Source organism: Curcuma longa, unplaced genomic scaffold (genome assembly GCF_044706935.1).
Source record: "Curcuma longa cultivar G26 ecotype Majalengka, Jawa Barat unplaced genomic scaffold, ITB_CL_G26_1.1 contig_25663, whole genome shotgun sequence".
NCBI classification, from domain to species: Eukaryota; Viridiplantae; Streptophyta; class Magnoliopsida; order Zingiberales; family Zingiberaceae; genus Curcuma; species Curcuma longa.
The window spans coordinates 21,623-93,711 of NW_027432841.1; the positions used below are offsets into that span (position 1 = coordinate 21,623).

Consider the following 72,089-nt stretch of genomic DNA (forward strand, 5'->3'; position numbering starts at 1 on the left):
TTAACAGCTGAAATTCAAAAAACTTGTTTAACAGGAAATTTAGCGATCATCTGTGAATTTGTCGCATAGAGAATACTCAGTGCTTGGTTTAGTGATACTTAGTGTATGTGTTAGTGAAGGAGCTCAAGGCATTGAACTTCTACATATCACTTTGCTATAACCCTTTGTATTTAGCTTGATTCTGCTAGTTTAGGGATACTTACTAGTGTATGTGTTAGTGAAGGACCTCAAGAAACAGATCATGAAATTTAGTTTGTTTGGACCAAATGATTATGCCTGAAACTGGCAGCATTGAACTTGTATGGATCTTATGCATCAAGGATTTGCATGTGTTTAGCTTGATTAATATATTAATGGACTTGTTATTCTTTTCTTGTGTGCCACTTTACTAGAATGACATTCTATGCAAGTTATTTTTTGCTTTCTTTGTAAGGAACAGTTGCTTATAATTTAGGGCAAAAGTCAAAAGTGTGTTTTTTTAATCATCAAAGGGTGTATCATTTTGATTTTTTTATACAAGAGGGCATCTCATTTTATTGAGTATTATTATTATTTTTTGTCTAAATTTTAAATTGGTTGGATGTGTTATAATAATTATGATTTTGTAATTGTTATAATATATATTTTTATTCTTATAATAGTTAAGAAATTGTTGCTGTTATAATATGAATTTTTATTATTTTTGTTTATTTGTAGCAATTATAACGTGTTCCATTGATTCAAAAATTAAATGGAAGATGATAATAATAAATAATATTAAAGGAGCAGTTGAGTAATTATTGAGATTTTATTTTGGCGAAGTTGAGGTAATGTCTTTTTCTGTCGTAGTCAATTATAGTTTCTCGATTTACTTCTTTATAGATGGTCGTGAGATCGATTGTGTGGGACTGTTAAGAGTTAAGGTGGTAGATTTTATTTTTGATTGAAGAGATTTTTTTTTATAAAAAAATTAAAATAGGATGTTTCTTGTTGATGAGTTGAAAAAAAATGTTTTCTTTATTTTTGTCCTATAATTAATAAGTTGAGGATATTGATCTTTTCATGTTAATAGTTCGATCTTCTATTATATTTTTATTTATATTTAAATAAATTATATTATATTTTATTATTATTAATTAAAGTTTTTTTTTTTTATTCTGTAAAAGGTGGTGGCTCCATACGATCGAGTATTATGCATTTGTCATGCTCTTATATAATCAACTTAATTAAGTAAAATGTATTTGTCATATCTTTATTATTAAATATTTAAGTATTTATTTGATGTATTTTTCAAAAATTTTTTTTAATAAATATAATTTTATTTTTTTTATTTTTTTATTTTTTATTTTATCCATCTTCATAAATTCACATATTCATCTTAACATCATATTCTTTATTTGGAATCTAAAATTATTATTTTATAAAAATTTTTCAATAAACTTTAGAAAATCTATATGTTTACAAAGAATATTTGACATTTTTTCCATTTTAATTATTTTGTTTGTATTTTATATAAAATATATTTTAAATAATTTTAAAGTCTTAATTATAGATAATTTGTTACCTCTTAATTTAATAATTATTTCACTACATTTAATATTATTAAATTTAAATCATTCAACTATAAACACTTATTAGTCTAATAAATTTTAAATAAATAAATTATTTATTTATTTATTATTACTTTGTTAAATAAATTAATTGTTTATTTAAAATTTATTAGAATAATAGTTGTCCATGGAAATTGGAATTTAAGTTTGTTGGGTACAAATGAATTGAATTCAGTCGAATAATATAAAAATATTAATATTTAAATTTAAATTTTAAAAATATATATGATATTCAAATTCCATTTAAAACTTAAAAATATAAATAATTTTGATTCGAGTTCGATTTGAAATAAAATTTGAATTTGAAATTTTGTTCGAACTTTAATTCGAACAATTCAAATTATAATTTAAAATAATTTAATTTAAATTTTAAATTATTTAAATTTTAATTTGAATATATTTAAATTAAAATTATATAAAAATAATTAGATTTTGATTCGAGTTTGACTCACGAGTGACTCGTGAACAATTGAATAAAATATTATAGATTCAAATTTAATTCAAAAAAATTATTGAACATGTTCAAATTCAGCTCAAATTTGAAAATTTCAAATACACAAAAAGTTTACAAATATGCTCGAAAATTCTCAATTAGTTTGCACTCCTAATTACAACACTGTTGCTCTCCTAAGTTATTTGGTAGAGCTCTGTTTCTCTTCTAATTTAATTATTCATATCATTAAAAGGAAAAAAAAAATGTTTTTAATAAAATTATTAAAATAGTATATTGCTCATAATTTGAATATTCAAAATATTTTTTATGCTTATTTTGACTGTTTTCGAGACCTAAACTTTTCACTTTCAATCACATGATAATAATTTTACCATATGTTAGATCATACATGTATATAAAATTATAGATGTAAATGAATTAAATCGAATTGAATAGTATAAAAATATTAATATTCAAATTTAAATTTGAAAAATATATGTGATATTTAAATTCAATTCAAAATTTAAAAAATTAAATGATTATGGTTCGAACTCAGTTCAAAATGAATCTCGAACTTGAGTTGTTCGAATCTTAAAGCAAGCAGAATTGAACTATAATTCAAAATCATTTAAATTTAAATTCGGTCCAAATTATTAGAATCTTAATTTGAATATATTTACACAAAAATTATGAAAAAAAAAAGTTCAAATTTACTACAAAGTGAATAATCAAATAAAATATTATGAATTTCAAATTTAATTTAAAAAATTATCGTACATATTCAAATTTAGCTCAAATTTAATAATTTTAAATATAAATTAAATATTTTTTTTATGCCAGTTTAAAAAACTTAGGAACAAGTTCAATTCATTTACACCCCTAATATAAAGGCTTTGCTTACCCTTAACTTTGCCGTTAAAGAAAAACATAATTAGAGCTAACAACTAGCTTCCTTATATAAGCAATTTTATTTTGTCCCTTTTCAAGTAAAAGGTGGTAAATAAAAATGTTTTAGCAAACCATTTTTTAGGGAAGTCAAAATTGATTTTCATATTTTAAAATTAATTTTTAGACAAAAATCAAAATGACATTTTAAATATGTAAATCATCAAAATATCTTTTTTTTAAAAAAATTAAAAAAATTCCTCATCAAATATTTTATTCTGAGAATATATTTATTCTGTTATAGGTCAGTATGACCCAACCAGAAAGACAAGATTCAGTCCAAAAAGTTGACATGTTAGACATAAAATATAAATCCAAGATTGACTGGCTTGGTCCCACACCCCGACTTAGTATTCCACTCAACTCAGGTGCACGAGCTCGACTCGGGAGGCAGCTCAGGTTGGGTTCAAATACTCGACTTGACGTTAGGCCTAACTCGGAATCTCACACCCAACCTCTCTCAAGTTTAACTCAGGTCCTACACCCGACTCTGAGCTCCGACTTCAGGCTCTACTCCAAGTCTACTCCACTGAGTCGCCTCCCAATCGTATCCCGTCTCGGTCTTAGTCGGCTTCTGCTCGGGCTCCCTCTGTCGACCAGACTCCACTCCCTCGGTACCCTATTCAATGCTCAACTAACTCTCTGTTCATTTCTCCATTTAACTGGGTAGGCCATCCCCAGAAGAACACATGCAATCGTGATAATGCGATATCTTGGGTAACTTATCACTCCATTAATACAACATGATGACATAATCTGATATCGTATCGTCTGGGTAATAAGATTTCTCGCTATTGTGGCAGTGATGTGATGCTCTCCTTATTCTGATGTGACATCTCTTCTAACAAAATTTCTACTCAGGATATTCTTTTTAGTTGAGATTTAATGGAGACAAGACAATTTCCCATTATTCTCTTACATACAACCATATAACTCATCTCCATCTTGTGGAGATAGATACACACACACACGTCCATTGATAGAGTTACTCTCATTCTCTCCTCTCCCTCTTCGATGAAAAAATTGACTTGAGAGTCGGAGCGGTTGAGTCACGACACCTCTAGTCTCCATTTTCACCATCTCCTCTCTTGCTGTGCAGGACTTAGCAGCACCTCAGAATCCTCCAGCATCTTCCTTCTCTGTCTATGGATATCGTCTTGACCGTCCGCTTCCAAGTCAGATGATGAGCAACTCGTCCAGAAAACGATCTCAACATGAACATCAATTCATGATGGTAACATTTATAATAACTTAGGAATAAAAAATATTTTTAAAATAACATATTTGATGGAGTATTTCTTTAATATGATTTAGATAATTTGAGAAATATTTTAATTTTTATCTATTATTTTTTGATAATACATATATTCAGTTCGTACACTTCGTTTAATAATGGAGCTGACCGATTCAATCTCATAAAAATTTTTTTATCAATCATTAAAGTAAATCAAAAAATACAGATGGATCTTGATAAATGATTCAACGTTATAAATTTTATAAACTTTTTAAATTTCAATATAAATGTTCATTGTTTAAGAAATTCGTCTCATCTCTTAATTTTAATTCTTTATTTTAATTCACATGATCGGCGGTCCTTGTTCTCTCGATCAAAGCACAAAAAGGAAAAGAGTAGAAAATATCAAAAAAGAAAAGGAAAAAAGTGTTCTTCCGGCCACTCCTTTGAGCTGTAAAAAACAACAAATTAAAAGAATAAAAGAAAAAGAAAAAAATGACACCCTTTAATTTTAAAACACGAAATACAAAAATACCACCCTTCAGTCCCCAAACGGCCAGCCAGTGACATGATTGGATGGGAAAACTGGGACCCAGGCCAGCGTGTCCGGGTAACGTCGATGTGCGATTTGACTTTTTTTCAACCGCGGCAAAAGAAACGCCAGCGATAGATTCGCTGACCGCTTGTTTTACGTCACCGTCGGTAGGCGTTGCGCGATCGGACGACCCAGGAAGGTGATTGGACAGCGAATCCAAGTCAACCGAGGACCCACAGTTGATTCTGGCGGTGCGTTCGGGTAAAAAAAAATTTAGTATAAAAAAAAAACCGACGGCGGTGGCTGTACGTTACCGTTGGGGAAACGCGATTCCCCCGTTTCACGCGCTCGGGAATGGGGGATGGGAATCTAGTCTGACGTGGCAAGATCTAGGCCTCACAGCCGAGTGCCGCCGTCAGACCGACGTCCGTTTCCTTGAAGGGCTCTTTGAAGGAAGGAAGGAAGTAAGGAACACTTAATGGTATCCACTTTATTATCCATCCATCAAAGTAAACATATAGATAATTTTCTGAGCAAGTTAAAAGGAGGCTCTTTTATTTTCAAATAAAAAAGATATATGGAAATCAAAAGAGTATCTCACTTTACTATTCAATAGTATATAATTATTCCGTTATGATCAATTATAATTTTTCGATTTACTTCCTCATAAAGGGTCGTGAGAGTCGACCATGTAGAGCCGTTAGGTGGCAAATTTCATCTTTTACTGAAGTATATAATTACTCAAATATTTTTTAATTAATATTTATCTTCCATTTAAATTTTAAATTGATCAGACGTATTATAGTAGTTATGATTTTGTAATTGCTACAACGTGAATTCCTATTATTTTTATTTATATTGTAATTGTTATAATATGTCTGACCGATTCAAAAATTACACTATTTTAGAACAACTTTAGTAAAAGCTATATATCCTAAGATGAACTACTTTGAGATTGAGCAAGCAACTTCCGTAAAATGCTCCACCTTGCTGCTTAAAGGTTGTTCACAAAAAGGATATTTTAGTCCCGGAGGTTACAACGTATTGATAAAATACTTTCGTAGTTAATTATTTGAGTAAAAAGTGTAATCCGTCATCCCAATGACTCCACACAGTCAGTTTCATGACTATTTGTGAGGAGGTAAATCGAAAAGTTGCAGTTGACTATGATTGAGGAGAACATTGTCTCGGCTTCATAAAATTCAACACTTGACCACTTCAATAAATCTGTTCTGTCATAATTAATTCAATTATGTACTTTTGTAGTTAATCATGCATCTACGGATCAATTCTTAATTACAGTGCATTATAAAACACTTATAAAAAAATATTATTTTAATAAATTTTAAAAATAAAATGTCCGTCTAACGATATAGATTAAAAAATATCCTTTTAATTATTATTTTTTTGTTAATTTTCTTTTACCCATCTTCTTTTCTATCCATTCATTTCCACCTACCCCCATCCTCGTCTATTTCTATCCATTCAAGTAAACACACCATTGATTTTTTTTTGTTTTAAAAAAAAAAGTCTTCCAGCGATCTTTCTTTGCCGCATCCCTAAGAAAATTGTGTGATGATTTCTTAATTTGAATAGATTCTCAGAAGCCGCCGTTCCTGATCGGAGATTTCGAGGAATTGGAAGCGTAGAGGGAAGGGAGCGATTTCCTTTGGATTCCCGTCGGAATGCTTTGGCACCGCGATTCTTTTTGAGGATTTTTGCCTTTTTTGTCGGCTGAATTTCATCAAAGAGGGCGAAAGATGAAGGTTTTATTGCTGGGTCCCCGATCGAGGGTTGGTTGAATTGGTAAGATTTATTGCCCCGAAGGTACTTTCTTTATTGCCCCTTTGGAAGCTCGTCTGGGATCCCTTCTGTCGACGACTGGCTGCATTAACTTGGCCAGGGTCCGAGAGTCGGCGAGTGTCTGCCTCCTGTTTGGACGGGGAGGTTGGAGAAATCTCTGGTAGGATTTTCTTTGGTTTGTGTTTTCGCAATCGGTAATTAGGGTTTCAAGAGGGCGGAGGGCGCGCAAGGTGTGGTTTTGGGTGGGTTTTGGTTCCTCTGGGGCAGTTTTTTGGTTGTTTTAATTGCGCTTTGTGTTGGGATCCAGGCTTTTGAGGGGTTTGATGTTTTGTTGGACTGTTTTTGTAGGATTCGGCTGAATGAATAATAGATTGTTAGTCTTCTTGGTTTTCTTGGTTTAGTATGTCGTTATAAACTTTGGTGAGCTAATTTTTTCATGGTTTAGTGAGGGCGTGAATTTTTTGTTTTGTATTGTTCGATCTCTCAGCTTTTCTAAGTTCCATCAGTGCTTTAGTCTTTTGTTTTCTTGTCTCATACCCTTCGCAAATTGTTAAGGTTGCGGAGTTTTCTATGGTAAATTAAGACAAAAGTTGAATTCTTGGATAGGTCCCTAACACTGGATTCATCATGTTGTCTGTTTGTGTGTGTATACAATTCTTATTTTGATAGTATAACTTGTGCCATTCAGATGTAGCTAGCGCATGTTTATGGGGAATTTCACAACAGTTCAATGGAGTTTGAATTGATTTGCTTGCTGTCAGTTGGGATACCACTCATCAGTGGTTCTTTAACACTGCTTCCTTTTCTGTATATGCTAGGTATTTCTCAAAAGAAGATGGTACAGAGTCTTCTTCAAGCTGCGTGAATGATAGAAATGAATGAAGAGGAGAGGTTCCTTCTCTGTCCTTATGAGGAACACAATGAATTGCTTGTGTTCTGGTGAACAAATGCAAGCCAACGAAATGGCCCAATCATCTGAGTTCTTGTCCACAAAGGACGTCTTGGTAGACCAATATACACAACAGAATAGTGAGGTTGACCAAAGGGTTGACATTGGAAACATTGAAGAAGCGGAGTCATCTCTTCGTGAAGGTCTCTGCTTGAATTATGAGGTTGGTCTTAGTCTTTTTTGGCACCAGTTTATGGTGGTGATGAACCTTTTATAAGTTCTGATGCATGTATATATACTTTCAATTCAAATGTGGTCTTATGCGTTTTTGCCTTCAGGCATGTATCATCATATCATACCTTACCGCCAGAATTAGGATTGTCTTTATGATATTAAGTAACAATACATGCAATTCTCTGTTACTTTATGAGCTTATTGTATGCTGCTGTGCAAGGGGGTGTACATAGTCAAGCTCAATTTAGCATATTCATTCAAAAATTTGGCTTGTCATTATCTAAAGGCTAACAAAATGCTGATGCTTAACTTGTTTAAAATCAATCAGCCTTAGTGAAGCCTTATTTTAACTCATCCTGAGCTTTAGGTAACATTAAATTGCTCCCAAGATAGTTTTATACTATTGGTATTACACTTTTTGAAAACGGCCTAGTGGTATTATATAGTCCTACCTAAGAATATTTATTGTTTCAACTAGCTATGCCTAGTGCATTTGCAATGAGATATTGGTTTATTTTTCAATTAGCTCACCCAAGCAAATGTACATAATCAACTAGATATTTTTAGGAAATATTTGGATAACATGACTAATTAAAAAAAATTCTTTATGTGATACAAACTTGAGGAAACAATAAAAGGAAATGCAAATACATCTATTGGCAGAAGAATATGTTAAACATAGATCATTCTCAAATTGGATTTATTGTAGAATTTAGTTGCAAAGGTTCAAAGTAGTGGACTATCTCAAGTTTCAACCAAAGGGGATCACTGTATTAACCTGCACTCTATACAGAAGAGAATGAATCTCAACTTCGTACATATGAAGACAATAGGAATATGTAGAAAATTATCAATTTTTTGCACATTAAAATTAAATTTTCTTTTTCGGCATAAGCACTAAAAGCTCTGAAAATACAAACTAAAATTTTATTTGCTTATTATCTGTTACGTGTTAATTGCTAGGGTAACTGTTTAAGTATCATTAACAGTTAGTTAAATAATATTTTGCATAGACGCATCTTATCCTGTATAATTCTTTTCAAACCTGAATTTCTGTAGTATACTTGAAGTGTTTGAAGCTCAATTTTTTTTATTCATTGTGCATATGGTTACTGTTATATGCTTGGTATCTTGGATTTCCATATTTATACAAATGTGTATATTTGTTGATGAAAGTGTTTTCCAGGGTCTTCTGATCTATAACAATGTCACTGTACCCTCTTCTCTAGGGGTTTCAATGTGTATTTAGACTGCATTTATGTTTTGTATGTCATTACTTTATACAGACCTACAATACAAAATTATTTTTTGGTACCAATTGAAGTTACATAAAAGAGTTTTTTTTTAATCTTGCAGGAAGCAAGAGCTTTGCTTGGCAGGCTGGAATATCAAAGAGGAAATGTAGAAGCTGCACTTCGTGTTTTTGATGGCATAGATCTTGCTTCAGTGGCTCCTAAGATAAGGTCCACGATAAATAAAAGAATGGAACACCACAAGAATCATACAAACTGGGATGCTCGGCCAATGTCCATACATGCAGTTGGCTTACTTGTTGAAGCAGTGTATTTAAAAGCAAGAGCATTGCAAGATCTGGGAAGGTTTAAAGGTGTGTCTTTTATTCTGAATCATTAGTTTCTGACTGATTTGAGCTGCTTTTATGCCATAAATACAATTTATTACATTATCATAAAGGTACTTCTATAAACAAGTTAGAAAATTTACAATCGTATAGGATGAATAATCCTTCCAATCTAAGTGGTGAACGTACCATGTGGAGGTTATATATTTATGACTGATTTTTGCCACCTAAAATGGTAGTTGTGCCATTTTAAGGTTTATTAGTATGAGTAAGGTTTGAACCCTTCAGAATGTCCATGAACCACATACTGCTAAATCTACTAGATCTAATTGTAGGCAATCACATGTTTAGTGCTGAGAGAGATGCATATTTGCATCTCTTGGGTTCTAGGAGGGTTGTACTATACATTTTGAGTTCCTTTTTGGACTATACAAACTGCTAAGTTTTGTTCTAAGGTAACTTTTATCTTGTTAGTTCATTTAATTCAACTGATTATGTATGCGCATAAAGTCCAATTCACTTTTCTTGACTAAAAGACTGTTGCATAACCCATCATGTCTTTATGTTTTGATCATTATGCATGTGTTATTCTAGGAGTGTGCTACTATTGTTGGAGTTTGAAAGAGACTCATAGGAAGTATGACATAACGCAAACTATGGTTCTAGATATTTGTTGCTGTGTGCATATTGCAACTTATTATAACATAGCTTTTCACTTGTGTATATCTCTATATTATTTCTTCAGCAGCATCTGAAGTGTGTTTCATCATACTGCTGCTGCACTTGTGCAGTATCTTTTAGAGAGCTCTTACTTTTGTTGCAAAATTTTGAAATGAGAACAGAGGATCCTTTTTCTAAGGAATGTTAATCTATTAGGGAAATTGGAGATAAGCACTAAGAGCGTGTGATCTATTATAACTAAATTTTTTTGTTTAGTTATAATTTTTGGTTTTGATAGACTATTTTTTAAGAATGTAACTTTGTTTGAAAGTATAATTGGGGTGTTGAATCTCCAAAATGAGCAGCTGACAAGCTTGGCCTTTGTGACTAAACATTTGATATTTTAACCTCTTTTGCATCCTCTCCTTATGATGTAAGAAATTCTGTTGTTGATGTGTAAAACCTGCTGAAACAAATATTAGCTATGTAACTTCTAACTTGAGTTTCTTGTATCTCAGATGTATTAGTTAGGCAGTATCTTTTTTGTTTCTGGTTTTTTTTTATCTATTTGCTCATTATGAATTGAGTGTGAAGTTAACGAATTTTCCAAGATATTTCTAATTTGTTGCAGAAGCTGCTCAATCATGCAACGTCATCCTGGACACTTTAGAATCTGCTTTAACTGATGGCTCTGCGGGGAACTTTCTTACTGATAGTAAGTTACAGGAGATAGTATGCAAGGCGGTCGAGTTACTTCCGGAGCTATGGAAACTGGCTGGGTTTTCCCATGAGGTCATCTTATCTTACCGGAGAGCCCTTCTTGGACACTGGAATCTTGATCCTGTCACCACAGCAAAGATACAAAAGGAATTTGCTATTTTTCTGCTTTATGGAGGCTTTGATGCAAGCCCTCCTAACCTTCGTTTTCAAATGGATGGCGCTTTTATTCCTAGGAACAATATAGAAGAGGCTGTTCTTCTATTAACTATTCTACTGAGAAAGTTTTCTCTGAAGAGAATTGAATGGGACCCATCTATTCTTCATCATCTGACTTTTGCGCTAGCCATATCAGGGCAGTTAGGTTCACTGGCCAATCAGGTAGAAGAACTACTACCTGGTGTCCTAGATAGGAAAACCCAATACTATACTCTTGCTTTGTGTTATTTGGCGGAAAATGATGATCTTACTGCTTTGAATCTACTGAGAAAACTGCTGAGTGCTTCAGAGGATCCAAATTGTGTGAAAGCATTGTTACTTGCTTCTAAAGTTTGTGGTGAGAATATTTCGTGTGCAGAAGATGGTGTTATGTTTGCTCGCAGGGCTCTCACCAACTTGCATGGTTGCTGTGGCCAAATTGAAAGTCTAGCTAATTGTTTACTTGGAATTTCTCTTTCAGCTCAGGCTAGGTCTTGTAGTTCTGACTCAGAGAGAGTTTTAAGGCAGTCTGAGGCACTTTACTTGCTTGAAAAAGCTGAAAAAGTGGTCCCTGGGAAAGATTATAGGATCTTATATAATCTAAGCTTGGAAACTGCTGAACAAAGAAAGTTGGATTCAGCTCTTCGTTATGCCAAACAGCTCATACAACTTGAAGCTGGATCAAATATTGAAGGATGGATTCTTTTAGCTCGAATATTGTCTGCACAGAAGCGGTTTGTTGATGCGGAAACTATTATTAATGCTGCTTTGGAACAAACAGGAAAATGGAATCACGGGGTATTGTTGAGGACTAAAGCTAAAATTCAAATTGCACAAGGGCAATTGAAGAATGCGATTGAGACATATACTCATCTTCTTGCAATAATTCAGTTGAAGACTAAAAGTTTTGGCTTTGGACTAGCAACATTGAAGGTAAAATAATCTTCTTCTAAAATGCTTTTATCAGCTGTCACAAAGGATTATTGTTCCTTTTTCTTTTGTTATATATTTATATGTATTATTCCTTTTTTTGTTATATATTTATATGTATTGGCTTCTGCAGTAACATAGTGTTACATAATACTTTCATGCCTAAGTTATAGATAGAATTAGTTATGTCTAAGGGCTATAAATGCATGAATTGTAATACTCATGGTAGTCAAGATTGCAATTTGGCCTGCAGGATCTCACAATATTATGATCCAATTTTACTTAAACAATCCAAATCCCAAGTAGGATCTTAGTTGGTCTAAGGCCAATCCTATGCTTACTCATTGTCCTATGTAGGATCTCGGTCTAAACAACCTTTACTAAATAGAATATTATATGTTAGACATTTTTAAAGATTGGCATTTACAATAACAAATATGTTTTATGGGCATGTCATATCATTTGAGAAAGTTTTCAATTATGTAATATTTTTTTCTAATTGCTTAGTAGATTAATCCTACTTAATTGTTGTCATTTTCTTCCATCTTATAATTATCATTCATCTTGTAGAAGTTGCTTGATGTGCAATGATAAAGCACTAAGAATTATATTGTATATTTTTATTTTTCATATATTTACCATAGGATTAATTTTATTTATGCTTTGTGGTGTTGAAATGTAGCGCTTAAAATGCTAATCTAATACCATAAAATGAAAGCGGCAGTAACTGTTATATATATTTTTTAAAAACTAGGATTAGGGCTATAAAATGCTTGAAAACTTAATAGGAAGCGACAACAAACGTCGATTAGCAAGAGGCAATAGCAGGGACGAGCAATAGTGAGTGGTGGCAACTCTTTGACTTTGGATTAGTGGTGCACACAAGTAAGATTTTTTAGCAGAGTGGAAGATGTGGTTGGAGGAGAGAGTGTTGATTGAAGCCTCCAATGAAGTAATCACTATCACTGACTAAATCATGACCCTAGTGGCAGAAAGAATTATATAATGGTTTAAATTAAAATTGTTATATTAAAAAAACTATTATATATCAACATTATAAATTTGTAAAAGTGTTATAACTTATATAACAGTGTTATAATAATTAATATATATTAGAGTTGTGTTATAACTGATATAACATTAATATATATGATTTCATATATTCTGTCTCTATTCTACTAAGCTTACAATTTTTTGTTTCCCGCCAAGATTCGAGTTTAACATTATATATATATATATATATATATATATGTTACCCTGCACACTCATCTACAGGCAATCCATGAGCACCTAATGTTAAATTTTTTCTTCAATTTTCACTTCATTTAGCCTAAACATTAAACTCTAAATCCTAAATCCGAAAAAATTTAACATTAGGTGCTCATAGATGGGTGTGCAGGGTAATGATGCTAAATTCGAATCTTGGCGGGAAATAAAAAAAGCTTAGTAGAATAAAGACGGAATATATGAAATTTAAGATAGGAGATGATGAGTTATTTGTAACTAAAAGATTTAAGTAACTAGGTTTATTTTTGTAAAAGGATGGCGAGGTTGATAGAAATGTTTTACATAGGATTGTTGAAATGGAGGAGGACGTTAGATGTTCTTTGCAATCAAACTCAATGACGTAGGATGATCCATATAGCCAACTCCATTTAGTGGGATAAAAACTTGATTGTTATGTTTGATAGTTGCTACAAAATTTTAACAGACATTAAACATCTCATGAGATAATATTAAAATATGAACTCAACACCTGAAATATAAAATAGTTAACAATTATAATAATTAAATATTAATAAAAGTGTTTTTTTACAAATTAATATAACTTATATTTTTAAAAAAATATGAAACCGTATTGGCATGACGTGATATGATACCAAAAACATATAGTTATATAGTTTTGGTCCGGAGCCGAAACTTTGGCATTGCTGGAAATTTTAAACCTTGATAAAATTTCAAGAGTCGATGCTGAACCTTGATCTATTTATTTTGCTCTGCAATCTCTCACAATTTTTTTTATCTAATCTCACATACTTCAAAATCTTACAATGTCTTGAATTTGAGGAGTCAAGGAACTATATCGAGACATTTTAATATTTTCACTAATTTCTAATATCTCTTTCTTGACAACCATAATCTGGTTGTCATCCCTTTGAAGATCAGTTCAGAGCCTTGAGTCTTCATGCCACTGCACCAGTATTTTTTTTTGCTTTTTACTCAGGTTTATCTCTTCCATAAGAGAGTTTTTATAATTCATCTGAATAAATTCAACTTAGATAGTATCTACACTCTAGCTTGAGTGGGAGTGTTAAAAATATTAGATGTAACCTAGTTTAAGCTATGCCTAAGTTTGAGAAAAATTTAGTATTTCTAAGGGTTATAAATACATAAGTTGCAATTCCATGCATAAATAATGTAATATTTTATCCCTCTCAATTCAGATATATCTGGAAATATTACTTCTCAGATTACTATTTGCAGGGTGGAAAAATTGATAGAAGTTTGGAAATTCAGACTTGGTATGATCTTACTAATGTCTACATAAGCATGTTACAATGGAGGGATGCTGAAGTTTGCTTAAAAAATTTCAAAGCTATTGATCCTTATTCTGCTTTAGCATGGCATGCAACAGGTATCCATGTTTGTCAACTGTTTTATCTTTTTCCAAGCTATACATTTTATTTACTGCCGCTCTGCAATAATCACCTGCTTTCTAGTTTTAGTTTCTATTTTTTTCTCTTAATTTTATTTTGTTAATTAGAATTTAATTAGATGATTGTTTCTGAAAGACTCTTTTTACTTAGTGTCAGTGGACCTTCCGGCTGTTTAATTATCCTGAATTTGTCATTTTCTTCAGCTTAAACTAGTTAGTTTTCAACATAATTTGCTAAAGCTGATTATTGTAACTGCCATGATTGCCTTGAGATTGGAGTGCTTTGTTCCTAGATATCTTTCAATTCATAGGCTATTTGCTGATTCATCTAAAGAGAAGAATTTAGCAGTACAAATTTACTAAACAAGAAGATGCCAATATCTAACTAGAACTTTGGATAAAGTAGTTCTGTGTTCAAATTCCCCTCGAGGAATTCATGTAGTGACTCATTTACTATGGTTCTATAGTTTACAATGAGCCTGACTTGTTGCCATTGATTATTTATAATTCATCGTGATGAGTAACACATTTTTGGTTTTGTGCCTCTCGTATCTCATCCTTCCTATATTATTTTGTTGCAAGATCTCATAGATTCCATTAGGACCTACTTACTCTATAGTCTCATTGCATTGAGACAGTTTCTTGTTTGATCTAGCTGGTGTAACAACAGGATATGTTATAGTAAGTATTTGGAGTAGCATTATTGTTAATGATCAGATTGTAATTGTATAAATTGGTTGGTTTTGCATTTCTTTTAGGCGCATATGAAAGACAAATGGTTCACATTTCTTGCAAAGACTCCAACACCATTGAATTTTGAAATTTTCTCATGTATTCTTTAGTCCCTTATTAACCTTCCCCGCTTAGTTCTCCCTGTCCTATTTCACCTTTGAGGACATCAATTGATATACTGGGATTCTTGTAGTTAGGTATGCTTAGAGTTGTCAAACGGGTCAACCCATGGCAGGGCGGGCCACTAGAAATCCGTCATATGGTGGGGCGGGACGGGCCGACCCACCAACTTGGTGGGTTGGGAAATCTTTAACCCAACCCAACTCAAGGCGGGTTGCGTGTTAGGCGGGTCAATCCACGGACTTGTCAAAAAATTAAAAATTTTAAGTTTGGATAATATTAAATTGATAAAGTTGAAATTTTTAAAGTTGAATTGCGGTTTAGATAAGTCAAACTCACTAGTCTATTGAATTTTCTATTTTAATTTTAAATTTTGAAGGAAAAAAATAAGTTTTCTCAACCCGCAGGCCAACCCAAGCCCGCCACGGGCCGACTCACGGGGGTCGTGGGCCTAGGCGAGCTGACCCATCTGAACCCACCTTAAAATAGATTGATAAAATTTCAACTCAATCCATTTAAATTGTTTGGCGAGACGGGTCAACTCAACGGGCCTAACCCAAATTGACAACTATAAGGTATGCTAACCTCATATCATCATTGGATTTTTATTTTTTTAGAGAAGATTACTTGTGGAAAATTTTTTGTTTGCTTGCCGTTGATGGTTTGTTTAATTGTTGTAACCATCAAATGCATACGTGATCCACCGACTATCAATATACTAGTCGTGTAAAGATTCTTTTTCTATTCTCTCTTATATTTCGAATGCTTTTTGTTTGTGTAAATTTCCACTCAATTTTAATTCTACATGTTAAACTCTATTGATTTCAGGACAGTTATATGAAGCAAAAGGCCTCCTTAAAGAAGCTCAAGGAGCATATGCTAAAGCCTTGGACATAGAACCAGGCCATGTCCCTAGCTTGGTCTCCACTGCGATTGTCCTTAGAGATCTTAGTGACACTTCATTGGCCGTTATCAAAGGCTTCCTGACTGATGCACTTCGACTTGACCATGCTAACCATATTGCTTGGTTCAATCTTGGTCTAATTTATAAAGCTGAAAATCCAAGGTTGGCACTTGAAGCTTCTGAGTGTTTTCAGGCTGCCACTCTTCTTGAAGAGACTGCACCAGTTGAACCTTTCAGATGACGTCTTCCATAACAATCAAACTCTGTAAGTTATCGTGAATCTACAACTATTTTAGTGTTTTGTGGTATCAGGTCCTACTGCTTTGTGTCTTTAGGTTGCTTAAATCATTTAAGTGCATAGAATTAGAAATGATAAAAATTCTCATGCATGTATTTCTTGGATCATAGAAGCCACCTGTTATGACCTAACTTTCAATATATGCGATGTGACCTGCCAAAAGGACCCTCGCATTATTATAGAAGGTCTTATATATAGGCCTTACGAAAAGGTGCCTCTGATGTGCATTGTCATATGTTAGCTTCCTGTCTCATTAGTCACGAGAATTCACTTTCTAAAATTTAGGTTATTTTGTCAAACAATGAAATGAATACTCAAACTTGTTTCTTGAAAATATGCTCTTCTGAGATTTAAGTTTAGACATTGATTGAATGCTCAAACCCTTAACTTATATTCAGCCTTCACCTTTCATATGAATTCAGTCTTGTTTCTTGCGTGTATGATTTCCTAACATCAGCTTTCTTCTTCGCAATTGACTGCAAGCAAATGTGAAGTGAATATTTTACTGATTTTATTTTATTTTTCATTTTGTGTGATTTGCGACTGAAACCCTTTATTTGGAGCTTTTTTTTTTTGTCACTAGTATCCATGCTCCTCATCTATTATTATGCTAAATCATAGGAATTTATGAAGGTCAGAGGTATCTTGATTCTGTCGTATCACGATTTAACAAGCCACCTATCAAATAGTAAGTAAGAAGTCAAGACATCCTTAAAAGTGTCCTTGTTTGATACTTTCTGCATTCCTCACCCGTCAAAGGATATCGTGGTACATCTAGAATTCAGACATCAATTGTAGCTATATTTTGTTATGAAATTTCTTCTAGCTTTGATCAAAAGAGAGAAAGAGAGTCTTGACCGAGCAAAGGACAATTTGACAGAGAGAGGCCAATTTTAACTAGTGAAATCCAATATTTTTCTGAAAGGCACACATGAAATTCAACACTAACAGGTACACCATACTTTGTAATTCATCAACTGATGCCTTCCATCCAACATTCTAAAAATATTCTTGCACTCGCCAAAACATGTCTAAACTTTTAAAAATATTTTTATTAACTTCTAGTGGTCAAAACCAAGAAGGGAATGAATACATTCCTGCAACCACTACGAATACAATGTTGGTCACGTATTGTCATTTTTGACTATTGAAGACCATGAATACGTTTTTTTGGAAGATGTTTCCTCAAAAACACCTTTATGACCTGAGTAGTCAAATCAAGAAGGGCATAAATGTGTTCCGTTGATCAAAATTAAAAGTAAGGGCATGAATGGATTTCTAGGATCACTATGAATGTAATGGCGGTCTTATATTGTCATCTTCACCATGGGAAAGCCATTAATTTTTTTTTTAAAAACACCTAGTTGTGGTCAAAATTAAGGACATGAATAGATTTCTACGAACATATTGGATGATATGGTTTTTTTTTTTGTATTTTCATTTTGACTACTAGAGGTCATCGTGGTATGTATTGTTCTTCTATAGAAGACCATCAAATTTATTATTATTTTTCAAAAACAACTAGCCTTCTATTGGTCAAAGTGACACTACGAGACCCTCATTATATTCAGGGTGCTCCTATGAATATACTTATGCTTTTATTTTTTTGTTCTATGAAGGTGGTTTTGTTAAAACATCACCAATTGTGCTTTGAGGAATCCTTCTTAATTGTGACTACTTGAACACCAAAGTTTTTTTCCCAAGAACACTTTCAGTGATCAATTCAGACTAGTATTGCATTTACGATACTCTTAGGAATCTACTCATGCTCTCAATTGAGACTACTATTTTGACCACCAGAAAGTGTTTTTGATTGTTTTTGGCCACTTTAGACGAGTGCAATGTCATTTTGGAATCTCTACTAAGTGGACTCTTTGGTAAAATTAAAATAACTTGAAGTGCGTCCTTTGGTAAAATGCCCAATGAAATTCCGAGCACAAAGGAAATTCGACAATCTTGCAGCCTTGAGAAGATAAAATATGGGTGCGTACATATTGATCAAATAAAAATCTACTAGCAAATCCAAATTCTCCCCTAAATTCTCATCCAAGCACACTTGTGTAGCAAATTTAGTCATACGACCTGTCAATTCAAGATTACAGTAAGTTTTGGAGGTAAGAATAGATGTAAAGTATTCAGTGTGCTTATGTATGAACCTTTAGCGCCAAGGTGACAATTTGACCATAGTGAAACTCCGGAAGCATTCTAAAAGAAGATAAAGCCCTAGGGTACATTTCAACAATATTGAATTCGTCAGGTCAATGTAATTCTCCCTTTACGCCTAGATGGGATAACTCACGATTTTCCACTGCAAGACCATGTAGAAATTTCGGAGGTAGGACAATATTCTGGGTGCTAATCTTTGTTTTGGTGGTTTCTAGTTTTTATTCGATTCTTGTTTCCGTAAATTATGTGTTTGTATGATAGTCAATAGCCTGAGACAGTATATCTAACCTAGGCAAAGGCTTTTGAGCATATATAACATTTTAGATTCGCTCTCGACCAGGTATTTTACTTCATGTGCAACTGTAATCACTGATATTGTTCAGTTTATCTTTCCGTCCACCATTAATTTCGTAATCCTGTTTAACGTTGTTGTTCAGTTACCCGTCTCAATTTTTTTACATTGGAATGCTAGTGACCATGTTCATGGTTGAGGTAACCGAGAAACCGAATCGATCAAAATAAAGCTCAAACTTCTATTGTAGAAGTATTTTGCGAATCAATTCGGCATTGTAGAAAGATACTGAATTGAAATACCTTTTTTTCCCTCAAAACATCTTATCCTGAGGCAGGTCTTAGTAAGGCATGGAATTTTTTTATCGGTCTCACAACACGCCAACCGGCTATTTGGCACGGGACCGAGCTTTGCTAATGGAATACCTAGTCATAAGCGGATGATCGTTATTCACTCCACTCTCTAACTTGCTGATTGTTTTTGTTTTTTGACAGGAAACCAAGCTGCGGCTGTCTCCTCTAGTTGGGCTATTTTCGTTGTAATACGACAGCCTTCTATCCGACGAATGTAAAGCATACTTAGTCGTAAGCAGATTCAGGGGAGACTCGAGTGGTTTAACGATATGGCCAATGCCAGAAACTTATTGATCGCAAGTGGTGAAACTGGACTGTGCCTCCCTGGCCGAATTGAATTTAGGCGAAGAACAACGACATTGTTAATTGTTTTCCAATGATCTTTTTCAAAGGACTTTGATGGTCAGTTCCATTTACCCAACCAGCTTTTGTTCTTCGGAATGACTGTTCTTGTGTTTATCAATGTCGATAGTTTATACCTACTTGTCTATGCTTGTCGGAAAACATGAAACAAAAAAGCTCATGGAGAATGAGAATAGGCTAATAAGATGTGTTTCATCAGCGTGTGCTATGCATTGGCCATCGTTTTACTGATCATTTCTTTGGTAAAGACTTCTCACTTGTCAAGGAAAGAGATGCTTCAAAAGACAGATATAGAAGGTAAAATTATTATTGTGTAATTTAAAAATTAAAGATTAAATCGTCAAAATCTTTTGCAATATAGAATATAGAATAAGATTGTATATTAGATTCAATGTGGTTTGATTTTTTCTTTTATGCATCGAATTGCATTTGAATACTAATTTTGCTAACAAATATAAATTTATTAACGAACATTTAATTCATTTATAGCCTTACATGAAATTGAAAAAAATGGGATGAGAGATTGAGCAAATTGAGCTAGGCAAATCAAACAAGATGAGTCAAATAAATTGAACAAAATGATCATACAATATGTTATGCAAGATAGTTTAATGAATATTTTCATTTTAACAAAAGATGAAATTCATCATTCTAACAATCTCACACAATCGATCTCACGATCATCTATAAAGAGGTAAATTAAAAAATTACAGTTGACCACAACAAAAAAAGATATTGCCTCAGCTTTATCGAAATTCGTTCACTTTGCAAGTTTGTCCTATAGTAATCAACTCAACTATACCTCAAAAATAATTAATAAATATTTCCACAATCTTTACAAAATAAATACACAAATTAAAAAAATGAGATACATACCAAACTAGCAATATAAATATTATTATATTTTTACATTATAAACTCAATTTTAAAAAATATATATTTATATTTCATTTGTAAGAATAACTATTTAATCCTCCATCATAACATTTGAACAACTAATGATATTGAGAAATCATGTCAAAAATCATCTCAATTGCTAAATTTACTTGATGGACTAAATGTAAAATAAGACCGTCCACCTTTGAGAATTAATCGATATAAACTGAATACCTGGTATTAAAAAAAAAAAAAAAAAAGACGACGTGCAAGAAATGCTGAAGGCAAAGTTAGCAGGTAAATGTTCCAGTCACATATAACAGACTCATTTCCATGTCCCTCATTTGAGTAGAAAGTCAGCATATTGGTATAATAACTAACAACCTCCGATGTCTTTATCAAGTTCTACTTCGGTAAAATCTTCATATACTATGAAGATCAGTTTTAAAGTGAAGAATCCCTGTCATGACTGGTTTGATCCGTGGAACCGTGCTGTATACTTATCGTACGCGAAGAAGCCGGCTGTGACAGTCCGTTCACCGTAAGTTCGGCCGTGCAATGAATGTGCAGCCGTGCAAGCAGCTTCTTTCCTTAGGAACTCCACAAATATACTGCCTGGTTCGAATACAAACTCGTCGCTATCCTGTTTCTCACTCTTTTCATCCTCAGCTCCTTTGTACTACTACTACTGCTCTGGAGTCCATTCGATCAATGGAGGAAATTTTTCTTCTTCCATCTGCTGCATTTACTGTTAATTCTGCAGATTCAGTGACAGTAACATTCCGGCAAGCACTATTTTCAATCTCGGCATCTACCATCTCTAGCTTCGGCGATGATGAACCTGGAATTGGGCCAGTCTGTTCTTCATTCATACTTGTGTCCTTGTCAGACTCCTGCAGTTGGCCAATTTCAGCAATCTGTTGTGTCTCTATTGCAAAAGAACCATCGATTCCCCGCGCATCTTCAACGCTACCGTTGCGCATATCTCCTGCACTTTCAATGTCTCCTTCAGGCATTAGACCTTGAGTGTGTTGATGCTGATCGCTTGGACCCTCCATTCTGCATTCTATCTCGACGGAATCTTCGTTATTACACGTTTCAGAAGCTCCAGCAACAGCTACTTGGTTGTTGTTGTTGTATCTTACAATGTTGACTTCTTTTACAGTTCCAAACCTGCAATTCAAAAACTAATCCATCATGATGCTTTCGACGTTGAGAATAATGACCGACACGCAAGTATACAGACCTCGTGCACTCCAAACGTACATCATCTAACACTTCCTCCAGTTCGGATTCAGAAAGCAGCATAAACTCCTCCTCGTTGAACTTCTCAAAAATAGGTCTTAGTAAGAGGTAACTCAAGAAATTAAGATGGGGCATTGTAAACCCCGATCATGTCACTAATGATAGTTCTATCTTTACACAGTCGAAAACATACCACATTTTTTAAATGAAGGACTTTAGTCGATGGGGCAAGTAGTGGCTCGGCATGCGCAGGAATATCGTAACATGGAGCACTCTCAGTTTTTTCCTGAAAACCATTATAGTGGCAGGTCGCAGGTCAGATAGATATCTCATTAACCTAACTTATGTGAAACAGATGACTTCGGAAACAAAAGTACCTCGACCTGGAAATCAGGAAGAGCTTGCACTACAGTTAGAATACGCCCACCAAGCTTCATCCCATTTAGCCCAGAGCATGCCTTTAAAGTAACTGCATGGTCTTCATACTGTCGCACCAAATTTCAGTATCAGCCACTTCAGTGGTGTCAAAAGCATGAGTCACAAATTTGTACCTCGAGAAAAGCACACGGTCCATCAAGTTTCTTCTCGAACCCAAAGCGATATGATTTAAGATCCCCATATGCACCAACAATCTCTTTAAGCTAAAAGGATAGCTCAACAGTTAATGTGACTGAACTGAAGTTGCACAACCGTGGAAGATCACAATCTATGTTAGAAATTTTTAGTCTATTTTAAAAAATAATTTAGATAAACTTACAAGACTAGATGAGATATCCTCAGAAATTCCTCCTATGAAGATCTGGAATACAAAATAGAATATAACCAGCATTAGATGTTGAGCACATCCAACTATAAATGCCATACTCAGAGATATCAACCATTTCAACTTTTTAGATAATTAACTGGTTCATTTTGTGTAAAATTCATTTAAAAAATGGGTCATCATCGTGAAACCATATTTATCCCAATTATTTGGGGTTAGACAATATGGATGCTATCTCACCCGTGAGTCTATGTAGGAGGCTATATAACCAAACATATATATATATATATATATATATATATATATGTTTTTTAAAATTATCTTAGCTAGCCTTTCTTTAATCTCCCTTAACACCTTACACCTACCACTCTTATAAATTCAACTCATGTACTAACAAGATCTATTGGCCCATCACCTTTGAACATATCTATCTCAATTTATTTTTTCTCATTTTCTTAACTATTGAAGCAAGTCTAATTATTCCTAGACAACAATATTTTTTCTCTTATCTTTTTTACCCCACACTCCCGTTAACATTCTTATTGCTTCTACATTATTCTTTTGTACATGTTGTTCCCTGATAGTTCAACATTTTTGATCCACAAAGTAGGATGGATCATATCGCAATCTTATGAAAATTTTCTTTTCGACCAACGGTTCGCACGATGAAAACACAAGTATACCTCTCCATTTCAAGCACCAACTCTTTAACCAATTGATATCTTCAAAAGTTGATTCATGTAAGATAATGAATATGTTTGGGTGTTTGAGTTCACAATGGTCGATCTTAAAGAACTTAATAACAACAAATTGGGGGGTTTCATGTCAATTTACATATATTACATACCTTTTACATCCTAAAAATTGAAAAATAAAATGACTACCATTAAACAGATCATTTGCATATAAAATTAGGAAAGCATCTTCGGAATGAATATATTTAAATTGAAACTTTAAACATATACACTGGAACAACACAGACAAACTAGGTATTTATATGTATGATACGAAAATAAGTTCTTCCTAGAAGAATCATCTATCCTTTAATGTCGATCATTTTTATTTTCTTTATCTAAAGGTGATGGTTGAACAACTAACAAACCTCCTTATAATGGACTGTTAAAGAATAGGGATCTCAAGATAATTGAATGCATTGTAACCTATTTAAGCCCACTTTGCTAATAGCTTTGACCAATGTGTAGGAAAAGATAAGATGGCTTAAAAGTGAAATTCAAAATCATAGCTAAAGCTGTCCATGTTCAATTGGCATACCATATGAAGTATATATTCTTTATTAGTCAATAAATCAAGCATAAATATATGGGATGGAGCATGATCCTTAGAGATAGTTAGAAAAGCATGACCATTAAAAGTACCTAGGAAAACTAAAATAAAATGTTCATGTACTATGGTCTTGTACAACTCAACCACACTTTAGGTGTTTAAGAGATGTGCTTGACAAAATAAGCAGTCTTTCATGAACTATTTAACTAACAGAGTGAAGACGAGCCTTATAAGAAGAATGAGAAAAAGCTCTAGTTAGCACTTCCACTTGCTCCACTAACAGCTCCTTGGTGATTTCATAGACACACTTGATGGACATGAGCCTACTTCCAACTTGTGAATGATGTTTTATTTTCCATACCCTAACAAAATTTTGTTAGTAACTTGATAGTTTAGGTGTATACCTTTATTCACATTGATATAACCAACTTTATATGAAATCAAGAATTATAATAATTTAACAGCATGCAAGTTAAACACAAGTAGTAAATGGTAATGATCATGATGAAATGACTAAACAGAATAAAAATAATCATGCGCATCAGGAAAGTTAATGAGCTAAAGGCATGCAAACAGCACATGTGGCCCTGAACTCCATGTACAGATGAGAGACATACTAGCAGTTTTGCTGTACAATGAAGGACCAATTACATCAGATGTAATATGTTTCCTTCGCAATACGCAATATTGTTAATCAAGCTACAACAACTAGACAAAAGCAAAGTCATAAATAGCCTGTAAATTGAAGAACAAAGCTAATGGGCATGCACCTTGTGGGGTGAATCCCTCACAATGTCAGACACCACCCTTATCTCTTCCTGCTGTTTCTCTGGAGCGCCAGTCTGCATGAAAATAGGAACTGTCTGAAAACCTGCTAAAGAATATCAACCTTAATATAAATCAAAATGCACATTGAACCCATAAAGATTCTAAACAAGAAGCATTAATAATTCACAAGAACCAGAAAAAAGGAAAAAAGTTTAGTCACATGCAAACCTGCACATGCATTATACATATCAATCCATTGAAAAGGATTGCTTGGTGATGGCCCCATGCAGAAAAATAGCTACTAGTTTTAAGTACAATCAGTGACATGCCATCACAATGATTAGGTATTTTCACAACCGATGAAAAGTAACAGGTATATTTTCACAAATGAAAAGATTTTGTATGGAATATAAACGCAATAAATTGCCATCCCTGTTAAAGAATGAAATATCTACCAGGGTATATGGAGACACATACTAACATCTTTTACATTCTTAAATTTTTTATTGTACTGAGGCATAAAACACAAGGTTGATCAATATTATACTGTAATACTAGTCCATATGATTGTGACATGGGTAATAATCCCAGCTCCTAAACTCGTGTATGAATGGATAATATGATCCATCTGATAGAAGGAGAATGGACAGAACTGTTCACATAGATGCAAGCACAGAAATGGAAAACTGAGATTTTGGTTGCTCATATTAGGTTGACAATCCTACTTTAAGATGTCCCATAAAAAAAAAAGAAAATCCCTTATATCTATAGAAACTTCAACACATGAACCTTAATGAGAGTTCTACTATCCTAGAAATTTTAAGATCAAAGTTAAAGGCACTACACATCCCATACATACATCAGGTTAATGTCAGTACTGGTAAAGATGAAAGTATGGTAAATGACAAGCTGAAATTAGTTTAAGTTGAATAAATGGATGGAAAGCACAGAAAAATTTGTATAAAAACATAAATAAAATCTGATACTTCTTCACTTTGTTTTTTCTTTTTTGGGTCAAATGATACTTCTTTACTTTGTAATGCATGAAGTTCTAACTGAGAGCTGAGAGTATCTACACACAACAAATAATGGCTATGTATAGATGGTTAATCAAACTATCAAAGCTGATTTTTCATTTTACAATCATTAATGCATGAAGTTATCTAAAATAGCTAAAAAAGAAGGAATTTTACAAATACATCTAGCTAAACATAGATGGTTAACTGAAGTAGATCTAGATAAGTATAATTAATCATAGAAAAATACAACTTCCTTGGGAAAATAGAAGATTAACTAACTAATATCCTGCTCATCTTATGCTACTAGTCAGACAACAAGACCAAAAATTCTAAAATGCTTAAGGTAATATATGAATCAGCATAGCATTATCCCGCAGCATCCTTCTCTAACCTAAGTTAGAAGACTCACTGGTATTTCTCATGTCTTAGGCTTACAAAACTTGCTTCACCTTCCCCTCATATTATACTTGTGATAACTTGCATTTGTATTACCTCTTATTGTTTTGATAGATCACATTCACATAAGGGAATCTTTATAAACCTACTCATAACAAGGTACTATATATTCGATAATGGACACCAAAAGGTAATTAGACACTAGGATTATCATTATGTTCCAGATGGGATGACAGAGAAATGGCATTTCCACAATTTAAAAGTAACTGACAGAAATTAGTAAGATGAGTTTAGCATTTCAACATTTCTCAGAGAAGTACGTGTCCACTGGATGAACTATGCATACCTTAATAAACTGGAAACTTGATCAGGGATTTCCACAGAAGAAAAAAGGAAATAAAAAAAAAATTATGTGAGCATCAAAAATTAACTTCACAAGTTCACTCTTGGGACAGGCCCTTGCATGATCTAGTCCTTTTAAAGATTTTGGGTGAATATGATTTTTCACACTTGGTTCATCCGCATTAATATCCCGAAGATAAGTTAAGAACTAGGCAGGGAAAGAGAGGAAGTGAGATGGAATTCCTTTGGATAGGAATGACAACGTATTTAACCCAGAAGACATACATATATTTTACTTTCCTAACTGGCATGATGACAAGAACAAGTAATAGAATTGACTCTGACAGAAAAATCCCCTTAGTAGATGCATTGTGATACCTTCCAAGCACAATGAGTCCTAAACACACACCTTGTGTCAGGGTCTTCCATAAAAGGATGTCTAATGTGTGAGCGCGAGTATAATGTATACATGACAGACCCAAGGTAGCATGGCAAGCTGCACTTGGTATAAAGTGCTATACAACAAGTATCAAGAACAATTTTCTCAAATTTTCCATTAAATGATTACTGCTGTCAACAAAGAAGAGAACAATATCAAGTATATATTGTCAACATAGTTCAAGAAAATGCACTCATCTTCTAGTAATTAGCAACCTAAAAGAGAATATGAATAAATTCATATAGAAGTTGAGCTAAAGAAATATAACACAAGTTTGAAATCCAACTCATGAATAGTCATATGAATATATTTCTGCATAAAAACACCAAAATTATATGCTGAGATAAAATGTCTGAACTTAGAAAAAATATATATATATAACGAAAAGGAGAAGATAAATAGAAAGCATATACTGAGATACCAAAAGGCCAGAACTTAGAAAAAGACATACATATATGAAAAGGAGAGTATAATCTTTGCATTATAAATAACTTGCATTATTTAGTGAGACAAATTATAACAAAAATATATCTTTGCGAGAAGCAACAATGAAAAATAAAAATGGAGAAAATCAAACAAGCTGTATCACTTTTGATACACTTGCAATAATCATATCAAAATGTTGAGAACCATAATAGAATCTGATACTATAATTGCAAGTAGTGGACAAGTTTAGTTCTCCTGAACCAGGTCGTGATGCCTTGGATTGTATAACCTCAGTTCTGCAGAAGGGCCACATATTCGTTGATAGTTCACTAAATATCATTTTGATAACTTCCCATAAATTTAAGGCAAATACCGCAGAATGATTCACCAAGAAAGGACTCTATTAAAAGTTAATCACCAGAAATCAGTTGAGTATAAGCAGTACATCTTGCACGACACCTGGAATCAGCTTTATAAAGTCCTCGCTTTGTCACGATCATGAATGTGAATTATGATACACCCAATAAAATTACCCTATTTAAAAGAGATTTCAATGTGATAGTCAGACAATGTTCGATTGGAGAAAACAATTACCACTCCTATTGCAAACCCAAAAGCACAAATAGGGAAAAAATTGCTAATAGGAACCTCAAAAACAATTGACAGTAATGTCTCAAGATGAAAGAACTTTGTAAAAACCAAATAATCCTGATTCCAAAGATTCAAGGACTATACAGTCTGGTAGATTTAATGCTAGTCCCCTAGAACTTTAGGGATGTTAAATTGAATTTAACTTGTGAACACCATCAACTATTTCTCAGTTAAAATCAGATACAATTAAAGCTCAAACAATGAACTAATACCACATATGCAAGTACCCAAAAGAAAAATAATGAAGTACAATTGCAAATCTGATTATTTATACACTAATCAGATGCATCAATTGCTATAATCAGTATTGGAAATTAATCACATAAAAGTGAGGCCTCATTTGATTAGCAGAGAGAGCATTCCTGTATTTCAACACATTTGGAATCATGGAAAAGAATGGCAATAATGAAATTGGAATTGAATGAATTTTTACATGATTTTCAATATTATGGTAATGGGACTATGAGGAAGAATCAATCTAGCGGAATGAATAACCATAGTGGTCGGTGTCATGTCTTTCACTGGTGATAAAATATTAACATTCTTTGGCATATGAATGGTTACGAAACAAAAATACAGTATTCAACAAGTCCCCAATCCCTATTCATTATTTTTATTTATTACAGAAAATAAATAATGATACAGAAAGAAAGCACCCTTCAACATCCAGATTAAAAAAGAAACAAGTTAACAATAAAGACACCAAGAAAGTCAGATTGAGAAGCTATATTCTGGTGCAAGCAAAAGGAACACACAAACACTTTTTAATGAACAAAATGAATTCAACAAACACTAGGTGGCACAAAGTTACTTAGTGAACCACTAACAGGAAGTAACTACCAATTAAGCATTAGATGCATCATATAGTTGATATGAAAAACTATCAGAATGAGAAAGAACCAAACACGTGCAAGTAAATCATAGGTATGCAGATGACCAGTACACTGTTATGATTGGCATTTGATGCATCTAGGAAAACATGACAACCTAAAACCTTTGAATCCCTTGAAGGACATGAGTAAAAGGTTCATGAACACTCCCTTCACCACTCTCCACCATGTCAGTGTGCCCTCCCTCAAACAACTATAACTCAGGTGCTTCTCTGATTGGAGCACCCTCAAATATGGACCTTTATTGGTTCAGTGAAATATAATAGACTTAGCTAAATGATAAAGTCATAAATTATATTTGTTTAAATCAAGCATCAGAAAGTGTACAAGAGCAAATTCTATAACAGGTGTGGTATTGATCATATGTTTGCTGGAGACTGCTCAAAATAATCTGAGGCAGTTATAGAGAGGCCACTTTGTTACATTCTTCTACAGTGTATGGTCATTCTGTTTTGACTGACAAGGATGACACTGGAACAGTGTTGACACTAGAAAAATTTAGCTGAGCATTTGCAATCTAGAATTTACAGTTTTGTCTCCACCTGTTCTAAGTGACACCATGCAAGGAAGATTTCCAGTAACATTAGACCACAACAGGAAATTGGTTGGTCAGAAACAGGATGAATGGAAAAACAAAATTTAGATTCAGATCAAGATCTGTATGATATAGAGTAAGGAGGAAGGAGAAGAAGGCACACGAGGGAAAGGAGCACAGCAGCTGCACCAATATGACAGAGGTGCTGAACCAAGCCAAAGAGATGGAGTTTGAACAAAAACCAGAGAGGCAAATGTGGATCCATGAACCCTCACCATAACTGATCATTTAAGGTAATCAAGATTTGGGAATTTAATTAATTGAGGGCACAACTCCAAATCATTTTTGGATTAATCAAGAGTAACTTCATTAATTTATCAATGAGTATAATATAGGTCATGAGTAATTTTGATCAATTGGAGATTCAAGAGAATTGGTAGATTTTTAGATCATCAATAATAATTAATTAAAATTAATATAATTTTCTGTCTTAACATTGTTTTTCAAGTTTGACACCATTATGTAACAGTATGTTATTGATAATCTGACACTATGGACTAACAATAATCTAATATCATCAGTTATATACTTAAAATATTCTTATATTATATAATTTGATATTATATGATATTAGAATAAATTAAATAAGTATCTGCTCCGGTATCATGCCAATCATTAGTTATTAAAAATTAACCAAGTTTCAACATATTTCTAATATTATAACAGATTATATAATTATTGGAATAATCTTTTTCATATAGTATCTGTATAATTATAATATTACATAATCTGATAATTTGATATTATTAATTATATAGCTACTCGAAGGCATTCTGATGTTATTGATGTCATATAATCTGATCTGATATGAGATACCATATAATTCAATATTATATTATAAACTTATAATAATCCCATATTATAATTAACTTTTAGAAATTAAGGGAAAAGTGTTATTAAGAGGAGAATAAGAGATTAGATAATAATTTCTAAAAAATCAATTTAGTTTCATATCTAGAAGACCAACTACTATAGATGTTGCTGCTGTTTATTCAGTAAATGTTATTTATTTAATAGGACAACAAATGAGAATATAGGAAAAAAAGATTTCATATGATATTTATTAATTTCATATTAATTTCATAAAAGATTATGATGTAATTCTAGACAACTATTTTGGTGAGTCTTGTAAAAGAAAGAATATCTGTTAATTATATTAATGTGATAAAAGATATGGATGATGATTGCATCGCTAGTGCTTGAGCTATAGGTTTATAACAACTCTAAGTTTTATCTTTCCTCAAGGGTGAATTAGATTAAATAGATAAGTGTATAATTAGATTAAATTCAAGTTTGAATCAAAGAGAAAAACTTTAAAGACTAAAAGTTTAAGAGAAATAGAACTAAAATTGAATATATGAAACGTAGTTTTAGGGGAAAAATAGCAAGAATATTAAGTCATTAATAAGATAAAATATGAATGGTCAATAATGATAGGATCATAGGAGCTCTTTGAGTCTTTTCTGATCATTGTAATCCCTTAAACTAAAAAGGAACCTTTTACAAGCTTGTGGTACAATATGCCATTCTTTATGTATTAGAGAGTTTGACTCGTAGGAAAATCTAATAAATTGATGCAGTAGAGATAAGAATGCTTAGAAAAATGTGTGGAATTCTGAAAACCATATAGAATATCCAAGAGCAATTAGGTAACTAGAAAATAGGTTGAGATGATAGGGGCATTGTTCTAATATAACCAATAGATTATGTAACTAGAAGAGTTGAAACTATTAGAATAAATGATATAAAAGGGGAGATCAAAGGAAAAAGTAGCTAAAGCAATTTATTTAATTGAATGTACTAGTAATATAGCATTGCACACACCTTAGTGAAGGGATAAAATTCATATAGTTGTAGCTGACCATAAATAGTTGGGATAATCACGATTTAAAAATCTAGTTATGTTAGCACCTAAAATGAAAAAGACAATTATTCTAAGGACTAGATTCTGATGTACATAAATAAAATTGTTATGGCAATAGAACCATTATGAATTATGGTGCACAAGGGTAACCAAACATGAAGCTGCATATAGTTAGCGAAACCAAGTTAGAGATCAAAGACATTGTAATTTATTGATCCAAATTGATACTGATATACCTTCTTAATTTTGTGTTGTTATCTTAATTTGACATGATAATACTCATATAACTGCGATAGAAAGAAAAATTGATACTGTTCACATGATTTTGTTAATTTTGCCTATTCTTTTATTTTATAACTTAGTGGTAGTAATAATATGAAGAATCTGACCCAAACTTAAGGAAAACACTTACACAAAGTCTTCAAATGGCTATGGAAAAAATTGATCCATTTTCTCATTGTTCTATACAAAAGTGTGGCATGTCGCTTAGAAAATATGATCTATTTTTAGCATGACACATGTCTCCAATTGAAAGTAATTTTATAAGAGAAGGGAGAATTATAGACAAATGTTGTCAATTTTCCTAAATAAGAACCACCCATATAGAGAAGATGGGTTACATACACTCAAATGTCTTCAACTATGAGCCATGATAAAAAGGAAGAACAATAGCTAGAGAATTTAGAGTCATTTGCTTTTAGCTTTGCTTCAAATAAGAACAATTTTGGTTTTTTTTCTCTTCTTTGCTCCAAATAAGACGATGTGATAAATTAGAGTGTTATCAAGGCTCATAAAACATTGCTTAATGACATGTCAGACCCATGACCACCTCAATTTATTGAAGAGGCATAAACATAAGTGATACTTTGCCAAAAAAGGTGGTGCAACCCTAGAACAAGAATTGTTATCTAAGGTTCAAAATCTCAAGCAGTATTAGCGTTTCGGCCTTTGACTGGAATGATAATATTTCAATATTGTACCAACTTTCCGATATATGTAGCCAGTGGCGAATTGAAGGCAGAACGAGGAATGGAATGAAGAAAAAGATGATAAGACAACTATATCAAAGTTTATTTTCCATCTAGATTAGTATGATTTTGACATCCTATAAAAAAAATAACCACATTATCTCAACTGATCTTGATTTGTGTTTTAGCATACAAAGGGGTGTGGAGTATTGGCAAGAAATGATATCCATCGACATGCTTGGCACAACGGCATAGGGGGCATTGTCCATGCCGAGTAGAATCAAGTTTCGATAATTTATCAGAACCATACATTTTGACTATTTCGCCTAACATAGAATGAGATTTCAAATCGTGTTGTTGTTTACACATCAGCCTAGCAGTTCATAGTGAGTCTAACCACAATTACAATCATAACATTCTCAACTCAAAGGCATCCAAGGTAATTAATAAAAGGGAAGCACAGCTCCAACAATATGTAGGAAAGAGAAAGACAACTAGTGACAATTCCACATCCAATTTAAAGAAACTAGTTACCGAGATAAGAGGGTCACTAGTGATTAGGAAAGAATATTAAAGGCCTTACTAATGCTTCAACAAAGAAAATACACAAACAAAGAAAATTAAAGGCCTTACTAATGCTTCAACAAAGTCTTTTGGCCTTCTGAACTTAAGAAGAGCTCCGGAGAAGGATCTTCCATCAAATGTGAGGGCAGAAGTAGCATCCTGGGGTGTGAGAAATTCAACAAAAGCCTGATTTCTCTCTTTATTTAACTGTAATAAAGTAACAAAATTATGCTAGTAAGATCAAATTCTCAAACTAAAAAATAAAAAAGTAAACAATAACAAACTATAAATCAATCATCTATTGAAGCAACGTTTCCACATACTGTGCAGTTGATACATGGACTAGTTCCTTTGATGTGATGAACACCTGATGATACTAACAGATCATTAAGAAAATCCACTACTGCCTTTTCAGAGGCTGATGCAGGTAAATTTTCTACATAAAGCCTTCTCAGAGGGCGAGTTGATTGAGTTAGCTGCACAGAATCAACAGATGCACTAATCACTAATGATGGAATCTCTGCAGTAGGGCCGCGCTGTGGAATGGTGGTAGCTGCTGTAACTGGAGCAGTTGAGGCTGGCTCTTGTATTTTAGTGACAGTTGTCTGATCATTAGAAGGCATCAGCATGAAACCAGAATTCCTTGCCTCTGAAGGAAGCTGATCCCATTTGGCAGCTTTTCGTTCTTGTGATGGGAGAACTGGCGATGGACTCTTATGAGGTGCCTCAGGTCTCCTCTTCCTAGGAGAGTAGCCACCGAGTCCACTCCCATGTTTACGATAATTGGAACTGTTATACCCACCATTTCCTGATGTTCTCAGCTTGTCCCCATCAGAATGCTTTCTCCTTGATTTTTCTTTGAATGATGATAATGATGAAGGCTCATTCTCCCATCCACGATAGGAACTCTTATGTGCCTGAGGAGAGGATGAGACAGACCTATAGCGTTCTGGTTCCCGTTCTGGGCTTCTAGATCTCCTCCTTTTTGACTTGGGTTCTTCAAAATAAGGCTTTGAACCTTCCTTCCTTCTATCATTTCTTTCTGCATATTCTGAATATTGAAGTCTCTTTGAATTATACTTATCAAACTTTCTCAAACTAACGTACTCAGTTTCAGATTTATTTTTTTCATCAGTATAACGATATTCCTTTCTTTGTATCACCTCTCTTGATTTTCTATCTCTATACTCATGTTTATCCTTTTCAGTGTTTTGTTTCATTTGCTTCCTCTTTAGATCATTTCTAAAACTTGTCTCCATTTTGTCATCTTTGCTCCTATGATTATTCTGCTTTTCCTTCGTTCTTTCTTTACCCTTGTCGCTACTTGTGTAGTTTGACTTTGACACCTCATTTGCATCAAAGCCAGGCTTGTGCTTGTAGGTGCTCCCCAAATTACCATCCTTTGCCTTCATTCTTTTTTCCTTTGTCTTGAGGGAGCTTTCTTTCTTCTCGTCCTTAAAATCCTTCATGCTCCTATTGGCCCTTGCACTATCCATGTGGGCTGAAGCCAGTTTTACATCATTTTGTACCAAATGTTCCTTCAAGATACTTGTTCTTTCTTTACCATCAGCTCTGAGTTTTCGCTTCAACATGATCTCTTCAAAGCTGATAGGTCGAGTTCGAGCGGAGGTTCCTTCATTATAGTTACCAGTCACCTCCTTTCTCCTATTTGTCCTACTCATCTTCCTTTATGACAAGGAAACCAATACTTCTCAGAATCCGTAAAAATTTGCTCTAACTATTTGCCAATCAGAAAATAACAATAAATTCTCTTCTCATCCCCTATATCTTTTCTAGTTCCTTCCACCTAGTTTCACTATGCCCTCACACAATTGCAATGAGCCCTCTGATGGACAGCTATGTCAAAATCTGCATTAAAAAAATAGAAGAATGGTAAATAGCAGGATGATTGGAATGTAAGCATGACAAGTAAAAGTTTAATATAAAACCACAATAATGGTGGACATTAGGAAAAAAAAATTGCACCAACCATAATCCAACTAATTGAGCACGACATTTACTACTCTTGCTATTACCCTTTGGAATAACTAAAGTTGAAATGACATCCAATATCAAGTTTGAAACACTACATCTCAAGAACAACCACTGGAAATCAGAACTGAAAACCAAGACGAACTTCACAGGATTACTTCAGGAACAAGGTGGTCTTGATAAATCGCAGCTAACAAAAAAAAAAATTTATCCTAACAAACAAATATTTTTCTTCCTGCATTTACTATATCCTCACTTCAAGTTGGCTCACAACCCAAAAAGATGCAAATTGGAAACCCATATAAGGATGCCGGAATCCAAGACGTATTCAGGAAGGGTAAACGACCGAGAACCCTAGAAACCCCAAATTCACGAACCAGGAAAGGATTCAGAACATAAATTTAGGCCTCGGACAACGAAATTGCACCTAGATATTGTTCTTGCGAGCACAAAAATCCTGGCGAGCTCCAGTCGGAGGACAAAGATTGCGCTGCCCGATTCTTCCGATGCTTCTGCGCGGAGGCGAGGCGAGCGTCGTTTAAAGCCTGCGTCGCCCGCATTCGGATGCAGATCACTTTAAGGCGGATCAGATATGGAAATTATAGCAGGCGACAAAATAAGTCGAGGTGTAATTGGTTGTTCCAGTGGTTCCCACTATGAGATCGTATGAGTTTCCACTTAAGTGTCGTTTTGTACTCGATAGAAAACAGGTAAGGATGGTGTGTAAACGTGTTGGTGTTGCTTAGGGTTTCGGCGATGAGTCGGCCCAAGCCCGGTTTATTAGCGAATTTCAGCCGGTTCAAATCGGCCCAGCGGAATTCAATGGAAGAATTATGGCCGTCAATTTGGATTGATTGACCTAGCTATCAATCTATTTTAAAGTGGATTCAGATAAACCGATCCACTTAGATTCATGATCTATGTGAGTTGATCCATGGTAGGCTTGGATTGATCTACGGATTAATAAAATTTATTTTTTTTAAAAAAAATTAGAGTAGAAAATTCAATGAATTACTATACTTGATTCGTCTAAATTGTAACTCAAGTATCTAATTCAATTGATTAGTAGACTTGATCCGTCTAAATCGTAACTCAATGAACTAGTAGATTTGATCAGTCTAAATTTATTTTTTTTATTTTTGATAATTTAAATATCTAACTCTTCGAACTGATTACTTTTAGAGGTAACTGATCCAGTCTTATGAAAATTTTCTATCATTCACTAGGATAAATCCAAAAAGTGTTCGCATCATGCACTCATCATTGAACGTTCACTATCCATAATCCCACAGTAGACAAATGTTTTTTGAGTAGGATTCGAACAAATGAAATTTTTATTTGTCATCAAAATATCTTACTGTTGCATCGTATCCGGAGACTATTTTTTTTAGTAGAGTATGCAAAATAAGGGAGTTAATGAAATAAAAAAAAAATGATAATCCCAGTAGCCACATCTCTGGGGGTGGTCGGCCCAGTCCCATGGAAGTTTCCCACCGACCACCAGGGTAAATCGGGAAGCGCATATGGCGGCCAATCCAGATGCCCAGCATCCTTTGATTGCGTTCCTCATTTGGAGCTTTGATTGTGTTCCTCATTTGGAGGAAAATTCCTACAAATACGTAGCTAGGGATCGAACCGTGGGTCCCTGAGTTATAATCCGGATGTCCTACCGTTACACCATTGCCCCGGGGACAAAGAGTTAATGAAATACAAACAAACATACAAAGTGACATGTTTTTAGTAATTAATAAATCGTATGGAGCATTCAATTTAATTTTTTTAAATGATATTTCTAGACTCATGAGTCTATGATCCATATAATCAGAATTTGATATCCTATGCGCCTATTTGTATATACAGGGTGCGCGATAGAAGAGGGTGCACGATAGAAGAGTCTAGGCATCTGGATCATTTCTGAACGCCCGAAATAGGAACAATAATATTTTTTAATTAATTAATTATTTACTTATCATTTAATATTTTTTTTTATAATTTAGAGGTTGAGTTATAGTATTAAACATAAAAAAATTTTAAAATGGAAAAATTTTAGGAGGCGTTTGGTTTGAGCGTTTTCCATTTTCCTTTTCCAATTTTTTAGAAAACGCTGAATGGTTTGTGTTTTCTAGTTTCATTTTCTGGAAAATGAAAACCCATTTTCCAGGAAAACAGAAAACGATAAAACATCGTTTTCCAAATCAGTAGCTCAAAATTGAAAATGAGAAAACGCGGCGCGTTTTCACGTTTTCCATTTCTTTTTCGTCCGAAAACACGAAAACGCCGGTCGCGCCTTCGCTTCTTCACCGACCTCTCGACGCGACTCGATCCCTGCGCGCAGCGCACGCCTCGGCTAGGAGGTCGCTGCCCTGCGCGGCCTCGACATTGGCCAGGAGTTGCGGCCTCGGCGGTCGAGAGGTCGTCGCCCTGTGCGCTGCCAGGAGGTCGCCGCCCTGCCCGACAACGCCACCGGAGGCGCCGCCCGGGCCCGGTGACGCCACCGGAGGTGCCGCCCGGGCCCGGCGACGCCACCGGAGGCGACGCGCAGCCCGGCGACGCCTCCGCGCGTGGGCCGCACGCGGCGATCGGCCGATTTTTTTTTTTTTTTTTAAGTTAGGGTTTAATAAAATTTTAATAAATGATTCCTAACTATAGTTGGGATAGTTTAAATAGGCTTTATTAAAACCTATAAAATTATCTTATTTAGAAAATCATACCAAACGCATTTTCCAGTTTTCTTTTCTAGAAAATAGAAAACAACATATCATACCAAACGCATTTTCTATTTTCTGAAAACTAGATCAGAAAATGGAAAACTAGAAATAGAAAATGGAAAACAGAAAATGGAAAATATTTTCCAAACCAAACGCCCCCTAAAGTTCTCATGGAACGTGTCTGCTTGTTGCTTGTTATACTGCACTCCTTGTTTGCATATCTCGTGACCAATTATTTTTTTCATTTTGAATTTTTTTTTACTTAATACTATAATTCAACCCTTAAAATCAGGAAAACCCCTAAAATAGCTTAATTGCAAGTAAAAAAAAATAAACAGAAAAAATTCTACAGACGCACAATCGTACACTATATGTCGCATAGGATATCACGATTCACGATTATATATATATATATATATATTGTAAAGTTATATACATGATGTACATTATAGTAAAAGGTAGAATCTGTCATCCCAGCGGCCCCACACGATCGATTCTATGATCATTTATGAGGAGGTAAATCGAGAAGTTGTAATTGATTACTATGGGAGAGTATATTTTTCTCGACTTCGTCGAAATTCGATCCTTACCCATTGTAATAATATCTATTCCATAATAGTCAACTTTTCTGTAAAAGATGGAATTTATCATCTTAGTGATCCCACACGATCGATCCCGTAGTAGTCAACTCAACTCTGCCCCAGAGGCCATAGGTATATACATGATATACATGACTTGATGAAAAGGGGACAACAAGATGTGATTAATGATCGAATGAAAAAGAAGGGGATGATATTGAAAAAGATGGAGAATTCTTAATGTTTACTATATATATATATATATATATATATATATATATATATATATATATATTAAAAAAATTAATTATCAATCATTTTTTTATTTTTATTTTGTAATATTCTTTATTATTTTTATGTATATATGTATTTGCTTTCCAACCTTGGTTAGCTCTTGCTCTAGCCCTAGTCGTTTCAATCCCTTTTTACGCTTTCAATCGCGAGAGCAAACAGATTGTTTCCCTTTTTGGTCTCTTCGATTCTCGACGGATTGGCGGCGCAAAGATCGGGTTTTTGTTCTCGGTGCTAATGCGCACCGAACCCTTGGCGGCGGAATCGGCTCAGTCCGGGATGGCCTCGTCTCGATTCATGAGCGCCGATCATGGCGTCGTCGTCATCGATATAAGTTCCGATGAGGAGGAGGAGGAGCAGGATCTTGGGCTGGGCGGGCGGCGGGAGGAAGAAACGGATGTGGTGGTGGTCCTGGATGCGCTGTCGGCGCCTTCCGTGAAACGGCTGAAGCAGAGTGGGGAATTCGTGGGTGGTGGCCTGGTCGACGACGACGATGACTGCTTGGTGTTGGAGTCGGACCCGGACAAGCCGGTGTTGGTGGAGAGCGATCAGGGAAGGGGTGGAGATGACCTGCTCATCGTCGCCGAGAAGGGGCAGGTTAGTACTGCTGAATTTCATGTTGTGTTTGGTTGATGCTACCGCTATGTAAATTTCGCCTGTTTGCTTAATCCTAGTTAGAGTTATTTTAGTCTTCATCCTTTGATATCAGCATTTTGTTATGAAAAAGTTGCCATTTTTTTAGTATCTGCAACCTTCTATTAGGATCAGAACCTTTGCTTCCTTTGTGTTAGCTGTTCTGTGTAGTGGAGCATTCTATTGACTAGTCATGGAGGGTGCTGAGAATTCCATAAAAAGTAGGAAGCAGAGTGAAGCAAAAAAAAAAAGTTTTTTTACTTCCACTACAACTCTCTTTCTGATGGAGACAAGTGGTAGTTTCTTCTAAACGTTTATAAATGCATATATAATGATTCCAAAGCCTGATTTTTAATTTGGCATACTTTGGAAAATGAAGAGTCTATTTGGGAAATGATGTAAGTATAGCAATTCTAAGGTTTGAAAGGCAAAGTTTGGAAGTGAAATTATTAACTATAAAGTCCATTAATTTCAATGTTTTTCAATTTCTAGTGTTTAAAAGACTCGTTATGAGTCCTTTATGCTTTCTACGTTAAAGAGTCCATCTATTAGTATTAATATGGGTTGTTGTATTGCTATAATATGATATAGAAACTGAGTTTTAGGAATTGTTCTAGATTGTGGTGATACAATCTCCCTATGGTACTGTGATGCCTAGGATCCTTTAGGTGTAATGCCAAAGTTTTTATAACCTTTCTACACCTCTCTACCACTAATTTCAGATTCCTACTCCACAAACCTTTGAACCATCAATCTCTTTGATTGTTCCACAAACCTTTGAGCACCGAAGGAAGATTTGTGCTCATCAAGCCACCTGCTCTATGCTCCTCCTTGAGAACATCGAAGAATAATGTTCTTCTCCTTAGTGGCTTGTCCGCCTTTAATCACTCTTTACACAATACCAAAGTGAATGTTCTACTCGCCTACTTGGTGTTCACCCTCGAGAACATTAGAGAACTACACTCTTCTCTTCACACAGAGAACATTGTTAACTTGGCTGCATGACGTCAATCCAAGCACCACAAGTTGCTGATCCTCAAACTCTCTTCCTCTCAAAATCATAAGAATATTTTGATCTAGATCTAGGTTTCCCATTGTTTTCTACCACCAGCTACCCCTCTAATTACTCAACCCATCCTCCCCACTTTGCAACATGAAAATATTTTCGAGTGGGATTAGAGAGATTGGCTAAATCGAGTGATTAGCTCTAATTCACTAATTTCTCCAAGTTAATATGATTTTGAGATTGTCACCCTCAGCTCTCATTGATTTTATACTTGATTACCATTATTTCAGAGATTATAGGAATCATGTCCAAGAAATTGCCCAAAATTGGATCAGCCTCGACCAATTCCCATCGAACTCGGTTGATCTGTTTGGGGATTAGTTGAGTTTGCTAACCATGGTGGCATGCACATGTTACTATGCTTCGCTTCACTTATATTATATGTTGTTTTTGGACTATGGTTGCACCTTTGGTTCCGAATCCAGGCTAGCTACACCCTAAATCTTCCCAATTTAGCTAAACCTATTTGGTAGAACATATTTGTCAACCTATCAAGTGTGTTATGTTAGTGTGAATTTTCTTAAATATAATTATTGTTTTTGAAAAGATTGTGTATAATTCCCTATGTGGTTGTATAAGCTTAAGTCGTGAGGAATTGCATAATGTTTGCTTTTTGCCACTTAAGGATTATGCAAGATAAATGGATCTCCTTTTATTCAATTAAGTTATGTTCAAGATAATATTATTAGTTCTATTAAATTAGTTCTACTCAATTCACAACAAGAAACATATTCTATATATTGCTTAGGATACTTGGAGTTCTAAAAACCATCAAAATACCTTCTAGTGTTTTCAAACTCTTGTCCTTTCAACCCCTAAGAATTAACACCATTACTTGATTGAAAAGTGACATGGTACACACATAATATAGTTGTTCGTCGTTATGTTGGTAGGTAAATTGATGGTATCAATGCTTGGGGTGAAACGACAAGAATTTGAAAACTCACAAGGGGGGATTTGAATGATTTTGCGGAGGGTATTTAGAAGGAGATGAAATTCTTATGGAAAAATAAAATTTTTCTAATTTTTTATATGGATTGGGGTAGTTGATTAATTTGCATTGATAACTATGTTCTACATTAGTATATTGCTTAGATTCACATAAATAATTTCACATGAAACTATTGATTGCTTAAGCTAATTTATTTGCTTATCAATTGATTGATGTAAGTTGAGTTTGTTTAACATGATATGATATGTTTTAGACGTAAACTTATAATTTTTTATAGGGATATTTACATTTTATTGTGGAACTTGATGACCAAGTCTCAAACTTGATGTCTTTGTAATGAAACTTGAAATTGAAGATCAATTTTCATCACCATTGTAAATGCAAGTTCTTGGATTTGATGCCTTTATAATAAAATTGTAATTAAAACTATTTAATTATGTGCAATAATAATAAAAATATAGATTTTAAATTTATATATTTAACAAACAGTTGTTGCAAAAGATTCAATAAACCATCAAATATCTCATGAGATAATATCAAACTTGAACTCAACATTCAATATCTCAAATATAACATAATAGTAGGCATTTATAATAATTAAATATTAATAAAAATATTTTTAATTAATATATTTTATATTTAAAGAAGTATCGAAACCGTACCAATACGATATGGTACCGATTGTATTGTTTTGGTCATAACTCAAAACTCTGGCATGGTTCAAAATTTTGAACCTTGATTTATTTATTTATCAATTGATTGATGTAAGTTGATTATGTAGTTTGTTTAACTTGATATGATATGTTTTAGAAGTTTATTTTTTACAGGATATTTACATTTTATTGCGAATGTAATTAATGCTAAATTTGGAAAATTATGGACCATATATACACCCAACACATGTATTCTTCCACATAGTGTGTAGGTGTCTTTAGTAGGTGCCACATATTAATTATCTTCCTAGCCTTAATTTGTACAAATAAATGATACCTCATGATTTGATAACATAGAAACTTCTATGGTGTTAATTTTTTCTAACATCCTCACATTTGATTTAGAAGCACTTTATTTCGTTTGAAGGGAAGTTTTTAACAATGAAAATTACTTTCTTGCTTTTTGTTTGCTTTTTGACACTTTATCACTTGATATTGTCTAGGGGAAAAAATCTTGTTAATTACCCTAACTAATCTCCTCTACCTATATTATTAATAAATATAAATGTTAGAATTAGGTCATGTCATTAACAATATTTATAATGAGATCCCATGACACTTCTCTTTAAGCTGATTTTAATATATCATGGGAATCCAACTTATTTCAAACATATTCAATTCTATGACCCCCTTGGGGGATTGGTTAACAAGTTAGCTTGTTGATCATTGGAGCTGACAAACAAGGTGAAATTTTATTGATTGCACTTTCTGAAAAACAGACCTTTATTTCCTTTGTTCTCTTATAAAACCTCGGATTAGAGACATGTGCATAGAGCTTAATTAGTCACGCTTCATACTTTATGGAAGCATGCCCCAACTTTGGCCATTATCGATTTTATGAACTTATGCTCACATTTTGCCTGGGTTGACCCTATACTTTGCCTTTGTGCTTGATTTAGCTTTAATAGTATCCTTTTTGTGCTTTTGGGAAATCATATTACTTTCTAAAGAACTCTGCAGCCTTATGTGGATCATTTATCTGTAGGAGCCTACCTAATTAGCATCATTGTACCTCATCATCTAAAGATAGCCTCACTTGTAAGACAATTAATTATTTCTCAGAACATTCTTGATATACTATAAAATAAATCATTTCTAATGATGATATAGAAAAACTGACTTATCATGTATTAGGTAAACCCCTTGACTAATCACGTTTAAGTGCAAAGGAGACATTAGGTCTTGTAATCGTAAGTTGCTTTAGTTTCATTATCAATCTTTTATACTACTGAGAACACATAGTTGCCTCCTTTGTCTTAGGGACTTTAACATTATAGTTATCAAAATCAATATTTGGACTAAGATTAGATAGTCAAAGAATTTAAGTACCGTTTTCATCAGACCGACAGAGTTGATGAAATCACAATTGATAGGAAAAATTAAAAAGTGAGAAAGATATAATAAAATTAGTTTATATTTGAAAATACAATAGATGTTCTAAAATTTTAATTAAAATGGCTATTATTATATGTCATTACTTAGTAATACTAGATTGTTAATATATTTTTTAAAATAAAATTATTGTTATTTAACATTTTGATGGTTTAGGGTTTATTCTATCCCAAATTACATTTGCATTGGTGTTTAGATGAACCAAGACAATTTTACGATGGTGATTGATTGAGAGATATTATTGTCTTTACTCTTGATCCACAATAAACATGCTCCAACTATCGTGAGCAAGAGAAATATAGTGAGGCATCGAGTCTAACAAGTGATAGCCAGGTTAAATAAGTGATCCTTTATCCCATGATGAATCTTGAGCTGTCATAATGCTAAGCTATTTAAGAGGTGATGAAGACTTTTTCTCTTTCCGTGTAAGTACTCTAAGAATCAAATTAAAAGTAAATAAAAGACAGGTTTTTAAAGTCATTTAACTTACCCCAAATTTTAACTTGATTTCAATTATTTTCACCAAATTTCTATTTTTTTTCAAATTTCAATTTAATTTAATTAATTGTTAGCTGATTTCTTTGACTATCTAGTTTTTTTTCTCTCACTCATTAGATGCCAATTTCTAGGGGAAAAAAAATTAATTTGGCCATTGCCGATACTGATTCAAGTTAGGCGATTTGAATTGGTATGCTCAATTTTCCCGACTGTCATTAGGATTAATCGGTTTGGTCCTTAACATAACCTCCTTAGGCATACTTTTACTACTGAGAAAGAAACCATTATATTAAGTACTTGAGGTCACTTTAAGTCTGAAAATGTTGATGGAGTTACTCCTTTAGACGTGTGATTCCAATGGAATAATCACCTATGTTTAAAATCTTGAGCCATGTCGGAGGTTTAGGATTTGACCAGAATGAACGATTTTGGTATCATACCATTGTCAGAATTGTTTCAAGACTTAGTTAATTCTAAATATAAATGTATGTGGATAAATATATTATCAACTAACTATATGTGTGTTAATTAGTATAACTATATGATTTTGTCATGTGATGCGTCGTAATCACGATTCCATACCATCGCCCTTTACTCACCATCTCATCTCTGGTCACCTTTGCGACTCTACCTCCCTCGATTAGGAATGTTTTCTCGTTCATAGCTCCATCTATTTCTTCTTCCTCTTAGCTTCCTCTCCCTCACCTTGATTTCTTAATCAAATTATCTAGATGAACTATTCGTGCTGTTATTGTTCCATGTCTTGGTGTGAGAGCGGAATGATAAGTATCGACCATGCTGCCACACACGGCTCGATACTTTAAACTATGATCATCATTAATGATGGTGAGGTCCATATAAACCATAAGAAGGATATGTCTTGACTGAAAGATGCATTGAAATATTGAGTTATTATTATGCTCTTAATCATGCCGTAATGAAGAAGAGTAGTGCTAAGTTCAAAATCATGTTCAAATCATGCCTCAAAGATTGTTTCAGCACATATAATGATTTCTTGAACCTGCACAGTTGGTTACTCCACTTCTGAGTAATAAAGTCTGGAAGTTGCCCCGTGCGAACTTCACCAAGATCACCACGAAAGGGTTAGTCAACAAATAGATCATAGATGCACCAAAAGACTGTTCTGAAATGTATTCTCAGCAAACAATATAAGACAGTCATCAGAAATGTCTTTAATCAATTGCATTTGGAATCTTAGTCAATCATGATGTTAGCGTGGTAAATCTCAGGATCATAATATAAATGTAAGCTGATTTTTCATGGTTAAAATTTGCTAGGTTGAATTTATACATGTTCAAGTTTTCATTATTTTTTTCAGTGTTCACTTTCACTTGTTAACCTTAAAAAAATGGCTTGCTGTTTGATAAGTTTCATATTTCATTACCATTAATCCTTGTATTTTATAATTGTTTCTTTTCACACATTTTGCAGTTGAAGATCACATGTTTCATATCGTCGATCCTTTTTTTTTTTTTTTTTTGAGCCTGTTTACATATTTGCAGTTGGCTTGCCGGGACTATCCACATCCGCGCCATCTTTGTGCCAATTTTCCTTTTAGCTCATCATTACACGAGAAGTACTGCAAATTGGTGAGTACTTTTTCTGCTGAAGTTTTCTTCTTTTTTATCCCGAGTCATTCCGATCATTCAAACTTGTGTCTGTCAGGTTTTTTTATGTTACTTAAGCTTTCTCCTATATCGACAATGTCGACAATAACTCTGTGCAATGCAGTGCCATTGTTTCGTGTGTGACTCTCCGGCCCCTTGCAATTTCTGGGCCAATGGTGACTTAACTACTGATCATTGCAATTCTACCGATAAAGAACCGAGCTGGAGGGCATTGAGGCAGTCTTTCAAACTGAGAAAAATGGTGGCTACACATTCACAGATACACAAAGATAAATCTTCTTCTAGATTCCCGACTTTCGGAGGGCGCGCACCGATACACCACCCCAATTCAAATCCTATTTTGGCTTCCCTCTCTCAATCAAATTTGCTGCAGCCATGCTCCATGCCTCCAATTGCAAAAACAAACTTGATCGATCCTAGACGCTATCTTCCCACAACTCTCTCCTGCCTCAGACCTAAAGGGCAACCTTTACAGAGAGAAACAGGATTGACATATTCGCGGAAAAGAGGTAGAACGGATGGGGCACTGGAAACTCATTTTGCTACCTTGAATAGTCCATATAGCGCGAGCATCACTGCTTCTGCTAATAATCATAATCCGGACACTGTGCCAATAACATCACATAGCCCTCGGTGGTCTGAAGTCGGACAGCGGGCATCTCAAGCTCCGTCGATAGCATCATCAGGTGACTCAACAGAGGTATCGTCTCAATTTGTACCACCAGCAACTCAGGGTGCTCTTTGCTCCCTGATCACAGCTGCTGATGTTAACTTGAAAACTTGGCGAGATGTGGTGGCTCATGCGACATCTGTATCGGAGATTACAGAATTCCTCTTGAGCCATAAATAGAATGACAGATGCTCAATGGCGGTACGAGGTTCCCGTTTTCCTTCCGGAAGTAACCTTCATCAAGAAGATTATAACTGCACATGATGGCAAGGAAGATCTCAACATTCAACTTCCAGGACATCTAATTTGGCCATTATAGAAGAAACTCAGTTTAGGTATGACTTGTCTGGATGGAATTTTATCTTGGGTATGCCCTAGCATGCCGTAAAAGAGCCTCTAGATGAGTCATCTTTTTGAAAAATCAGCAGTAGTTCTTGAGTGTTTGAGCAACTCATCGACTCTATCCTCGTGCTGGACACTCGATTTACTTTGAATGGGAGCTTCACAACTGCTCTGATCTTTATTGTCCTCATTTAAGTTGTTTTTCGTAGTACCAATCTCAACAATAAAGTAAGGTTGTTCTCTCCTGGTTTGCTTTGGTATTTAATGTACATTTGTGCTAGCAATTGACTCTTCTTTAGAAATCCTTCGTTTAACGACATCATCTTGTCTTTTAAAATTCGTGGATGCTTGTCTTCTATTAATGGTGTAAACTAGTCTAAGTTGTTCGTAAGCTATTCAAATCTCGGTTCGAAAAAAAAAAGTTCATTTGAGTTCGTTTGATTAAGTTAACGAGCCGAACTCGAATTTGATTTTGAATTCAAAAATATTATTGAGTTGAGTTCGAGCTTAACAATATTTGATTTGTAGACTTGCGAACATGTTCGTTTAAAGACTCACGAACATGTTAGTCAAGAGATTCGCGAACGTGTATATATATTTATATATTACATGAATTATAAATATTATATATTAACGAGTCAAATTCAAATTAAACTCGTTTAATTTTTAAACAAATTATTTTTGAATCGAACTCGAATTAAATTCGTTTAATTTTAAAATGAACTATTTTGAATCAAGCTCGAGCCGTTCACAAATTATTTAATTTCATTACGAATCAAACTGAAGTTTAAGAATTAAAATTCGAATCGAACTCAAATTGAACTCGAACTTAGGAAAAACGAATTGAGCTCGAGCTCGAACCGCTTACTGTTCAATTCGGCTCGGTTCGATTACACCCCTATCTTCTATAAGGGAAAGGAAGCTTTTCATCGTCTCATCAGTGACTTAGTGTGGCGGGATCATCGACATGATGGTGTCGTACCTCATTGGATAGATTTTTGAACAAGGTAAGTTGAAGTAAGTGTTCTATTTTTTTTAGACAGTATCGCGCCGCTTAGGTAGATGCTTACGACTATTAAGAATTTATACCTTTTATTTGACTTAGGAACACTTTAAATTTTGAGTCTCGAACTTTCGACACTTAAGAACTCAAAAAAACAAAAGAAAAAGGTTAAGTAGAAAAATCAACACTTTAGAATTGAGGAGTTGAAATTGAGATTTTAAGGTTTCTTTGGTAGGGATGAAGGTGTATTCTCAAAGGGTGAAAGAAATGAACTAAAAGAGGAAGATGTCCTTTTAAAAAAATGATAAATCCCAATTAGTCTCATTGACTATTTTTGAGGGTGATCGATCCGGTCCCACGAAAATTTTCCATCAATCATCAAGGTAAATTAGAAAGTACACACAGCGACCAATCTAAACGTTCAACATCCTTTGATTGCGCTCCTCATTTGGAGGAAAAGGAAAATGCCCTTTCAAACAACCCTAGTGGTGTGTTTTAGGATTTAATTTTGGTTCGGCTTGAGTTGATTCGGTTCGAGTCAGTTCGGTTTGAGTCAAGAGAATTCTATGTCCAATGGTTTTTCTAGGAGCGGTTCGACCCGCGCGGTCGAGTACTTGACCGCCAGGTCGGTGGCAGGGTCTTCGTCGTGGTAGACGTAGGCGAAGCCGCCATGGCGAGTGAGGTCCATTCCGGCCATCTCGTCCTCGGCGGAGATGCGGAGGAGGCCGAGCTTGTGCAGGGTGTAGAAGAGAGGCCCCATGGTGGCGCTGACCCACCCGACGATGACGAGGATCTCCACGAGATTTGCGGCGAGGAGGCGGCCGCCGCCTCCCATGAGGAGCCCGTACGGCCGCCTGGTTCGCCCCGGGTACACCTCGTTCACGTACCTCTCCGTCGCGAAGAGCCCCGTGAAGATGATTCCCCAGGCGCCGCATCCGCCGTGGAGCTGCGCGGCCTCGAGGGGGTCGTCGAACTCGAGCGCCGCCGCGAGCTGGTTGAGGCCGATGAGCACCCAGGCGGAGACGAAGCCGCAGATGATGGCGGCCCAAGGCTCGACCACCGAGCACCCGGCAGTGATGGCGGCGAAGCCGCCGAGGAGCCCGTTGCAGACGTCGGCCACCTTCCAGTGGCCCGTCTGGAGGCGTTTGCCGAAGAGGGTGGTGAGCGCGGCGGTGCAGCCAGCGAGGGTGGTGGTGACGGCGGTGCGTCCGACGGCGGACCACTGGCCGTGAGTGGAGCCACTGGGGCCGTAGGCCTTGAAGATGACGGCGAAGGAGCCGGGGTTGAAGCCGTACCAACCGAACCAGAGGAGGAAAGTGCCGAGCACCACCAGGGTGGCGGAGTGGCCGCGGAGCGCCACCGAGCGGCCTGCGTGGTCGAAGCGTCCGATGCGGGGGCCCTCGATGAGGGCGCCCCACAACCCTCCGACGCCGCCCACCAAGTGGACCACTCCCGACCCGGCGAAGTCGATCACTCCCGAATCAAACAGTAGCGACTCCCCGGAGTTCCTCCCCGCCGCCGCCCACCCGTCGGCCGACCAAAACCTGATCAATTTCACATCAATGGTAAGCAAAAATTTATTAAACCGAATAAATCAACAGAACCGATCGAATTAAAAAATTCAATTTAATTATTTCAGAAGTTCAATTATTTTTTTTTTTTAAAAAAATTGATTAATTCGATTCGATTTCGATTTTAAAATTCCTTATTCGATTAAATTGAATAAATCAAAATATTTTTAAATTAAAAAATAAATATTTATAAATACCTAAATTTTAAATAAATAAATTTATAAATAGTTAATTCATTTAATAAAATTTTTATAATATTTCACAACAAAAAATTAGATTTTCAAAGTTAAAAATTAAATTAAGCCATCACAATACTCATTCAATCTACGGCCTTGTTTAATTTTATTTGAAAAATTCGACTAGTCCAGATTTATTTGACAAATTTGTGATAAAAAAAAGAAATTTATTCAATTTTTAATTTAAAATATGTGTTCGATTCATTTCCATTGTGTAATCGAATACTCACCCCTAACCACAATCCTTGTCGAAATCGAAATCGGAGAATTAAATCATAGAACAGAGTGATGGCTTACCAGTGAGAGACGATTGGGTAGACGAATCCGGTGAGGAAGGAGGAGTAGATGAGGTAGGCGGCGAACTGGGTGCGCTCGGCGATGGAGCCGGAGGTGATGCCGGCGGCGGCGATGGCGAAGGCCCACTGGAAGAGGAAGTTGGAGTAGTCGAAGCTTGGGTCAGGCACGCCCTTGAGCGCGAAGAAGCGGGCGCCGATGAAGCCGTTGGAGGGCTCGCCGAAGGCGAAGGCGAAGCCGAAGAGGTAGTAGAAGAGTCCGCCGGCGGCGGCGTCGAGCACGTTGGTGAGCATGATGTTCATGGTGTTCTTGGCGCGCACGGAGCCGGCGCAGAGCATGGCGAAGCCGAGCTGCATGGCGAAGATGAGGTAGGTGGAGAAGAGGAGGTAGGTGGTGTCGATGGCGTGGCCGGCGTCGGCGAACTGGTTGCAGATGTAGGCGGCGGCGGCGGAGCCGTTCGCGCCGCCTCCGAGGAGCGGCGCCAGATCCGACGACGAGCACGACATCGCCGCCCGCCCTTTTCTCTCCGCCGCTGCCTGCTGCGCTTCTGATGCAGTGCCACGTGGGGGAGTGCCGTTCCTTTTATAGGAAAAATCTAAGCCCGGTCCCTTTAATCTTGTATTTTACTATTTTACCCTTGTATTTTGTTAACGGCTCAAAATATCTAGATTCTCTCCTATTATCTATTTTTATTAGACACTATTTTTTAAAAACATTAAAATATTACTTTATTATATTTTTTTATTATAAAATAAATATTTAAAAAATTAAATTTTAAATATGCATAAGTTGTGAATTTTTTAATAAATTGTAAAACATAAACAACTAAATTATAAAAAAATAAATTTAATTTAAAACTGTTATAGTGGATAATTTTAATAAGTTGAAATAATATTTTAATTAAATTGATAAATAATATTTTAATATAATAATTTTAATTAATTGAAATAATATATCGTATAGAATAAAGGATATTTCTAGATACAAATATGATATTTTAAAAGATATATTTGAATTTTTTTTTTGGCTAAATATTGTAGTTAAGGTCATTATTATTAATAACAAATTCTCGATATTTTTTTTTATAGTAATGGCTCATGTATCACTGTCATAACAAATATATTAATGTTGAAAATTGATAAATTTGTTAGCTTTGACTCATAGTTTGGATTGACTCACAGTTGGCTTTGACTTGTAGTTGAACACGATAAATATTTCATCAATATTATTATTTTTTATTTTTATGAAGGAAATATTTTATTGGGCTTATTATTTTTTATTATCATTATTACTATTATTTATTCAAGTAGCTGCCGTTATTAGTTTATCAATGTCAAAGATATTTTTGCTTCTAAACTATAAACTATAGTATGTGAGAAAAAAGTGAGATAATGACACAGTAGATAACTATCGATTTTATTGATTGATGCATAAATATCGAAAGTTATTTTTTAAACCTTACTTTATTAGTTTCATTAATTTGTGAATGAATATCGAAAGTGATTTTCTAAATCTATAGATTCCATAGAATTTTCTAAACTCTGTAGATTCCATAGAATGTCAGAAGATAGATAATCAAACTTGATCTAAGAAGAAATGACACGATTATAAATTCTTATTAATAAAAAATTAAAAATTCTAAAACAACTAAACATGTATTTAAATAGACTCAAGACTCTAACATTGCAAAAACAAAAATATCCTTCAAAATTTAACTTGCTAAAAAAATAATAAAAAGACTAAATTGCTCTTTTGTTCTGCATTAGACGGGTTTCTAGAACAACAAGAATTCAAATCTCACCTAGAACATATTACATTTGAAAAACTTATAATACTGAGCCATTCGTTAAGGCCCATCTATGTTTTTTGATTTACCTTAATATAGAGGTGCAAATAAATCGAATCAAATAATATATAAATATTAATATTTGAGTTCAAATTTAAAAATATATATGATATTCAAATTCGATTCGAAACTTGAAAATACAAATAATTTTAACTCAAATTTAATTCAAAATAAAATTTAAGCTCAAATTTGATTCAAATTATTCGAATCTTAATTCAAATAGAATCGAAATCGTTCAAAATGACTTAAATTTAAATTCGATCTAAATTATTCGAACCTTAATTTAAATATATTTAAATTAAAATTTTGTAAAAATAATAGCATTTCAATTTGAATTACTAATGAGTATCTCTTGAATAATCAAATAAAATATTATAAATTTGACTAAAAAAATTATCAAATATGTTTGAATTCAACTCAAATTTGATAATTTTTAATACAAATTAAATATTTTTCGAGCCGGCTAGAAAAACTCGTGAACAGGCTCAATACATTTGCACCTCAAATGGTTGATGAAAAATTTTTATAGAACCGAACCGATAACTTTTTGAATTAATCGAGATCATAAAAATAAAATACCTATATTACTAAAAAAATTGTCAAAGATATATCTATTTTTATTAATGAATGACGAATACGTCCATGTCAAGGATTCATATTCGAGTAACACATGATTTTTGTCCTAAGTTTTTTCAGTTAGAGCAAATAAAAGTGGTTAAAGGTTGCGAGAGCTAAGGGGAAATGATTTCCAACCACGTCAACAAACCTAAACATACGTGGCTCTTATTAAATAAATAAATTTAAATAATTCATTAAACTAACTAATGAACAAACTTAAAAACAAAATTATTTAATTTATTAATATTTATATATTTAACTTCTTTATTTATATATATATATATATATATATATATATATATATATATATATATATATAAATGCATGTCAAAGCAAGTCAAGACACCTAAAAGTGATCCAAGCACCCTGCCTATTCAATCACAAACGAGTATCGCACACAAAAAGACACACAACATAATAATCATATATGTAAAGAGACAATTGTTATGCTGCACGTCTACACATGCGCAACACTCATTTGCGACTGAATGAGTGGAACGCCCAAATCAAGTCCAAGTGCCCTAACGCACACTCAATCACGGACACTACGTGCACGAAAAAACGCACAACATATATATAATCATTCTATTATTTTTTATATTATGTCCATTTTTTAGGTTTCTTAGACATGCTTTACTATTTTATTAATTCTTTTAAAAAAAAAAGAAAAACCAAATCTAACTCAAGAAACCCTACGCACACTAAACCGGGTTCAAGCTCGTGTCTACCGGCTAGCTTTGAGTCATGCATCATGCAGGGCCCGATCGGTCTCACCCAATATGCCATTTTAATATATCTACGCGGGTATTAACCCGACTTTTGGTCAAATTATCCAATATGCATTACCCTAATTGTATTAGGAAACAAAACAAGATACTTTGAGATGCACAAAGTGGGGCGGCCTTATGCCTTTGAACTTGTTGTCTTTCTAAATGCTTAGAATGCAACTTTAAAAGTGATCCAAGCACCCTGCCTATTCAATCACAAACGAGTATCGCATACAAAAAGACACAACATAATAATCATATATATAAAGAGACAATTGTTATTTGCACATGCGTAACACTCATTTGCGACTGAATAAGTGGAACGACTAGTGCCCTAATGCATGTGCACGAAAAAACGCACAACATATATATAATCATTCTATTATTTTTTATATTATTTCCATTTTTTAGGTTTCTTAGACATGCTTTACTATTTTATTAATTCTTTAAAAAAAAAAGAAAAACCAAATCTAACTCAAGAAACCCTAGGCACAGCTGCACTGGGTTCAAGCTCGCGTCTACCGGCTAGCTTTGAGTCATGCATCATGCAAGGCCCGATCGGTCTCACCCGATATGCCCATTTTAACATATCTACGCGGGTATTAACCCAACTTTTGGTCAAATTATCCAATATGCATTACCCTAATTGTATTAGGAAACAAAACAAGATACTTTGAGATGCACAAAGTGGGGCGGCCTTATGCCTTTGAACTTGTTGTCTTTCTAAATGCTTAGAATGAAACTTTAAAAGTGATCCAAGCACCCTGCCTATTCAATCACAAACGAGTATCGCATACAAAAAGACACACAACATAATAATCATATATATAAAGAGACAATTGTTATTTGCACATGCGTAACACTCATTTGCGACTGAATAAGTGGAACGCCCAAATCAAGTCCAAGTGCCCTAATGCACACTCAATCACGAAAACTGCGTGCACGAAAAAACGCACAACAAATATATAATCATTCTATTATTTTTTATATTATTTCCATTTTTTAGGTTTCTTAGACATGCTTTACTATTTTATTAATTCTTAAAAAAAAAAAAGAAAAACCAAATCTAACTCAAGAAACCCTAGGCACAGCTGCACCGGGTTCAAGCTCGCGTCTACCGGCTAGCTTTGAGTCATGCATCATGCAGGGCCCGATCGGTCTCACCCGATATGCCCATTTTAACATATCTACGCAGGTATTAACCCAACTTTTGGTCAAATTATCCAATATGCATTACCCTAATTGTATTAGGAAACAAAACAAGATACTTTGAGATGCACAAAGTGGGGCGGCCTTATGCCTTTGAACTTGTTGTCTTTCTAAATGCTTAGAATGCAACTTTAAAAGTGATCCAAGCACCCTGCCTATTCAATCACAAACGAGTATCGCATACAAAAAGACACACAACATAATAATCATATATATAAAGAGACAATTGTTATTTGCACGTCTACACATGCGTAACACTCATTTGCGACTGAATAAGTGGAACGCCCAAATCAAGTCCAAGTGCCCTAACGCACACTCAATCACGGACACTGCGTGCACGAAAAAACGCACAACATATATATAATCATTCTATTATTTTTTATATTATTTCCATTTTTTAGGTTTCTTAGACATGCTTTACTATTTTATTAATTCTTTAAAAAAAAAAGAAAAACCAAATCTAACTCAAGAAACCCTAGGCACAGCTGCACCGGGTTCAAGCTCGCGTCTACCGGCTAGCTTTGAGTCATGCATCATGCAGGGCCCGATCGGTCTCACCCGATATGCCCATTTTAACATATCTACGCGGGTATTAACCCAACTTTTGGTCAAATTATCCAATATGCATTACCCTAATTGTATTAGGAAACAAAACAAGATACTTTGAGATGCACAAAGTGGGGCGGCCTTATGCCTTTGAACTTGTTGTCTTTCTAAATGCTTAGAATGCAACTTTAGCCCACATTATCAGGGAATACTCAGAATACCAGCACAAATATACAAGAGCAAGAAAATGGAACCATAAACTGATTAACTTACCACATTAAAGACATCTCCTTAGCTTATTTCATGTACACACACTCCCGGCATCCCAATGCCAGCATCATCGGCATCGACTAAACAACGGGCTCTACTTTCTGCGCCTCCAATGCCTGAAATATGTCCGTCCGAGTAACAATTCCTAGTTTTAACAAAGTTTGTTAGTTACTAGCTAGTAGCAAGTAACCTATCATTGCATAGTTTTCTCATTTTGCAATCCATACCTACAACTCTCTGTTCCTCATCCAGTATGGGTACCCTGTGGATCTTCATCTTGAGCATCAAAGCTGCAGCATCTGCATGATTTTGATTTTGATTATATGAAACAATTCTGAACCAAACTTAACGAGGTGCTGCGTATAGAAGTGAAGTATCATCGGCGAGGAAGCATATATACCTAGTACTGTCTTGTCAGGTGAGAGTGTGATTGCAGGAGAAGACATGATCTCATTAACCTTGGATTTCAGCTGCTAAGCAATAATGTAATGTTAGCTAGCAAATATAGAATTGCAAGAAACAAATTAGAAAGAAAGAAATCTGATTTCGTTTCCGCCTCACATTGGCAAACAAATCATATAATCCTAGCAACATGATCCACAAGCTCTTCGTGAAACCAGTGAATCATATAATAGCAGTGAATCACATTGGCAAACGAACGGAATTTATCATCTGATAATTTTTAAAAATGCCGAGGTAATTAATCAGCGTACGCTAGGGTTAAGAGGTTTTAGTGGTTTTCATGATAACCATTTCTTGGAGTGTAGCAAAGATCTCAACAGCATCTTGCAATCCTTGCAAAGATCCTAAGTGTGCTTGAAACGGTGAGAATTTAAATGAGAGTTTTCAGATGCATGAGAGATTTCATAGAAAGGTTATATCCCAAGTGTGCTTGAAACGATAAGGTTATTAGATTTATTAATAATTTTTATATTAACTTGGTATTGTCATAGGTATTTCTTTTGAGGAAAGATGAAGCAAAATCTTTTGATTATCAATTCTATTTGGGATGATTCCTATTCTCGTTCTTAAAGGATATATCAGTTCCATTTCTGAGACTAAAGTCTAAAGATAATGGTGGAACTCTAAATTAAGATAATGCTATTTAGTTGCAATAAAATAGACTAAGGTTTTCATTAGTGTATTATATTTCTTCCATGAATTTTAATTCTTGATACATCAAGGCATTTTCACATGTAAATCCTTGTCTCCTAGTGTTTTGGTATATCACATAGCTAGTGGAGGTATTCTGCCATCTCAACTCGGTACCCTTACAAGGCTTTTTATGGATGGAGTTGTATATTAGCAAGATGGTAAAGACAAAACGGTACCAACTACATTGGAAAAGCAGGATTGAAGACTCTCTTTACTACAGGAATCATTTTCTTCCAATAATCCCCAAGGATAAAGGTAATGATATTGAAGATTACTGCAAAAGCAGTTATGTAATCACATTCAGCAATAGGTGGATAAGAATTTTCTGTAACAATATTATCGATGAAACTAATGCAGAAAACACACACACATAATTTAAACTCCTAATTATGTTTTGATTAATTACCATGACTGAAATTTTCTGAATAGAATGCCCTGTGTGGAACTTTAACCTATGACTAGTGTAGAATGCCATAATAGTAGATATACCAATACGTTAAGCAAAGATAAATTGAATGGAACGAAATAAAACTAAGAGAATCCTATTAGTTTAAATAAATAGTCACGGCTAAAGGGTACAACCCATGCCAGAGTTAAAAAGGAAGAACTCACAATGTTATCCAGATCAGACAGTTGAGCAGGGAACTATTAACAGGCTATTTATCAAATAGGTGGTTAACAATACAGCAAAGAAATTTAGCAAGTGGTGATATAACAGGCTTTTGTGCACAGAAATAGTTAAAACTTAAGTAGGACACTGATCGAAATTCTCACCAGGGTGTGCACATGGTATACATGATATGAAGAACAAGAACATAAATCATAAAGATTGAGTGAACAAGAAATAAAAAACGGATGCACATGCACACCATGCACATATATAAGGAACAAGTGCATCTATCATAAGGATTGAGTGCACAAGACACAAGATGCACATATAAGGAATTGAGGTTCACAAAAACAGGGCAGTGCCAAGTTCCAACTTTTACACTGATATGTTCACTATTATATATAGGTCAATTATGCCTACACTATCTTTCATAGAGTTTATGAAGCCTGTATCAATTTACTACCATCAGTAACCCTACAAACAGATTAAGACCAAATTAGACTGAGATATCAGTATTAATATGGTGTGATTCCTCTCTCAGAAGGCGGCACTGCAGCTTTGATGAAAGATCTTGGCTAATTATAGGTCAGTAATGTAACAGATGTTTTTCCAATCAGAGACAGACACAGTAGGTTAGAAATGAGAGGAAAAAAAATTAAGAATACATACAGAACACATGTGGAGAAGGAGGATGTGAAAGTGCATCATGATAAAAGTAAAAAAGGTTCGACACAAACCCCATTTGATGCTCTGGATTTGTCCTTCTTAGAGATGACACCGATGCACCTCAGTTGGTCATCGACCACCGGAAGTCCCGACACGACCTCGAAATTATGATCGATATCTCCCAGTGTCTGCTCAGGCTTTGCCACTCGGATCTGAGTCGACATCACCGTCGCCAGAGTCGCCGAAGGCTGCATCTGCTCCATGGATGCGGTCAGCACCAGCGAAGGAAAGAAGCAGCGAGATTCTATAAACGAGACTAACCTTTTCCCCGACGATCTGGGTCTCCAGGTAAGCCCGTAGGTCATCGTAGCTGAGCAGCGAGAAGTTCTCCGGCCACTCCCCCGATATGACGCCCTCGGGGTTCTCGCCGAGGGCTGGGCGGAGGTCGTCGGCGGAGGAAGCGGCGGAGGTGGCGGAGCGGAGAGGCCTCGTAGAAGCGGCAGCGGGAGGGAAAGTGCAGGCGAAAGGGAGCGGGCGATTGGGGGAGCATTTGAGGCGGAAGCTGAGGGCCAGGGTTCCATGGAGATGGAGAGAGCTGCTGCAAGCCATGGCGGATCGCCATCGCCGTCGGTGCGCTCGGATATTCAAATAGGCGCCCGGAAAGTTCTAGAAGCCAACGCCGGTGGCGCTCCGCCAGCGACGAAAAGGAAAGCTCGAGTTTTTTAAATCGCAGGCCAAAGCTTATTTATATGGGCCGCCATCTTTTCTATTTGGGCCTTCAATTTGGGCCCAATCAAGTGTATGTTTATTATTAATAGGGGTGTCAATTCGGATGGATTAGATGGATTCAGGTCGGATTAATATAAAATATTTTTAAAAAATATTAATTCGAATCCAACCCGAATTTAAATTTAATCCGAAACTCTAAACTTGAATCTGTATAACCAAATCAATCCGTATAACTATATCAGTCCTACACAACATAATCCATCAAAACATTGAAAACACTCGATGTCTAAGAGTGTGATTACACCAACAGGGGAGATATAATAGAGAACTCGATCCCGTAACCTAGGAAAACCTATGAGGCCGAGGAGAGATAATAAAACTTGATCCCATGACTTAGGGAATCTTTAAGGTCAAGGAGAGATAATAGACTTAATCTCATGACCGTGGTGAACCTACGAGATCAAGGAGATATAATAGAGAACTCGATTTTGAGACCTAGATGAACCTTTAAGGTCAAGGAGAGATAGAGAACTCAATCTTGCTACTTAAACGAACTTTTGAGCTTGGAGAGAGATAATATAGAACTCAATTCCATGATATGGGTGAACCTTTTCATGACCAATGTTATCATACATGATCTTGGTGATGTGATTACTAGGAAATCACATGACCAAGGTTATAAAGTATAAAACATAATCTAATATAGTTTGGTTCAACTTATTTATTTAAAATGAATAAAATATAATTAGTTTAACATTTACTATATTACCCTTAATTTAATTTTATTTTTAGAATAAATTAAATTAAATTAATAATATTAATATTAATAATATTAATGATGATAATAAATTAATAATATATAAAATAAATAAATATAATTTATTTATAATTTTTTAAAATTTAAAATAAATTTATATATATTAATAAAATAATTTATTAAAATAATTATTGTAATAAAATAATTTATTAAATTAATAAATATAAATCGTTAATTTATTGTTAAATTAATAAATATAATTAATAATATATAAAATAAATAAATAAAATTTATTTATATTTTTAAAATTTTAAAAATTATATATATTTATTTTAATAAAATAATTCATTAAAATAATTATTTTAATAAAATAATTTATTAAATTAATAAATATAATTTGTTAATTTATTATTATATTAATAAATATAATATGTTAAATTTATTAGATTTAAATTAAAATTTATTAAATTAATTAATTTAGTTTTAATTAGATTTTATTGTACATTTCATTAACTCAATTTTAAAATCGAAGGGTAATTATGAAATAAAATTTTGTTAACCTTCAGAATCGCAGAAAACCTTAAGCCGTTACGGTAATCACATTCCGGATATATAACTTATTTGTTGACGTTTTATTGATGTGGCGGTGATGCTGCATTACTTGACAATCGTTGATAATCTAAACTAAATAAGGTTAATCTTGGATGATAACCAAGGTTATCAACGATAACCTTCAACCAAACACCCCCTTAAAGTCAGGGAGAGATAATATAACTCGATCCAAGACCGAAGAAACCTCTAACATCGTGGGAAAATAACAATACTTAATCCTATGACCTAGATGAGCCTCTCAGGTAAAGAGAAATAACACTATAAAAAAAAAGTTAATTGGCGACGAATTTTAACGATGAATTATATTTATCATAAATCTATAACAAAATTAACGATGAAAATTATTTTATCATCAATTAGTGATGAAATTTTTGACAAAAATAATTTAGTTGTAAAGTTAGTAAAAATATATTTCGTCGTCAAATTCACCACTAAAATTATTTTTATCATAAAATTCATCATAAATTAACGACTAATTTTCAATTCATCATCAATTTACCATGAAATATTAATTTGTTATAAATTTAGCAATAAATTATAAATTCATCATCAAAATTGATCAAATAGACCCTAAATTCAAATTTCAATTCTAAATTTTCATTCCAGGTGACAGGAATTTGATGAAGAATTGACGATGAATTATTTTTTCACCGTCAATTTGACGATGAATATTCTGTTCATTTATCTGTTCATCACCAAATCTAACTACGATTCTCAATTTGTCGTCAAATAAAACCTAAATTCAACCCGTGTTAAAACCTCCCAAAAAAAAACCCGACCAATCCTAACTCTCCCTCTCCCTCTTTCCTGGCGCCGACGACCGGTCCCCCTCCCTCATCGGCGACGACGACGACCCTCTAGCGACCGGCAGATCCCTTCCCCTCCTTCTCCTTTCCATCCAGATCTGGGCGCGAGCGCCGTATCACGAGGAGAGCGACAGGGAGGCGTGTGTTTGGAAACTCGATCTATTATTGAGCGGCTAGGTGGCTGAAGCTCTTCCATCAATTGTCAGTTCCCTTCCCTCCCAGAACCGCCGCTGGTGAAGGACGGACGGCACCGACGGAGTCATCAATTTGGAGGTGGACAAAGATCTGCAGGTCACCAATTCACCAGCCTTCAACCATCGTTAGGTGGACCATGGGCTCCTCAGGCCAGCTACAACTCCTCGTATGGATCGATGCTGAACGGCGATGGAGTATCAGTTAAGGACCACTGCGATCAAATGTTCCTGCAGTGCGGCCCCAACAGTTACTGCAGCTCCTACATCTCGCCGCCGTGCACCTGCTCGCTTGGGTTGCATCCGAGGAACCAACGTAATTGGGAGTTTTTTTGGACTGTGAAGATATATAATAATACCGATGGATTCTTCAAACTGACAGGCACAGAGGTGCCCGACAACGTCGGCATCGACAGTCAATGCAAACTTTATTGAGCTTGGGGAGTGCAGGCATGGTGTTTCAGCTAAATATCGTGGATGATCAAATCATTAATCAACAAGATAATCATCGAAAAAGATAAAAGAATCTGAAAAGCACTAAAAAAGAGTTAGAATAACATTGGAGATGGATCCCGACAAATCACTCTGATGCGCGCTCAAGTTATAGGAGAAACAATCTTAGGATTTCTTGATCTTGTGGACAAATTGATTCCTTGGACACAACCTAGGATTGATATGGAGTCAGCATAAGATGCCAAAGTTGAGATCCAAGGCTAAGATGAGGTTAACACATGAGGCCAAATAGATGTTGAGGTCGGAACTGAGGTTAAGACGAGGTTGGCAGATGTTGAAGTCGGAACTGAGACTAAGACGAGATCGACACATGAGACTGAGCAAACGCCAAGGTCGAAATCGAGAGACTGAGACGAGGTTAGCACATGAAGCCGAGCATACATCGAGGTCGGAACTGAGGCTGAGATGAAGTCAACATATGAGGTTGAGCAGACATCGAAGTCAGAACTAAGGCTGAGACGAGATCAACACGTGAGGCCAAACAGACGTCAAAGTCGAAACCGAGACTGAGACGAGTTCGGCATGTGAGGTTGAGCAGACACCGAAATAGAAACTAAGATTGACATGAAGTCGACACGTGAGGCCGAGTAGACGTCGAAATCAGAATCGAAGTTGAGATGAGTTCAGCACATGAGACCAAATAGATGTTGAGGTCGAAACCAAAACTGAGATGAGATTGACACGTGAGGCCGGACAGACACTGAGGTCGGAGCTCAGGGGCAGATGCTGTCAGCATTGAACATAAGTGGGAGGGACAGTGGTTGCTTACTATGGACAGACGATCTCACTGATATCACCGAGTATGGGAGTGGGGGGCTAGGACAAGATCTTTTATGTCAGATATGCAACTGAAAATCTATATATGTTGCAGTCTTTTTACTAATTCAGTTATAAACTGTAGTGATCTTTCCTTGCTTGTGTTGCTTACTTGATTTGGAGGAGGAAGAAGAGAAGTATTATGGTTCATTCTCATCCTAACTACTTTTACTTGGCTCGCTTAGCTTGCATATATCTTCTCACAGATAGTCATAAAACCGACCATGTAAAACTGTTAGGATGACGGATTTCATCTTTTATTGAAGAAAAAGATAAGGACATGGAATTGCCATTGTTTGACTTGAGTACAATTAAAGATGCCGCCAATGGCTTCAAAAGGAGTGGATGAGTTCGAAAATGAGATCACATTGATCTCGAAGCTGGAACATCGAAATCTGGTTAAGCTTCATCCAAGGAGGGGAAAGACTCTTGATCTATGAATACATGTGCAATGGAAGCTTAATTGGACAGGTACCTTTCTATTGGGTTAGTTGATCTTTCTCTGTCAAGTTAGATAATCTGAAACTCTTTGAAAGGATGGATTAGGTGAATGCTTGTTGTGTTTTAGACAAATATCTAACTGTATTATTGGATTGGTGATGCAGGACATAATAATGATTATTTTGAAAGTGGAAGATTAGAGAAGAATTTTGAAGAAAATAAGTACGAGAAGTTGAAAAAAAAGAAGAGAAAGACGTGACTGTGCTGTCTCTAGGGTTTTGTCAAAAAGAATTTTTATTCAATCATCAAAATTGGTTGAAACGGATATGCATATAAATAGACCGTAAACCAAACCCTAACTTGAAAAAAAATCAAAAACATCTAAAAATTTTAAAAATAAAAAATTACTATAAATAGTAAAAATAAATTAAAACCATGTTAGATATGTTCAAAAGTGGGTTGGTATGTGTTTTATCCAATACTGAATAAAGATCTCTAAAAAAGTTTTGATTAGCAATCTATTGTACCTCGTTCTGATATTCCAGTCAAAAGTTATGATCTGTTAAAGATCGACTCCTCATGTATCACCTCCTGCATCAATTAGAGAGCGACGGTTGGATATCCTTTAATCATATTTTAGAAAATAAAATAAAATTACGATAACATGTTAAAAAAATGATAAGGAATGACAAAAATTAATTCTTCAAAAAGGGAAAGGAGGGGACCTAAATCTCAAGATAAACAGTATCTTAAGATGATATTAAACTAGACAATATCATTTGAGAAGCAACGAGATTTGCCACTCCCCATGGCATGACTGGTGACTACAATGAGATGCTAGAGTTAATTTTGTTAGGGTTGAGGTTGCTTTGATATCGTATTGAGACCGCTACAATATGGCCCCTGGGGCATAGCTGAATTGGTTACGATGGAGCAGAGTTGCAGAAGATGACAAGGTTTGAATCTCGATGAAGCCGAGATAATATTCCCTCCATCGTGATCAACTACACCTTCTCGATTTACCTCCTCACAGATGATTGTGGGTCTGACTGTGTGGAACCGTTGGGATGACGAATTTCACCTTTTGTATAATAAGAGACCACTACAATATGTCATTTTGGACTTATTTACCCTTCTTGTATCTTCTTCTTACAAGCAAGGTTCACGCCGGTCGGAGCCAAAATCTTGGAGAGTAGAGCTATTGTTGCTTTTGTTGGATGACCAATAGAGGAAGGGAAGAATAGTAACAAATCATCTGAAGAGGTATGGATCCTCTAAAGACTTTTTTTCTTCTTCACATATCAGAGAATAATGTCAAATAGGTTCTAAACATTTATGTTAATCTTAATTGTCAACAATCAATTTCATTAAAAAAGACACAATCTTCCTAGATACAATAAGGTATTCTTTCATGAGCCATTATTGCTTTTGTTGGATGCTAGGAGAGGAAGGGAAGAATAGTAACAAATCATCTAATTAATGGATCCTCTAAAGACTTTTTTTCTTCTTCACAATCAGAGAATAATGTCAAATAGGTTCTAAACATTTATGTTAATCTTAATCAACAATCATTTCATTAAAAAAGACACAATCTTCCTAGATACAATAAGGTATTCTTTCATGATCTATATAAACAACTGTGCTAGTGCAATCGATGAGCATACATATTAAAAAAATGATAAATCTCAGTCTTAAAATTACTTATCTGATTTTTGGATTGAGTTAGATGGAAGTTTCCCACCGACCACTAGGGTAAAAGGGGAAGCGCATACGGCGACCTTATCTAGATGCTCAGCATCCTTTGATTGCAGTTCCTCATTTGAGAAAAATGAGGAGGTAAATCGTAATACGCCGATGATGAACATACATACTGACTATGACATCTAAAGGAGTGACACTATATTATTAGATTTTATGTTAGTTTATTATTATTCTAATTATTTTCATCTTAATTATCTTATTTTTGGGTTGGTCAAAGAATTCAAAAGAGTATGAAATTGTACTGAATTTGTCCTTGGTATAATTAACGTCGATTGCTTCGAGTACACGATATGAGTATGACCTACTGACTTAGAGTAAGATGTGTAAGTATGACCTACTGACCTAAAATAAATTAATATCATGAGGTAGGACAACTCAAAAACATATTATTTTGAAAATCTTAATGATATTAATTACTATGTTTGATAATTTAATTAGGGTACCCCATTCTACCCTAAAAGAATAGTGCATGCCACATGTAATGTGGGCAAATTAATAATGAATTTATGGGGATTTAAACCCACTACACTTTATTGTAGATGAGAGTTGTTAGTGTTTAATTCACATAATTAATTTGGTTGGTCGTTGAAAACGACTCACTAACATCAAAAGGAAAAGGGAATGTATTCTCATATCAATTTGAATTTTAAATTAAAACAAATTAAATTACTCAATCATAATTCTTAATTATAATTATGAATGATAAAGGTATTTTTTTTAATAATCTAAGTAAATCCGAAAAGTGCTCACCAAAATCGTAGGTCACAACACAACCCTTCTGCCAAGTAGTAGCTTGATCTACTTAAATAATCGTACTTTATATTATTTTCTATAGTTGTTTCACCAAATAGAGAATATGCATATTTCAGTCGTTACGGAGATATTTTAGATAGAAAATTATAACGAGGTGCTATTTTGATAATTTTTAAAGGTGCTGTTTAGTTTCTAATAATTATAATGATTATTATTCACATCATCATATAAAATTTTAGAATGGAAACAAAAATGATGAAATAAATATAATTTCAATTATTGGTACAAAATGCATCCAATCCAAAACTCAACCACAATAGATTTGTGGATCTCCACCAAATCTTAATATAGCTTAGCTTTTGGATTTGTTATGAACAATTTTATACAAAAGTTCAAGCAACTGTGATCAATTTTGATCTTTTGTAGCATACATTCCCACCCGTGTTGCAATTGAATTGGTATGCTTCATATCCGGTGCACTCTTGATCGTCTTCGGTCCCCCAACCTTGCTCATGGCAACCTCCGTTATGAAGTATGCTTTTTAAAACTAGTTTTTATCTCGCCTAGATCTATATGATATAAAATAAAATGATTAGATTTCTTGTTTAATTATATTTTTAATCTCATTAAGAAAATATAGAAACAAGATTATCTCCTCATAGATGGTTGTAGGGCTGACCGTGTGGGTCACTGGGTGACGGATTCTACCTTTTTTTGCATAAGATTATCATTAAGATCTTGAGTTTGACATAGATGGTGATCGGAGTGGGAGTCTAGAAGATGACAATGGTAGTTTATGAAGGGAGGAAAGGTTGCACAAGTGATCTCTGATTAATGCTAGCTCAAACTCGATGTTTGGGAAGAAACAACACGGTCGTAAATTCTTATTGATCAACAACTCCAAAACATAACATTGTAAAGACGAAAAACATTCTCAAAGTCCTAACTCTACAAAAATAATAAAAAAGATTAAAATTATTTTTTTGCTCCCGCATCAGAAACACAACACTCGATCTATATTTAACCAAATTAGATGCGACTGCATCAACAATCTTCTCAGCATGACCTATCTAAAAGGGGTGAATAGATTGCGAATACTCTTCGTTACCCCAGTGGTCTCATACAGTTAACCTCACGACCATCTGTGAGGAGGTAAATCGAAAAGCTGCAGTTGATCATTATGGGGAAAACATTGCCTTAGCTTTGCTGAAATTCGACTCTTGCTCACTTCAACAAGTCTGCCTTACAGTAACCAACTCAACCATATTCTGGAGGCGCGAATACTCAATTCCTTGCATGATAGACAAAGATAAAGATAAACATATGCTAACAAACTAGTTTTATATAGTTTGAAGGCCTTGTTTCTACTCCGCGACCTATTATTCGTTTGGTATATATGCTACGACCTATTTATCTAATACGATTGGGGGTTGGATCATGTCGAACACTTTCCAACTATGAATAAATATGTTGAGAAAGATGGCAAGGAGTCACTTGCAACAAAAGCTTGCCGTACCACGTGGTGAGTAGAACAAAAGAAGATTCTCCCAACAGCAAAATCTATCCAAAAAAACTGATCAATTATATTAATTAATTAATTACATATATAAAATTTAAAAATAAATAAGAAAAAGAAGGTGATCATTTCTAGTGTACGTCAATCCCCCACTAGTTATGTATCTTTAATTGACTCGGCCTTCTGAGTTGCTCTTATGGCCCGGCATTTTAAGGTTTCTGTATGACTTGGTTCGCATGGCCCGGCATTTTAAGGTTTCTGTATGACTTGGTTCGCATCGGACAAAATAATAATTATTTTCATAGTGAAATTATACAAAAATATTGAAAATTATCAAAATAAAAACAAGAAATCATCACTAAGTTTAATCAAAAAGCCCTAACATGATTTAAATAGTCTTAAAATCTTACGAAGCAAAAGATGAAAAGAATTCTAATAGTTTAATTTGGAACATCTGAAGAGATTTTAAACAATATTTTTGGGATCTAAGACTAAGTTGTTATGGATTATATCCGATAATCATTTGTAGATCTATGAACAAGCTTCGATTTAGTAGGTTATAAGTCATATGGTTCAATCTGAGTCAAAAATTATAATCTCTCAAAGCTCAGATCCCCTGCATCATAAAACCTTCGAGGTTCGGGCACCACCACCGTGCCACGGTCGTATTGGTAAGCATGGCCTAACCGTGTTGGTTCCTAGACATCTATGGTTAACTAGACATAGTCGTGTTGGGAAGCATGGCCTGACCGTGTTAGCTGTTGGACATCTACTATTGACAAAACAATATCGTGTTAGGAAGCATGATTAAATTGTGTTCAACTTTGGATTTTTCTTTATTATGTGGTAAGAGACACAACCTTATTAGGGGACACGATCAATCTGTATTTGATGTTGAACATCTTAATTACTGCTACGTTATTGCATCGCTAGGTCACCCATGCAACTCGACTTCCCAACTTAACCTATGGGTCCTCCTTATAGCTCGGCTCCCAAATTCTCCATACGACATGGTACCTAATTGAGTCCCTGAAGCACCTCACTCGAGACTAATGCTAAGCTTAATTTGCCCTATGAGCTTCATATTCCACTCTCCCCCTCTAAGCATTTTGGACTCCTCCGAGTCTTTATGTCGGGCTTGATCGAGTGTGGCATGGTACTCGCAAACTTAGGTCATAATTGGTCATGACCAAGGTTGTGTCTCTTACCACATAACGAAGAGAAATCCAGAGTTGAACACAATCTAATCATGTCAATCGTAGATGTCCAAGCAGCCAACACGGTCAAGCCATGCTTCCCAACACGACTATTTCTAGTTAACCGTAGATGTCTAGGAACCAACACGTTAGGCGATGCTTACCAATACGACTGTGGCAGGTGGGTGGTGGTACCCCGAACCTCGAAGGCTTTATGATGCAGGGATTGTAAGTCTTAGGCAGACTATAACTTTTGATTCGGGTTGAACCACAGGACTTATAACCTACGAACTTATAACCTACTAAATCGAAGCTCGTTCATAGATTTACAAATGATTATCGGATATAACCCATAACAACTTAGTCTTAGATCACAAAAATATTGTTTAAAATCTCTTCGGATGCTCCAAACTATTAGAATTCTTTTCATCTTTTGCTTTGTAAGATTTTTAAGACTATTTAAGTATTTATTTAAATACTGTTAGGGCTTTTTGATTAAACTTAGTGATGATTTCTTGTTTTTCTTTTGATAATTTTCAATATTTTTGTATAATTTCACTATGAAAATAATTATTATTTTATCCGACGTGAATCAAGTCATACAGAAACCTTAGAATGCTAGAGCCATAAGTGCAACTCAGAAGGCCGAGTCAATTAAAGATAACTAGTGGGGGATAGACGTACACTAGAAATGATCACCTTCTTTTTCTTATTTCTTTTTAAATTTTATATATGAAACTAATTAATTAATTAATATAATTGATCAGTTGTTTTTGGGTAGATTTTTCTGTTGGGAGAATCTTCTTTTGTTCTACTCACCACGTGGTACGGCAAGCTTTTGTTGCAAGTGACTCCTTGCCATCTTTCTCAACATACTTATTCATAGTTGGAAAGTGTTCGACATGATCCAACCCCCAATCGTATTAGATAAATAGGTCGTAGCATATATACCAAACGAATAATAAGTCGCGGAGTAGAAACAAGGGCCTTCAAACTATATAAAACTAGTTTGTTAGCATATGTTTATCTTTATCTTTGTCTATCATGCAAGGAATTGAGTATTCGCACCTCCAGAATATGGTTGAGTTGGTTACTGTAAGGCAGACTTGTAGAAGTGAGCAAGAGTCGAATTTCAGCAAAGCTAAGGCAATGTTTTCCCCATAGTGATCAACTGCAGCTTTTCGATTCACCTCCTCACAGATGATCGTGAGGTTAACTGTATGGGACCACTGGGGTAACGAAGAGTATCGCAATCTATTCACCCCTTTTAGATAGGTCGTGCTGGAGAGATTATTGATGCAGTCGCATCTAATTTGGTTAAATAGACCGAGTGTTGTGTTTCTGATGTGGGAACAAAAGAATAATTTTAATCTTTTTTATTATTTTTGTAGAGTTAGGACTTTGAGGATGTTTTTCGTCTTTACAATGTTGTGTTTTGGAGTTGTTGATTAATAAGAATTTACGACCGTGCCATTTCTTCTCAAAATGAGTTTGAGCTAGCATTAACTGGAGATCACTTGTGCAACCTTTCCTCCCTTCATAAATTACCATTGTCATCTTCTAGACTCCCATTTCAATCACCATCTATGCCAAACTAAGCTCTTAATGATAATCTTGTTTCTCTTCTGCAACTCTGCAACTCTGTTTCAATTTGGGTAACCGGGTTGGTCCGCCCTGCTAAGTAATTTATGTCAACCCATTTTAAATGGCTGATAATCTTGTTTACGATATGGGTTGACCCGCTTAATGAGGTTAAAAATATAATTAAACAAGAAATTCTAATCATTTTCTTTTATATTATATAGATCTAGGCGAGATAAAAACTAGTTTTAAAAAGCATACTTCGTAACGGAGGTTGCCATGAGCAAGGTTGGAGGACCGAAGACGATCAGGAGTGCACCGGATACGAAACATACGATTCAATTGCAACACGGGTGGGAATGTATGCTACAAAAGATCAAAATTGCACCATCTTAAAATAGTATTGATCAAAGTTGCTCGAACTTTTGTATAAAATTGTTCATAACAAATCCAAAAGCTATATTAAGATTTGGTGGAGATCCACAAATCTATTGTGGTTGAGTTTTGGATTGGATGCATTTTGTACCAATAATTGAAATGATATTTATTTCATCACTTTTGTTTCCATTCTACCATTCAATTTTATATGATGATATATATATATATATTTATAGAATAATAATCATTATAATTAATAGAAATTAAACAGAAAAATTAAAAAAACACCTTTGATTGGTCAGAAACACACTCATCTTTTAAAAATTATCAAAATAACACCTCGTATATAATTTTCTATCTAAAATATTCCCGTGTACTATCTTAGAGCACCTTTTTATTGACTGAAGTATGCATATTTTGTCTCGGTGAAGTCCAGTAATATCCTCATCCGTCGTAACCAACTGTAGTTTCTCAATTTACCTCCTCATAGATGATCATGGGGCCGACCATATGGATTATTAAAAAAACACTTTTATCATGCATAATTATAAATAAGAATTATGATTGAGTAATTTAATTTGTTTTAATTTAAAATTAAAATTGATATGAGAATACATTCCCTTTCCCTTTTGATGTTAGTGAGTCGTTTTCAACGACCAACCAAATTAATTATGTGAAATAAACACTAACAACTCTCATCTACAATAAAGTGTTGTGGGTTTAAACTCCCTTAAATTCATTATTAATTTGCCCACATTACATGTGGCATGCACTATTCTTTTAGTGTAGAATGGGGTACCCTAATTAAATTATCAAACATAGTAATTAATATCATTAAGATTTTCAAAATAATATGTTTTTGAGTTGTCATACCTCATGATATTAATTTATTTTAGGTCAGTAGGTCATACTTACACATCTTACTCTAAGTCAGTAGGTCATATATACTCATATCGTGTACTCGAAGCAATCGTTAATTATATCAAGGACAAATTCAGTACAATTTCATACTCTTTTGAATTCTTTGACTAGCTAGACCTCTTACTATCCATCTGGCTCAATCCAAAAATAAGATAATTAAGATGAAAATACTGAGAATAATAATAAACTAACATAAAATCTAATAATGTAGTATCACTCTTTTAGATGGCATAGTCACTGTGTATGCTTATCATCCTCGGAACATGATTGAGTTGGTTATTATAAGGCAAATTTGCTGCAATGAGCAAGGGTCGAATCTCGATAAAGCCGAAACAATGCCTTCCCCATAGTAGTCAACTGTAACTTTCTGATTTACTCCCTCACAGATGGTCATAGGATCGATCATGTGGGATCACCAGGGTAACAGATTTTACTTTTTGCTGTAATATGTATGCTCACTAATTGTACTAATATAGTTGTTTATACAGGTCATGAAAGAATACCTTATTGTATCTAGGAAGGTTGTATCTTTGATAACGAAGTTGATTGTTGGCAATTAAGATTAACATAAATGTTTAGAACCTATTTGATATTATTATATTCTCTTATCTGTGAAGAAGAAAAAAAAGTCTTTAGAGGATCTATTAAATGATTTGTTACTAGTCTTCCCTTCCTCTCCTGGTCCTCCAACAAAAGCAACAATGACTCTACTCTCCAAGATTTTGGAGAACCTTGCTTGTAAGAAGAACATACAAGAGAAATGCAAACAAGTCTAAATAGCATACTATAGCAGTCCCACTTCAACAAAAGGTGAAATCTGCCATCCCAGTGGCCCCACACGGTCGGTCCTACGACCATCTGTGAGGAGGTAAATCAAGAAGCTGCAGTTAGTCATGACAGATGAGAGTATTGCCTTAGCTTTGCCAAAATTCGATCATTGCCCACTTCAGCAACTTTGTTCCATCGTAATCAACTCAACAATGCCCCGGGAGCTACTATAGCAGTCCCAATATGATATCAAAGCAACCTCAACCCTAACAAAATTAACTATTTATAAAGGAAGGAAGCATCTCATTGTTAGTTATCAACCATGCCATGGGGAGTGGCAAATCTTGTTGCTTCTCCAATAATATTGCCTAGTTTAATATCATCTTGAGATACTGTTTATATTGAGACTTAGGTCCCATCCTTTCCCTCTTTGAAGAATATATTTTTGTCATTCCTTATCATTTTTTTTAACATGTTATCGTAATTTTATTTTATTTTCTAAAATCTGATTAAAGGATATCCAACCGTCGCTCTGTAATTGATGCAGGGGTGATGCATGAGGAGTTGAGCTTTAACAGATCATAATTTTTGACTCAGATATCAAAACGAGGTACAATGGATTGCTAATCAAAATCCTTTTAGAGACCTTTATTCAATATTGGATAAAACTCATACTGACCCACTTTTGAACCTATTCGACATCGTTTTAACTTATTTTTACTATTTATAGTAATTTTTTATTTTTAAAACTTTTAGATATTTTTAATTTTTTTCAAGTTAGGGTTTGGTTTACGGTCTATTTATTTGCATATCCGTTTCGGCCAATTTTGATGATTGAATAAAAATTCTTTTTGACAAAACCCTAGAGACGGCACAGTCACGTCTTTCTCTTCATTTTTTTTCTAATTTCTCATACTTATTTTTTCAAAATTCTTCTCTAATCTTCCGCTTCCAGAATAATCGTTATTCTGTCCTGTATCACCAATCCAATAATACAGTTAGATATTTGTCCAAAACACAACAAGCATTCACCTAATCCATCCTTTCAAAGAGTTTCAGATTATCTAACTTGACAGAGAAAGATCAACTAACCCAATAGAAAGGTGTCCAATTAAGCTTCCATTGCACATGTATTCATAGATTAAGAGTCTTTCACGTCCTTGGATGAAGCTTAACCAGATTTCGATGTTGCAGCTTCGAGATCAATGTGATCTCATTTTTGAACACATCCACTCCTTTTGAAGCCATTGGTGGCATCTTTAAATTTTACTCAAGCCAAACAATGGCAATTCCATGTCCTTATCTCATTCTTCAGTAAAAGATGGAATCCGCCACTCTAACGATTCTACATGGTC

General features: G+C 34.7%; 4 protein-coding genes and 1 pseudogene across 6 annotated transcripts; 2 read left to right on the top strand and 3 right to left on the bottom strand.

Moving 5' to 3' along the window:
• The first annotated feature begins 6,273 nt into the window (after nucleotides 1–6,273).
• LOC141818693 (protein NPGR2) lies at nucleotides 6,274–19,840 on the top strand. Of its 3 annotated transcripts, none has more exons than XM_074706145.1 (7): nucleotides 6,274–6,563; nucleotides 7,358–7,651; nucleotides 9,019–9,268; nucleotides 10,533–11,749; nucleotides 14,231–14,381; nucleotides 16,083–16,423; nucleotides 19,409–19,840. In XM_074706145.1, the coding sequence occupies exons 2-6, from the start codon at nucleotides 7,418–7,420 to the stop codon at nucleotides 16,397–16,399; spliced, it is 2,169 nt and encodes a 722-aa protein (XP_074562246.1). In that variant the 5' UTR covers nucleotides 6,274–6,563; nucleotides 7,358–7,417; the 3' UTR covers nucleotides 16,400–16,423; nucleotides 19,409–19,840. The 3 variants fall into 3 exon arrangements, with proteins under 3 accessions (XP_074562246.1, XP_074562245.1, XP_074562247.1); XM_074706144.1 differs by having other exon boundaries at nucleotides 6,274–6,542; XM_074706146.1 differs by lacking the exon at nucleotides 6,274–6,563 and adding an exon at nucleotides 6,596–6,699.
• Nucleotides 19,841–20,759: 919 nt separating this feature from the next.
• LOC141818692 (uncharacterized) lies at nucleotides 20,760–35,222 on the bottom strand (annotated as a pseudogene).
• A 3,186-nt stretch (nucleotides 35,223–38,408) lies between these two features.
• Nucleotides 38,409–46,518, top strand: LOC141818691 (uncharacterized). Its single transcript, XM_074706142.1, has 3 exons — nucleotides 38,409–38,886; nucleotides 45,067–45,153; nucleotides 45,296–46,518. Exons 1-3 carry the CDS (start codon nucleotides 38,527–38,529, stop codon nucleotides 46,040–46,042), a joined length of 1,194 nt encoding a protein of 397 aa, XP_074562243.1. The 5' UTR covers nucleotides 38,409–38,526; the 3' UTR covers nucleotides 46,043–46,518.
• Nucleotides 46,519–47,615: 1,097 nt separating this feature from the next.
• On the bottom strand, nucleotides 47,616–49,844 carry LOC141818690 (ammonium transporter 1 member 2-like). The gene is made up of 2 exons (XM_074706141.1): nucleotides 49,312–49,844; nucleotides 47,616–48,751 (listed from the first exon to the last, which is right to left on the bottom strand). The coding sequence occupies exons 1-2, from the start codon at nucleotides 49,812–49,814 to the stop codon at nucleotides 47,761–47,763; spliced, it is 1,494 nt and encodes a 497-aa protein (XP_074562242.1). The 5' UTR covers nucleotides 49,815–49,844; the 3' UTR covers nucleotides 47,616–47,760.
• A 4,566-nt stretch (nucleotides 49,845–54,410) lies between these two features.
• LOC141818694 (uncharacterized) lies at nucleotides 54,411–57,604 on the bottom strand. Its single transcript, XM_074706147.1, has 5 exons — nucleotides 57,317–57,604; nucleotides 57,067–57,249; nucleotides 54,965–55,034; nucleotides 54,792–54,863; nucleotides 54,411–54,709 (listed from the first exon to the last, which is right to left on the bottom strand). Exons 1-5 carry the CDS (start codon nucleotides 57,602–57,604, stop codon nucleotides 54,645–54,647), a joined length of 678 nt encoding a protein of 225 aa, XP_074562248.1. The 3' UTR covers nucleotides 54,411–54,644.
• Between the last annotated feature and the right edge of the window lie 14,485 nt (nucleotides 57,605–72,089).

Excerpts from the sequence above, each read along its gene's own strand:
- LOC141818693 (XM_074706145.1), top strand. The coding sequence starts at position 7,418 with ATGAAGAGGAGAGGTTCCTTCTCTGTCCTTATGAGGAACACAATGAAT. Across the intron at positions 7,652-9,018 it reads GTCTCTGCTTGAATTATGAG|GAAGCAAGAGCTTTGCTTGG; the intron begins GTTGGTCTTAGT and ends TTAATCTTGCAG. Across the intron at positions 14,382-16,082 it reads TTTAGCATGGCATGCAACAG|GACAGTTATATGAAGCAAAA; the intron begins GTATCCATGTTT and ends TATTGATTTCAG.
- LOC141818691 (XM_074706142.1), top strand. The coding sequence starts at position 38,527 with ATGCGCACCGAACCCTTGGCGGCGGAATCGGCTCAGTCCGGGATGGCC. Across the intron at positions 38,887-45,066 it reads TCGTCGCCGAGAAGGGGCAG|TTGGCTTGCCGGGACTATCC; the intron begins GTTAGTACTGCT and ends ACATATTTGCAG. Across the intron at positions 45,154-45,295 it reads ACGAGAAGTACTGCAAATTG|TGCCATTGTTTCGTGTGTGA; the intron begins GTGAGTACTTTT and ends TGTGCAATGCAG.
- LOC141818690 (XM_074706141.1), bottom strand. The coding sequence starts at position 49,814 with ATGTCGTGCTCGTCGTCGGATCTGGCGCCGCTCCTCGGAGGCGGCGCG. Across the intron at positions 48,752-49,311 it reads TACCCAATCGTCTCTCACTG|GTTTTGGTCGGCCGACGGGT; the intron begins GTAAGCCATCAC and ends GAAATTGATCAG.
- LOC141818694 (XM_074706147.1), bottom strand. The coding sequence starts at position 57,604 with ATGGCTTGCAGCAGCTCTCTCCATCTCCATGGAACCCTGGCCCTCAGC. Across the intron at positions 55,035-57,066 it reads AATCCAGAGCATCAAATGGG|CTGAAATCCAAGGTTAATGA; the intron begins GTTTGTGTCGAA and ends ATTGCTTAGCAG. Across the intron at positions 54,864-54,964 it reads ACCTGACAAGACAGTACTAG|ATGCTGCAGCTTTGATGCTC; the intron begins GTATATATGCTT and ends AAAATCATGCAG.